General features: G+C 40.2%; 5 protein-coding genes, 1 non-coding gene and 2 pseudogenes across 6 annotated transcripts; 6 read left to right on the forward strand and 2 right to left on the reverse strand.

Moving 5' to 3' along the window:
• Window positions 1-4204: 4204 nt before the first annotated feature.
• LOC101971401 (olfactory receptor 7E24) lies at window positions 4205-5167 on the forward strand. The gene has a single exon (XM_021721281.3). The coding sequence runs from the start codon at window positions 4274-4276 to the stop codon at window positions 5165-5167; it is 894 nt and encodes a 297-aa protein (XP_021576956.3). The 5' UTR covers window positions 4205-4273.
• Window positions 5168-13607: 8440 nt separating this feature from the next.
• Window positions 13608-14549, forward strand: LOC144369486 (olfactory receptor 7E24-like). Its single transcript, XM_078029774.1, has one exon. The coding sequence runs from the start codon at window positions 13662-13664 to the stop codon at window positions 14547-14549; it is 888 nt and encodes a 295-aa protein (XP_077885900.1). The 5' UTR covers window positions 13608-13661.
• Window positions 14550-19831: 5282 nt separating this feature from the next.
• Window positions 19832-24742, forward strand: LOC106145476 (olfactory receptor 7E24-like). Its single transcript, XM_078031783.1, has 2 exons — window positions 19832-19956; window positions 23791-24742. Exons 1-2 carry the CDS (start codon window positions 19832-19834, stop codon window positions 24740-24742), a joined length of 1077 nt encoding a protein of 358 aa, XP_077887909.1.
• An 11475-nt stretch (window positions 24743-36217) lies between these two features.
• Window positions 36218-40042, forward strand: LOC144370748 (olfactory receptor 7E24-like). The gene is made up of 2 exons (XM_078031786.1): window positions 36218-36246; window positions 39079-40042. Exons 1-2 carry the CDS (start codon window positions 36218-36220, stop codon window positions 40040-40042), a joined length of 993 nt encoding a protein of 330 aa, XP_077887912.1.
• Window positions 40043-40957: 915 nt separating this feature from the next.
• On the forward strand, window positions 40958-45204 carry LOC144370749 (olfactory receptor 7E178-like; annotated as a pseudogene).
• A 4443-nt stretch (window positions 45205-49647) lies between these two features.
• Window positions 49648-50616, reverse strand: LOC101967937 (aldo-keto reductase family 1 member B1 pseudogene; annotated as a pseudogene).
• Window positions 50617-58908: 8292 nt separating this feature from the next.
• Window positions 58909-59012, reverse strand: LOC144375523 (U6 spliceosomal RNA). Its single transcript, XR_013435592.1, has one exon. It is a non-coding gene; the product is annotated as a U6 spliceosomal RNA (small nuclear RNA).
• Window positions 59013-60804: 1792 nt separating this feature from the next.
• On the forward strand, window positions 60805-61995 carry LOC101970534 (olfactory receptor 7E24). Its single transcript, XM_013366058.4, has 2 exons — window positions 60805-60815; window positions 61020-61995. The coding sequence occupies exons 1-2, from the start codon at window positions 60805-60807 to the stop codon at window positions 61993-61995; spliced, it is 987 nt and encodes a 328-aa protein (XP_013221512.3).
• The last annotated feature ends 8078 nt before the right edge of the window (window positions 61996-70073 follow it).

Below are 70073 nucleotides of genomic sequence, written 5' to 3' on the forward strand. Positions count from 1 at the left end.
AATTTGAGGAGGACTGGCATTATTTCTTCTTTAAAGGTCTGGTAGAACTTGGATTAATATACCTCTGTTCTTGGTCTCTTCTTTGTTGGAAGTCTTTTAATTGTTGGTTAAAATTATCAGCTTGATATTTGTTTATTTAAGTTTCATATATCCTCCTATTTCTGTTTTGGTCATATGTGTCTAAAAATTTTGTCAATGTCTCATGATTTCCCATGTTACTGGAGTATAAATTTCCAAATTGTTTCTAATGGTCCTCTAGATTTCAAAAGTGTCTTTGATGATATTTTCTCTTTTTTTTCACTTTAATTTTGTTGATTTGAGTCTTCTCTCTCTTTATTTCAGTTAGTTGGTGAAAAGTTTATCTTTTCAAAGAAACAACTCAGTTGCACTGATCCTTTATATTTTTAAATTCTCATTTTTATTAATTTCAATTCTGATTTTAATTATTTCCTATCTTTTACTGATTTTTGGAATTATTTGTTCTTTTTCTAGGGCCTTGAGTCATAATGTTGGATTATTTTTTTGATACTTTTCTATTTTTTTCATATAGGAACTCAGTGCTATCAAGTATCCTCTTAGAATTATCTTCATCCTGTCCCAGAGATTTTCATATATTGTATCTCTATTCTCATTTGTTTTTAAGAATTATTTTATTTCTCCTCTGGTTTCTTTTATGGTCCATTTAGAGTTAAAAAGTGTATTATTTAATCTCCAGGTGTTAAAATGGTTTTTTAATTTTATATTATCATTGATTTCTAACTCAATTCCATTATGATATGATAAAATTCAAAAGAGTGTATCCTCTTTTTATAGTTACTAAGATTTGCTTTGTTCCCTAAAATCCAATGTTTTAGAAAATGTTTCATGTGCCACTGAGAAGAATAGGAATTCAGGTTTTGATGGATTAAATATTCTGTAGCTGTCTCTGAAGTCCATTTGATTAGTAATAATATTCAGCTCTGATCAGTCTTTACTTACGTCTGGATGACCTATCTGACAGTGAGAGAGGGGTGTTGAAATCACCCATTATAGCACTGGGACCTGTTTAATTCTTCATTTTGAGAAGGTGTGTTTTATGCATGTGTGTACCCAGCATGAGGATTTATGTTCATTATGTGTTGTTGTTGGATGAGTCCCTTTATCACTATGAAGAGACCTTTCTCTTCTCTTCCAGTTAATTTCCTTGAAGTCTACTTTGATAGAAGAGTGACTCCTGCTTGCCCTCAGTTTTCATTTGTATGATAGATCTTTTTTCATCCTTGCACCTTGGTTATTTGGATCTCTTTTCCTGTAAAGCAAGTTTATAAGTCAAGTTTTTTATGGTCTTATATTTGATGCAATCTACCATTCTCAGTCTTTTGATTGGACAGTGTTGAGCATTTATATCAACATTATATGAGAGATTATTTTTATTTCCTGCCATTTTGGCTTATATCTCATTCTTAATTCAGACTTGATTCTCCTTAAGTTGACTATTCTTTCAGTGTGATTCATCCATATACTTGTCTTCATTTTAATTTTCATTTTTTTGACATGAAATATATTTCATTGAGTATGGTTTGTAGTGCTGGCGTAGTGGTTATAAATTCTTTGAGCTTCTCCTTATCATGGAAGTTTTACCTTTCAGCTTCAACTCCAGATGATCATTTTGCTGGATATAGTAATATTGGTTGGTGTCCATTTTCTTTCAGATGTTATAAATACTTTTTCAAGGCCTCTTGGCTTTTAGGGTCTTGGCTGAGAAATCATTTGATTTCTGAATTGGCTCATCTCTAAAGGTGATGGGCCATTTTTTTCTTGAGGCCTTTAAAATTCTATATTGTATATATATTAGGCATTTTCATCATAATGTGTTTTTTTATAAAATCTTCTTTGGTCTTTATTGTGTGGGGTTCCATTTGCACCTTGTATTTGTATTTCTGTCTCATTCCTAAGGCTGGAAAAGTTTCTAATATTATTTCATTGATAAGACTGTATATTTCTTTATTTTGTATTTTGGAGCCTTCATCCACACCAATAATTCTTAGATTTTTTTTGTTATAATGTCATCCCAGATTTCTTGAATATTCTGGTCATAATATCTTAACACATTTTCTTTATTGTTGAGTTTATTTTCAAGATTTTACAATGTATTCAAGGCCTGAGGATGTCTTTAAAGTGGTCTACTCTGTTGGTGATGCTTTCCATTGAACTCTTTGTTTGATTTACTGAGTCATTTGCACAATTTCTGTTTCATTCTGTTTCAGAATCTCTTTCTCTTTATTGGAATGACCATTCAGTTTTTGTATTGTTTAAGTTAATTCCTACATCTTCTTTTATCTTATTGAACATTTTAAAAGTGAACTTTCTAAATTTTTATTCTCTAACATTTCCTCCACTGTGTTGTCAGCGGGAATAGGTGTTGACATGTTTTGGGTTGTTTGGGGTGTTTCCTTTGGTGGCTTTTTCATACTGCTTGTATGTCTACCCATCTGCTGATCTGATTATTGCTTCAACTTTTATGGAAGGGATTATTTAGTAAACTTCCTTTTTCTGAAGAGCCCTGGATTGGGAAAATATCCAGGTATCGATACTTTCACTCAATGTGAGTTCTTGCCGTTTCCTCTTTGATAGAAGACATTAAACCCCATTTACTACAATTACTTCAGAACCAACCTCATACTAGTCAGCTTTAGGAAAAACAAGAACTGGATAATATTCTCCATTCTTCCTCTTATCCAGGTATAAAATTGCACTTATGTTCATTTTCTGGCTACAGGCTGCCCATTGTTCTTCCTCTAGATCTTCTAGTACCTGCACAACAGAGCAAGTGGGCCTTCTGAGCATAGGAGAGGGAGCCTAGAGAGGGATCCTCAAAATCTCAATCTCAAAAAAAGTTTTTTTCGGGCATACTGGTTATTGAACCCAAGGGTGCTTAACTACTAAGCCACATCCCCAGCCCTTTTATATATTTTATTAGAGATAGGGTCTCACTGAATTGCTTAGGGCCTAAGTTGCTGAGGCTGGGTTTGAACTTGTGATCCTCCTGATTGAGCCTCCTTAATCACTAAGAATACAGGCAGGTACCACCACACCCGACTCTCAATCTCAAATTTAAAAAAGTCTTACAGCATCTCCACCAAGTCAGTAATTATTATTACTGTTTAAGAGATGAGGAAGTTTCCAGAAGTAATTATGTTACTGGTTGTTCTTCTCTGTTTTCTATTGTCCAATTCAATAGTGAAACCTGACATACACTAACCATCTCTGTCCTTCACAAAGCTGAAGTAAGAATTTCCATACAACTGGAGAATAGAATGAAGATTTTAAAAAAAGAATGAAGAATTGTTTTGTATAGTAGGTATTTCACTGATATTCTATGGGTTGATATAAAATATCAAAATTTATAGAAATATCAAATTTATACCAAAGAGAAATAAAATATTTTTAAATTTAAATATAAGTATCAAAATGTAATCTATTCAAAGTTTTTCTTAGGGCTTAAGATTTTAGAACTATTGACAGGTACAGTGTATATAAATGCTGCATTTGTGGTATGTGATAACACTGATTGTGTGCACTTAACAATATTTACCCAAATTTAAAGTTCATCAAAGAGAAGAATATTTATTAATTTATATAAATTTTCAAGAACAAACTTAAGGGTAGGGGAATAAAAATTCAAATGAACAATGAGATTTCTTGAAGATGATTGCCCATCATATTTTCTAATTATGATTTCTCACTCATGATTTAGTTGTCAGAGAAATTAAAGTACCTGATACACAGTACTTTAGATATCTGAAATCAAATGAATTTATCCCAAGGTGATAGAACCAAACAAGGCAATCAAACTGCTTCTGAATTTCCTTTTATTAATAAATAGTTTCATTAATAGTGTTTTTCTTAATAACGAAGGTCATTACTTATTCTTGATTATTTTTTTCATAAAAGAGTATGCAATATTTTGTTGTGATCATGAACTTGCTTTTCCACTGCTCCTAGACTTCTAACATTGTTCAGACCAATGTCTCTCAAGTGGATATGGAAGAGGGGTAAATAATGCAGAATGTGAATGAAGAGTGTACAAAGACTGTGTGTTACACGCCTGAGAATCATTATTGATGCACAGTATTCAAGTGTGAATAATTTTGTGAATACTTCCATGCAAATACGTACAGATGGAGGGGTGCTTGGTAAACGTTTCTTAATTCTCACATTCTTTGATTTTTTAAAAAGGTGTTCAAGCAATATAGTAGCACAAAATCTAACACGTGTCTCAGAATTCCAACTCATGAGCCTTTCAGAGGACCCAGACCTGCAGCCCATCCTCTTTGGACTGTTCCTGTCCATGTACCTGGTCACGGTGCTTGGGAACCTACTCATTATCCTGGCGGTCAGCTCTGACCCCCACCTCCACACCCCCATGTACTTCTTCCTCTCCAACCTGTCTTTTGTGGACATCAGTTTCATCTCGACCACAGTCCCAAAGATGCTCGTGAACATCCAAACTCAAAACAGATTCATTTCCTACGTTGGCTGCCTAACACAAATGTCTCTTTTTGGCATTTTTGGATGTATGGATGACATGCTTCTGACTGTGATGGCCTATGACCGGTTTGTGGCCATCTGTCACCCCTTGCATTATACAGTCATTATGAACCCTCGCCTCTGTGGCTTCTTAACTTTGGTGTCATTTTTGCTGAGTCTTTTGGACTCTCAGCTGCACAATTTGATGATCTTACAAATTACCAGCTTCAAGGATGTGAAAATTTCCAGTTTCTTCTGTGACCCTTCTCAGCTTCTGAATCTCTCCTGTTTCGACACCTTCTCTGATAACATTGTCAAGTATTTTCTTGGAGTCATATATGGCCTTTTCCCCATCTCAGGGATCCTTTTCTCTTATTATAAGATTGTTTCCTCCATTCTGAGGATCCCATCCTCAGGGGGCAGGTACAAAGCCTTCTCCACCTGTGGCTCTCACCTGGCAGTTGTTGGCTTATTTTATGGGACAGGCTTTGGAGTGTACCTTGGGTCAGCTTCATCACCTTCTCCCAGGAAGGGTTCAGTGGCGTCAGTGATGTACACTGTTGTCACCCCCATGCTGAACCCCTTCATCTACAGCCTGAGGAACAGGGACATTAAAAATGCACTTAGGAGACTCCAGAGCCGAATTTTCCACTCTTAGCAACTGTGTTGTTCAGTTGCAATATCTTGGAAAATTCAGCAAAGCTAAACAGTTTGCCCTGCTAATGAGCCTCTTCATAACATTAGTAGTTTTAGTTTCTCACCATGTTTTATAGCATAATGGTTTCAGCCTATGTTAGGTATCAAGATTTTACTGCATTAAGATGACAAATTTTGGAGATGGATACTAGTTATTTTCACAAGAAAACAAATAATAATAAATGCCACTACACTATGCCCTCGACAATAGTGAAATTTGTAACTTCTTTTTATTTACATACCACATATTGAAAGTGTACTCACGAAGCCAATGAGTTTTAAAAATGAAATTAAAAAGTTGCTGGGTACTGTGGTGCATGATTGTAATCCTAGAGGCTCAGGAGGCTGAGGCAGGAGGGTGCAGAGTTCAAAGACAGTCTCAGCAATTTAGTGAGGCCTTAAGCAACTCAGTAAGATCCTGTCTCTAAATAAAATACCAAATGAGCTGGGATGTTGCTCAGTGAGTAAGGGCCCCTGTGTTCAATCCCTAGTTAAAAAAATTAATATTAGTGTTTTATAGTTTTCATTGCAAAGGTCCTTCAATTCTTTTGAATTTACTGATTTGCAATTTATTGTTTTGAGGCTATTGTGAATGGGATAGTTTTTCTAATCTCTTTCTCAGAAGATTCGTCATTGAAATATAGAAATGTGATTGATTTATGAGAGTTGTTCTTGTATCATGTTACCTTGCTGAATTCCTTTATGAGCTCTAGAGACTTTCTTTTGGAGTTTTTGGGTGTTCTAATTATAGGAACATATCATCAGTGAGTAGATAATTTGAGCCCTTCTTTTCCTGTTTATATCCCTGTGGGGACAAGTGCGTGGAATACTACATACATGGCATACATAAAGGGCATCAGAGTGGCAGGCCACTTCCTTTGTGCTAGATGGATGAGCGACAGGCTGCTTACCCCATAGGCACAGTCCTGGGCATGAGGCTGTGTGTCGCAGTCCCTGTGCTTGCTCCACGGCCCACTCCTCGATTGGTTGCTGCAAGCACAGTTAGCAAAAATTGCATTGGTGGGTGCCTGTAATCTGCTTAGCTACTGCCTCAGTATATATACATGGTAACTGCACAATAAAATCAGACTTGCTCCCTGCTTGGTCTCCAGAGGTCTTGATTAGCAAAAATGCAGCCATACTCTCCTCTCCCCTGTTCCATGGACCTCCTTGCTGGATGAGAGAAAGCCCATGCATATCCCTTTAATTTCTTTGTCATGTCTGATTGCTCTGGCAAGAGTTTCAAGGACTGTGTTAAACAGGAGTTGTGAAAGTGGGAATCCTTGTCTTGTTCTGTTTTTAGAGGAAACACTTTCAGCTTTTCTCTGTTTGGTATGATGTTGGTCATATTTTGTCATTTATGGTCTTCATGTTGAGGTAAGTTCCTTCTATCCCCAGTTATTCTAATGTTTTAAACATGAACGGGTCCTGAACTTTGTCAAATGCTTTTTCTGCATATATTGAGATAATCTTGTGAAAATTATAGAACACTCAAGAAATTCAGGGAGACCTGAGAAGATGAAAAGACCTACCATGTTCTTGGATAGGCAGAATTAATATAGGCAAAATGGCTGTTCCACCAAAAGTACTCTACAGATTCAAAATTCTAATGATATTCTTCACAGAACTAAAAAAGAACAGTTATGAAGTACATTTGGAAGAATAAGAGACCCCGAATAGTCAAAGCAATTATTAGTAAGAAAAGCAAAGCAAGAGGCATCACAATACCAGAACTCATTATGCTATAGAGCTAAAGTAACAAAATCAGTATGGTACTGGCATCACAGCAGGCATGATGACCAATGGAAAAGAACAGAAGACACAGAGCCAAACCAACCCAAAACAAAACAACAACAACACAAAACAATTGTCAGACACTAGAGAGATGGCTGGCAGAAATATACATTGGAGAAAAGATAGCCTCTTCAATAAATAGTCTGGGAAACCTGAAAATACATATGTAGAAGAATTAAATTTAACCCATGTTTCTCACTCTGCACAAAAGCCAACTCAGCATGGATCAAAGACCTAGGAATTAGACCAGAAACCCTGAAACTGCTAGAAAAAAAGGTAGACCCAACACTCCAATGTGTTACCATAGGAACCAACTTCCATAGCTAGACTTGTAAACACGAGAAATAAAATAAAAAATCAGTAAGTTGGATGGCATCAAATTAAAAACTTCTTCACAGGAAAGGAAATAAGAGAAGGAAGAGAAACAGTACAGGAGAAAATCTTTACCACCTGCTCCTATTAATATATACAATAAATTCAAAATATATTCAAAGAATATACAAAGAATTCAACAAACTTAACACCCCAAAAAACAAATAACCCAATCAATAATTGGGGGGAACAAAACATAGTTGAATGTTCTGTCTGATATGTGGAAGCTAACACACAACAAGGGTGGGGGAAGAATACAAATTCAGTGGTTTAGACCAAGGGGGATGAAGGGAAGGGAGGAGTATAGTAATAGGACAGACAGCAGAATGAATTGGACATCTTTCCTATGTTCATATGTGAATACACGACCGGTGGAATCTGGCATCATGTAAAATCACAAGAATGGGATCCTAATTAGAATAAGTTATACTCTATGTAGATATAATATGTCCAAATGCAGCCTACTGTCATGCATGTCTAAAAAAATGAAAATAAAATAAAAATCTCTCCTAACCAAAGGGAAAAAATAAAGAACTAAATGGATACTTCTCAAAAAAGATATACAAATGGTCAGCAAATTGATGAAAAAAATGTCCAACATCTCTAGCAATTAGAGAAATGCAAATTAAAACTACATTGGGATTTCATCTCACTCCCATCAGAATGGCAATAATCAAGAATACAAATAATAATAAATATCATCAAGGATGTGAGGAAAAGGGTACACTCATATGCTGCTGTTTGGACTAAAAATTAGTGCAACTACTCTAGAAAGCAGTATGGAAATTCCCCCACAAAACCAGGAATGGGAGTGGAACCACCATTTGACCCAGCTATTCCCCTTCTTGGATTATACCCAAAAGACCTAAAAAGAGCATACAACAGGGACACAGCTACATCAATGTTCATAGCAGCACAATTCACAATAGCTAGACTGTGGAACCAACCCAGATGCCCTTCAATAGATGAATGGATAAAAAAGTGGCATTTATACACAATGGAATATTACTCAGCACTAAAAAACAACAAATCATGGCATTTGCAGGGAAACGGATGGCATTAGAGCAGATTATGCTAAGTGAATCTAGCCAATCCCTAAAAAACAAATGCAGAATGTCTTCTTTGATATAAGGGGGGTGACTCAAAACAGAGCAGGAGGAAGAGTATGAGAAGAAGATTACCATTAAATAGGGACATGGGAATGGGAGAGAGAAGGGGAATTGCACAGAAGATGGTAGGAGACCCTCATTGTTATGCAAAATTACATATAAGATGGTGTGAGGGGGAAGAAAAAAAGAGAGAGAGAAATGTGTCACAGTAGATTGGGTAGAAAGAAGGGAGGGGAGGGGAAGGGGGATAGGAAGAACAGCACAATACAATAGACACTAGTATGGCCCTATGTATAAACGTGGCTGTATAACCAATGTGATCCTGCAATCTGTACACGTGGAAAAATAAGATTAAGATTACATACCCCATTTGAATCAAATGTATGATATGTCAAGATCATTGTAATGTTTTGAGCAAATAATAAAAAAATTTTAAAAAAGAAATAAAATAGTCAATTATTAGTAAGAATATTTCCTGAGCTTCTGACTGTGATGATATATGATTAGACTAAGGTCCTCTGCATCTCCTTGCATTGTTCAGTCCTCCTGATCCCTCGGTGCTTGGTTGTAATTTGGATGTCATCTTTGGTTAGTGTTGGATGCCAACTGCCATAGTTGATTGCCTTCCTAATACTCATTATAAGAATATTGAAAATTCTGATTTCTTCTGAGAACATTTTCTCCTTAATCTTGCATTTTCTCAAACAGTTTCAATAACAAAGAGGTGTTTTATTTACTTTTGGATTGCATCTTGGTTCAAGTGTGCTGCATTTGCCTAGAAGGGGCAGTGGCCTCTGTGGTTGTGCAGTGGGCTCTTGTACTATGAATACTTCAGTTGAGCCAGAGAAACAGAGTCCTTACACCACCATCAAGGAGGCTGCCAGCAGAACAGGTTGTTCTCAGGGCCCAAGGCACCTGATGGCAATGCAGGCTGGAAAATATAACAGAATTAAATCTAGTTGTGGAAATGCCTCCTCCCTGAGCATGATTTGTTTGGATGATTCTCTCCTCAACATGCTTCACAATAGAGTGGTGGTTGCTGGGTTGGGGTGGAAGAAATGGTAAAATTTTTTTTCCACCTGGATACAAAGTTTAAATTTTAGAAGATAGAGAATATCTGGATTTGGATGATGGTGATAATGGCACAACAATGTGATTGCAATTTTTTCACTGAAGAGTGTACTTAATGTGGTTCAAATGATATTTGTTTGCATTGGTATTTTATCCCAATAAAATGAACATTGATCACAGATTTCTCTTTAAGGAACACAGAAATGAAGGAAAATAAACAGAATATGCAAACTTTTTACTAATTAGAGTTAGGGCCAGAAACTCATGTGGACATTCAATTTCATTTGTGTTCCTCATTAATGACGGGGAGTCCTTAGAGATGGGGATTTCATGGACCAATTAGTCTAATTGAAAGCTCTGGGTATTGATCTTCCAAGGTCCTATATTAGTGCACAATTAGCCTGTGCCTGCTGCCCTTTAGTGGATGGTTCTTGTCCAGTGAGCTGCATGGCTGTGTCTCCTCCTGGGATTTTCTGCATCAGGAAGCTCCTGATGACACCATCTCTTCCTGTGGACACAGTTGCTCCGTCCCTGGGCTCCACACTTGGTAGGGCCTTAGGATCTGCACTTCTTGGTCATGACCCTGCAGGGAAGCAGCGTGACCCAGTAAGTACAGAGTGGGCCATGGAAGTGGGAAGGAGTGGGGAAGTAGTGTTACCTCAGCACAGGGACAAACACCAGAGTAGCCAGATGGGAGGTCACCACATGCATGTTCAACTTGGGGTTGTGGGGTTCAAGCTTTTGTTTCAGGGGGGAGATGAGAAATCTTATCCAAACTGTGCTCTCCACCCACACTGATTCTGATTCTCACAGAAATCTCCCCCACAACAGCACAAAATGAATCCTTCAGAAGTGCTTCTTAACTTCTGAGAAAGGACTGTGATGGTGGTGATAAGATGATGAGGAGGATGACAGAAAGTGCAGGGCTTCCCAGGCTCAGGTGCTCACCAACTACCTTTTTTTTCCTTTTCATAAACACCATGCTACTTTAGTTATATGCGTCCACATTATTATTATTTTATAGAAAATGAAGCCGTGTGTTAAACTTTTGTAACTTGTACTCCTTTGTTAGGTGGGAAAGAGTGCAGCCATGTTTGCACTGGGCTGTCTGGCCATGGACACAGGGCATCACAGGAGAACCCTGGCAGGCTGTACCATCAGGAGGTCAACCAGCCACTCCTCGTCCCTGTCCTGCAGAAAGAGAGCCTTGCCCATGGTGCTCTTCCTCTTGGGAATCCTGGGGATCACAGGGCAGAACAGTGGGGCTCCTGGTGCATGCACAATAGAAGGACATCCACACATCACAGGTCACAATGGGGGAAGCTGATGGTCATTCAGATTAGATCACAATCTTGGGGCCCCTCCAGAACCTCTGTGGAGCTCCCTCCATGCTCCTCCATGCTTGAAAACAGCCCTGTCAATCTCAAAGCAAAACTAAGGTCAGGTTTGATTTTATTTCCCCCCAAATACTGGAAATATTTTAAAAATGTACCTCATGTTTACTAACAGAGAAAATGTCTGGGCCCATACTGAACACTGTTAGGTGGGAAAGAATTAAATAATTAAATCAATCCCTTCCAGAGTCTTTCAGCCCAGTCACTGTGTCTGTAAAGCAGTCCCTGGTTTCACTTGTGCCTAGACCCAGTCCTGTCATCTGAATTCATTTCCCATTGATGCAACTACAGTGATTAAGGATAAATAGATACTTGGTCCTTTTATGTGAATAATATGGGATATGGGAATAAAATGAGGGCATAATAAATCTGGGTATTATTGGTACTGTTAGTCCTGATAGGTTAATCTTCATTCCACTCAACTAATATATCCAGTGACCTGAAGTGACCGTTTTCCTGTTTCTGGATGGGACACTTTATGTTTGCCCTTACAGATGCATGTGCAGTGCATTTGGGAGGAACGGCTTCCTTTCTTCCATTTCTTACACCCTGGAGCCTGAGTTCTGCTTGGCACAGGGCGACGTCTTGAGCAAGTCTGTTGAGAATTGAAGCACCCCACCCTTTTCCCTATATTGACCAAAACGAATTTGCATGAACAGACTGTGGCCTCCTTCCTGTCCTTTCATTCCTTCCAGCAGTGTCCATGGGAATAGACAAGTTCAAACAGTGTCATCTGTGTCCATGTTTTGGTCATAGGGACACTTTACTTTTATTTAATTTAATCCACAGTAGTCAAGTATTCAGAAACCATGGCAGAAATTTTCATGGATTTGAATAAAAGCAACAAGGCAGAAGCTGAAGGGGCACCTAACACTATAGCCTTCCACTGAGACCTACAGCAGGGTTTCACTTCATTCCGGCCTCCAGTGCCCTTGACCATGGCTTTCCTCCATAATGTTAACACTTAACATAATTATGAATTTTTTTTTACTAAAATGACAATTTCCAAATATTCATTGAGTTCCCAATGTTGCACATGTTGTGGAGATGGTGTTATAATCTGTGTTTCCCTTAAGCAGTGAGCAAGGAGAGGAGGAGAGATTCACACACTGTGCACACACTGGCAGGTGATGCAGGTCTGAAATGTTGTCTGCCTGACTCCAGCTCAGGGCACTGGCTCTTCTGTTAGAGCCACAGTAAATAGTATTCCCTGCATAAGACCAAACTTCTTCAGGAGTCATCAAGGAAGAATATTCCTAGTTAGGGTGAAATTGCAGGGAGACTGCTTTGAAATGATTGTCATACTAATATACTACTGAATTAAACCATGATGTCCTTTATATCACTTTGCACCAGAAAAGACTTTGCAGAAGAGAAATGTACTTCATTGAGAAATTAAAAGCTCAGATTAATGTAAACTTGTAGATTTCATGGCCAATGGGCATTGTTTTGCAAATTACTTAGATGATTTTTTTACCTATGTTTTAGGTAAATGTATGAAACAAAAGTGTTTGATAGATGATTCTGACATGAAAACACAAGCAGATAATTACACCTCTGCGTTTCATAACAATAAGTATGTTTGGGGAACAGGTTTGCAGGAAAATGCAATCAGGTAGAGATATTAAGACTCAAATTTCTTAGGTAATGTTTCAGATGTCTATCCAATGTTAGTCCTGGCACAATTATTATCAGATTTATATGTTTCAGTATAGGTGATGGGAATTATGGACAATAAGAGTAGGTAATATTCCTGAAGAGTGTTCTATATGGCAGGATATTGTTAGACATAGGATTTCAGATCTGGTGTAAGAAAGAACCACTGAGAACTTCACATGTGGATATGCTGACATAATTGGTATTAGTCTGACATCACTGTGTATGGATATTCTAAAATATAAACAGGAAGATTTAATAATGGGAGAGAACTACAAGTTATGCCACTTGAAAGTTTTTTTTTATTTCCTCATGACAATCATACAAGGTAGGTAATTACTATCTCCAATTTACAAATGAGGATGTTTCCAAGAAGTTGTTGCATTGTTACTTGTTATACTCTGTTTTGTACTGTATCCAATTATTTCACATAGAGAAATGATAAATAATGAACCCAAGTGTACTTCACGTAGCCTAAACAGGAGAATTGAAATCAATGTGTCAGGAATGGCTGACCAGAGAACCCATGAAGAAGGACTGAGAATGGAAATAAAACTTGAGTTTGGGGGCCTTCCTTGGTGCTAGATCATAAACAATGTACTTGATGGTTTGAGATAAAAAAAAAAAACTATGAAGCACGTTTGGCAGGCCAGATTGAGTACAGAATCAAGAAAAAGAAAAAAAAGTAGGGTCATTTATATAACAGATATTTGGCTTAAATTATATGTGTTGATCATGGACTTCTTCTCTGCTCCTGGACTTTTAACACTTCTCAGCTCAATGCTTCTTAGGTGAGTAGAGGAAGAGGGGTGAATGATGGAGAAGGTGATAATGAAAGAATATGTGGAGACTGTGAGCTTCACTACTGACAGCTATTGTTGAAGGTGTATGGATCTAAAGTGTGAGCTCCTTCCTTGTGCATACTTTAATTCAAATATTTCCAGAATGAGGAGAGCCTGTTTTTCGTATTTCTTTTTTAACACCTTTTTTGCTTTTTTCCCAAAGGTGTCCAACATACCTACAAGAACAAAATCTAACCCATGTCTCTGAATTCCATCTCATGAGCCTCTCAGAGGACCCAGATCTGCAGCCACTTCTCTTTGGACTGTTCCTGTGCATGTACCTGGTCACAGTGCTTGGGAACCTGCTCATCATCCTGGCTGTCAGCTCTGACCCCCACCTCCACACCCCCATGTACTTCTTCCTCTCCAACCTGTCCTTGGCTGACATTGGCTTCATCTCTACCACAGTCCCAAACATGATTGTAAACATTCAGACTCACAATGATGTCGTCTCCTACATGGGCTGTCTGACACAGATGTCCTTTTATGCCATTTTTATTTGTATGGGTTATATGCTTCTGACTGTGATGGCCTATGACAGGTTTGTGGCCATCTGTCACCCCCTGCATTATACAGTCATTATGAACCCTCGCCTCTGTGGCTTCTCAATTTTGGTATCATTTTTGCTGAGTCTCTTGGACTCTCAGCTGCACAATTTGATGATCTTACAAATTACTAGCTTCAAGGATGTGGAAATTTCTAGTTTCTTCTGTGACCCTTCTCAACTTCTGAATCTTTCCTGTTCTGACACCTACTCTATTAATATTGGCAAGTATGTTCTTTTTGGCCTATATAGCTTTTTCCCCATCTCAGGGATCCTTTTCTCTTACTATAAAATAATTTCCTCCATTCTGAGGATCCCATCCTCAGGTGGGAAGTACAAAGCCTTCTCCACCTGTGGCTCTCACCTGGCAGTTTTTTGCCTATTTTTAGGAACAAGTACTGCAGTGTACTTTGGATCAGCTGTATCACATTCTCCCAGAGAGAATGTGGTGTCCTCAGTAATGTATACTGTGGTCACCCCCATGCTGAACCCCTTTATCTACAGCCTGAGGAACAAGGATATCAAAGGTGCTCTTTGGAAGCTTCACAGAAGGGCAATCTAATCCCAGCTTCCGTGGTACTGATTGCAATGTGTGTTGGAAAATGCAGCAAAGTTACATACCTGGTCCTGTTCAGATGTGCCTTATGCTAATTTCTCACCAAATTTTACAGTAGAATGGTTGGAACTCCTGTTGGCAAGGGATGTTTGGAACTTTTTTACATTGGAAAGAAAGTTCCACTTTTTTAAGATAAGGAATGGTGGAGATAGAGGATAGTGATGTTTTGGCAACTATACCTATATTTAATGCCACTGAGCTTTGCATTTGAGAATGGTAATAATGGCAAGTTTTTTTTCTTTTTTTGTAATTTAAATTGACCATAATGAATGTGGCTTTAAGAAGGTACTATTTTCTAAGAATAAATAGAGGAAATCAATAAAATAAATAATCTTCTTTTTTTAAAATTTGTTTTAATCACTGACAAACTTCTTTTTTAAATTATTTTTTTAATTTGTTGTAATTAATTATACATGATAGTAGAATGCATTTATGCACTTTGATAGATCACACATAGATGGGTTATAATTTCTCATTTTTCTGAGTGTACTTGTTGCACAATCACATTGGTCATGCAGCCACATACATACATATAGTAGTAATATCTGTTGCATCCTAATATCTTTCCTATCCCCACATCCTCTCTCCTTCCCTCCCATCACTTCCCTCTACCTAATCTAAGGTAACACTATTCATCCCTAGTGCCCCCCACCCCCTCACCTTATTGTGAATTAGCATCCACATATTAGAGGAAACATTCGGCCTTTGGTTTTGTGAGTTTGGCTTATTTCACGTAGCATGATATTCTCCAACTCCATCCGTTTACTGGCAAATGCCATAATTTTACTCTTCTTTAAAGCTTCTTTTTTGCTAAAAATTACTGAAAAGCATTATTTGATGTTCATTTTCCAAACTTTTTATCCCATGATCATTGTTAGGACAATCTTAGAGTTTGTGAGAGGCTCACCTATTTTGCCAGTCTGTTCTATGTTTTGAGCCTCCAAGGTCACACCTTTGCCTCCAGCATTTCTGCTTGATGGCTCCAGTCAGGGGGGCCCCATCCTGTGTTTCTTCTCACCCTGGTTGTGTCTATTAGGAAGTCCCTACCTGAGTGTGCACAGATGTCAACCCTAAAGATGAGGTGGGAGGCCCCTGGGTACCAGCCATGTGGAATCCAGTCTCCTTAGTCACGACCACCTGAGCCAGTGTAAATAGGTAACTGCTGAGGGAGGTGAGGATGGAGGAAGGACCAACATGCAGTGTGGCTGCCCAGAGCGGAGAGCCCTGCACAGTGTCAGTCATGGGGACTGAGAGTCGAGGCATGTGTGTGTTATCCATGGTGGTGAGCATGACTGAAACATCTTACAATTTATGATTTTAAAATCATTGCTGGGTACATTGCAAACTAATGTGACACTTATGGTCAGTTTTACAATCGATATTGTGCTGACTCATTCATATTTAACAATATTTGAAGTTAACCAAAGACAAGGATACTTATTTTATACTCCATATTTTTTTAAAAAATTTTATACCTTTATTTTATTTATTTATTTTTATGTGGTACTGAGGATGGAACCCAGGGCATTACACATGCTACGCAAGTACTCTGCTGCTGAGCCACAACCCCAGCCTGAAAACATTTGCAAGTGATTTTTGTGTGTGTGTGTGTTTGGTGCTGGAGATTGAACCCGTGGCCTAGTGTATGTGAGGCAAGCACTCTACCAACTGAGCTATATCCCCAGTCCTTATACTCCATATTTTTTAAAGACAAAAAAACCCACAAATCCACACAGTAAGCAAATGAGAAGATCCAAGAATGATGAAACCCCTGGCAGAAAAGGGGAACATGCTGCTTTCTGGTTATGATCCACCACCCTTGATTTAGTTGTGAGGACTGGAAAGCAGTCCTCACACAGAGTTACATATTGTATCAAAAGACTTTGTCCAAAAGCCTTAAAAGAAAATAAGGTTATCAAACTGCTTCTTAATTTCCCTGAAAGGAAGGTCAATACATATTCCTTACTTTTTCCAAAAGAGTAAGCTATATTTAATAGTGATCATCAACTTCCTTCTCTCTTCTCTGCTCCTGGATTTGTAACACTGCTCAGTTCAATGTCTTTAAAGTCATTATGGAAAGAGGGGTGAATGATGGAGAAAGTAAATTCAAAGAGTATGTAGAGACTGGGTTTTTACTATTGAGAATTATTGTTGAGAGTGGATGGACCTAAAGTGTGAGCACCTTGTTTGTGCATACTTGAATTCAAACGTTTCCAGGATGAGGGGTGCTTTTTTATGTGTTTCTTTTTAAACACCCTCTTTCCTTGTCAAACTTGTCCAAGCAGTATACAAGCACAAAATCTAACACATGTCTCTGATTCCAACTTATGAGCCTCCCAGATGACCCAGTCCTGCAGCCCCTCCTCTTTGGACTGTTCCTGTGCATGTACCTGGTCTCAGTGCTTAGGACCCTGTTCCTCATCCTGGCTGACAGGTCTGACTCCCACCTCCGCACCCCCATGTACTTCTTCTTAGCTGAAGCCATGTGTGAAATGCACTGTGGATTTGAGGCACAAGGCCAGTGCTGCAGGTTGACCCCTTCATAAGCACCCCTGTGTTTCATGTCTGTGTTCTTCCAGGATGGGACCCTTCTTCTTGTATGTTTGAGATTTCTGGTAGATCCCAGGACAGAGTAGTCAGTGGCATCAGTTTCACCAATATGGCTGAAACAAGATTAAGATCTATCAAGTGAGCACAAGTAATCCAGCACAGACCTCCCTGTGTCCCCCTCTGCAGGATACCTCTGCAGCTGCCAATCCTCCTCCATTCTGGTAATTAGCCCTCTCCATCTGAAGAGGAGACAAAGCAGGTCTGGGTTTCATTACTACTCAGGAATCTGCGAAGGTGGAAGATGTATCAGAGATGTGCCTCCAGACAAGACTCCTGGATTCAGCTTAAAATATTCTGATGGTTGGAAAACAGTGAAAAATATTAATGCATCAGAGCCAGAGATTCACAATTTAATTTTTACTGTTGTTGGCTGTATTCATTTTCCCCTGTAACTCAGGGCAGACTTCTTGTGTCTCTGAAATAGCAATGTCATCCAAGGTGATAATTAATTTATACATGTCAGTGAATCCAGATTAAGCAGAAAATGTTTGTTCCCTGTGCAACTGATATGTGATAAAGGTGTAAAATGTGGGAAAATGTTAGATAGTTATTAATAATGGAAAGGCTAACCTTCATACTATTCAACTGAAATATCTTTTTTTCAGTGAATTTTTTCATCTGTTGTTTTTAGAGATTCATGACAGGAGAGTAGTATTTTGACATTATATATAAATGGAGTATAAGTTATTCTAATGAGGATCCTGTTCTTGTGGTTGTGTAGGATGTTGAGTTTCACTGTTGGTATATTCACATATGAACATAGAGAAGTTATGTTCCATTCATTGTGCCGTCTTTCCTACTAACTGAAATACCCTTTTAAGCTGAAATTACAGTTTTAAAATTTCCATATGTTACAATTTTAATAGTTCTCTTATGTAGGTATATGCTGCATATTTGGGGTTAAATGACCATCACCTTTCATTTGTGATTACTCAGAAACTCTACCATGGTAGGCACAGAGGTAATAAAAAGGGTAAAGGGATGATAAATATTGAATAGACCATTGCTCTGTGTGCAGATCCTGCTCTTTTCTTGCTCAGTGAGGTTCCAACACTCTGGTACTCTCCTGTCAGTACCTTCCTCCTACTTAGGAACATCCCACAGAGCCAGAGATAAGATAGAACATTTCTTGTTTGTGTCTGTGTCAAGGACACCTGAGCCCCATACTTCTCTCTTTTTTTAATTGGTTGCTCAAAACATTGCAAAGCTCATGACATATCATCTTTCTTACATTTGATTCAAGTGGGTTTTGAACTCCCATTTTTACCCCAAATACAAATTGCAGAATCACATCAGTTACACATCCACATTTTTACATAATGCCATATTTTCTTAACAGCATCTACAACCTTCAATTACCAAGAACAATGGCAGTGATATCCATGAGCCTAGGAGAAGAAAGCAGGAATGAAGGGAAGTGACCAGAGACCCTTGGAGCTTGGTCTGAGACATGTTTCAGAGTTCCACATCATTTCAATGCTGCAATGGTGCTTTGACAATCATTCTGAGCAGTACTCCCACTGTTTCTTTAATTAACAAATTCTTAATTAATAAAAAAGCTTAATGACCAAATAAAGGTCACTGAAGCATATAAATGTTATAGCTCACATATTAATTTTTGTTCTTTATATTTTACCCTAATAAAAATGGACCTAGAAGCTTATGAAGCTCTAAAAAAACCCATAGAACTGAAAGAAGTAAATTGAGAAAATAAGGTTCCTCCTAATTACAGCTAGTGTCCAAATCTTAAGTGGACCTTCATTTTATTTTCTTCTTCTTCCTGAATTAACGTTGGGAAGTCTTTAGAGATGGGTACTGCATGGACCAATTAGTCTAATTGTGAGCTCTGTGCATTGAGCTTCCAAGGTCATAGATTAGACCACAATCAGTCTGTGCCTGCAGCCCTTCAGTGGATGGTTCTTGCCAGTGAGTTGCATGCCTGTGTCTCCTGCTGTGGTTTCATATCAGAAAGCTCCCAGCATATTCATGGTAATGCTGGGCACAGAGTCTGAGCCTTCAATGGGCACCAGGTATGGGTGGGTCTTGGGATGTGCACTTCTTTGTCACGAGCTAGCAGAGAAGCAGCATAACCTTGTAAGTGCCATTGGAGCCTTGGGATCCTGGAAGAAAAGATCCAAAGTATTGTTTTTATATCACAAGTACAAATCCCCAGTTTGAGTATCCAGATGGGAAGATCTCAAGATGATAAGTTTCATGTGTGATGTTTGTGAATTTTTGTTTTTATTTTTTGCTGGGATATCATATACCTTATGTATAATGTGCTTTCCACTCACACTGGTATAAGGAATAATAATAGCGGAGACAGAGAGACAAGATGTAGAGGCAGGAAAAGAAGTGGCCCCATGTCCCGGTGGCCACATTTATTTATATCAGTAGGTTACATTAGGTCATTAGAGCCATAACTACATATTGTCAGAGTATCAGTAATGTTGCTTATTCTGCAGTTACATTTCAATATGCAATGTCAGGAGCTCTGTGCAGCTCTCAAGAAAGTCCCTTGACTAAAGTTACTCTTGAGAGGGCAGACAGGAGAACCACTGCTTGGTGAAACGTTATTGTTATCTAGCAAGCAAGTTCCTTTATTCCCAGGAGCTAACATGCCTAAGATCAAGGTCGAATCTGATAAAACTCTGAACACAGAGCTTCCTCGTGAACAACATTGCTACAGCAGCCAGGCATCCCACGTCTTTCACATGGAAGTTTCCCAGCAGCCAGACATTCTGTACCTTTGCACAGAAACTTCCTAGCCACCAAGCATGCCACAATCATGCAGTTTATCAGAGACCCCGCTGACCAACACACTGGTTCTATTTACTACAAAAATATGACATGCCACAGCGCAATGGGTCCTTCAAAAGTGTTTCCAAAGCTCTATGAAAGGACTTTGGTAGTGGTGAAAAGGATGGTGAGGAGGAGGACAGAGGCCAGAGCACCATGAACTGAGGTGCAGGGCTTCCCAGGCTCAGGGGTGAGCAACGTGTTCTATGTCATTTCATGTGCACCATCTCCCTTTAGTTATATGTGTCCACATATTATTTTGTAGAAAAAATGTAACTTGTACTCCTTTGTTAGGTGGGAAAGAGTGCAGCCTGTTTGCACTGACCATGGACACAGGGCATCACAGGAGAACCCTGGCAGACTGTCCCATCAGCAGGCCAAATAGCCATTCCTCTTGCCTGTCCTTCAGAAAGAGAGCCATGGACTCTTCCTTGTGAGATTCCTGGGGATCCCAGGGCAGAGCAGTGTGGGCGCCTACTGCATGCACCATGTAAGAACAGCCACAGGTCATAGGAGAGGTCAGTAGGGGAGGCTCATGATCATTCAGCATAGATCACACTCTTGGGCCCCTCCAGAACCTTCCTGGGGCTCACCACATGCTCCTCAGTGATTACAACAGCATCTCACAGCAAAGCTTAGGTCAGATTTAATTTCATTCTTACTCATAAAAGTGGGAAGATTTTTAAAATGTACCTAAGATTTACCAGTGGTTAAGATCTGGGGATTTATCCTGAAAACTATCAGGTGGGAAAGAATAAAAATATTTTGTGGATCCATTTTGCAGTCTGTCAGCCCCAATCACTATGTCTGTGAAGCAGTCGCTAGTTTCACTGGTGTCTATATTCAGCCATTCATCTGAGTTGATTTCCAGTTGATGCAACTGTACTGAGTGATGACAGAATATGGGATATGTGAATAAAATCTGGTCAAAATAAAACCTGGATATTATTGTCATTGTTAGTCATGCCTAGGTTAAGCTTAATGGTGCTCAACTAGTTTGTTCAGTGGCCAGTAGTGACAATTTTCCTATTTCTAGATGGCATGTTTTATTTTTGGCCTTACAGATGTGCTGTGTATTCGGAAGAATGTCTCACTTTTTCTATTTCTGACCCTCTGGGGCCTGTGCCCTGCTTGGCACAGGGGGTCACCTAGAGCAAGTCTGTTGAGCATTGAACCCACCCACCTTTTCTTTCCTCAATTGGTCAGAATAAATTTGGATGAACAGACTGTGGCTTCCTGGCTGAACTTTCCTTCCTTCCAGCAGTGTCCATGGGAACAGAGACATGCTAAAACAGTGTCCTTCTGTGTCCATGTTTTGGACATAGGAACCCTTAATTTTTATTTAATATCATGCCCAGTAGATAGAGTTTTAGAAATCATAGCAGAGATTTGCATGGTTTTGGAGAAAGGCAAGGAGGCAGAAGCTGAAGGGCACTTAACCCCTCAGCCTTCCACGAGGCACAGGTCAGCGTTTCACCTCATTCCAGCCTCCACTGCCCTTGACCATGGCTTTCCTCCATAATGCTGATAGTTACCTAATCATGGAATTCGTTTATTGAAATCATAGTGACCAAAGATTTGTTGAGTTTCAAATTTCCCTTTGATGCTGCACATGTTGTGGGGATGGTGTTATTTTCTGTATTTCCCTTAAGCAGTGAGCAGGGAGAGGAGGAGAGATCCGCACACTGTGCACACTGGCAGGTGGGATGTGGGTGTGAAATGCTGCCTTCCTGACTCCAGCCCAGGGCACCAGCTCTGCTGCTGCAGCCAGAGGAAATAGTGTTCCCTGCACAAGTTGAAATTTCCTCAGGAGTCTTCAAGGACAGCACATTGCTACTTGGGCATGGAGCTTCATTTCCCTGATACATATAAGGAATTTAGAAGATGCAGGCGATTTTGACTGTTCTTGTAGGGACAGAAATTCAGGTCATTTATAGTAAATTTGGACATGCCTTTTTCATTGGAAATCAAACAACATGTTATCCAGACATTCTTATTTGTGTGACTAGGAGGGAGGAAGAAGGGCTTTGAAATGATTGCCATATTAATTTTCTAATTTAAGGAGGTCTTTCTCCAATACTTTGCATCCAATAAAGCCTTTAAAATAGAGAAATGTGCTTCGCAGGGAGACTTCACACCACAAGTGAGTGTAAAGCAGTACATTTACGGGCAATTAGTATTGTGTTGCCCACTAGTTACATGAGCTCTAATTACTTTTAAGGCAATATTTAATAAGAAAGCTGTCTGGGTAGATAATGTTGACAAAGGAATAACAACAGAAAGTTACCCCGCTTCCTGACAGTAGGTGTGTTTGGGAGACAGTTTATTAGGAAAATGGAATCCTGCAGAAATACAAATTTCTTAGATAATTGTTCAAATATTGTTCTAATGTTATTCATGAGTCAGGTATCATCAAAATTGTATGTTTTAATATAGGTCGTGGGTACTATTAACTATAATAATAACTAATAGTTTAGAGCATGTTCTAAGTGCCAGGATATTGTTAGACTGTGGTTTCCTTTTCTGTTGTAAGAAAGGACTTCACATGCAAGTATGCTGATTAAATTAGTGTGGGTCTCATGTCTTAAAGTACATCCTAAAGTACCCACAGGTGTACATAATAATGAGACACAAGCATTAGTTTGCAATTGGAAAGATTTAAAACATAATTTCATATATTGACCATACAAGGCTCATGATTATTTCCCCATATTTAGAATTTGGAAATTACCCAGAAGTATTTGCTTTTTTTTCTATACTTTTTTGTGCTATTTTCCAATTCAGTCACAGTGGGAACTGGCAAATAACAAACTTAAGTTACCTTATGTGGCTTTGGGAAGAGAACTGCAGTGCATGTCTCAGGAATGGTCAGACATCCATGATGTGGCCATAGGGTGGTTAGAAAAGAGATCTGAGTCTGGGGCTTTCAGTGGTGCTAAAATCTTCAACTGCAAACTTGATGGGCTGAGATTACAAACCATGAAGCAGTTTTAACAGGTCAGATGGGGGAAAAAAAGAACAAAAGACTTATTTGTACAGCAGATAATTTCCTGATATTGTATGGATTGATAAAAAAAATGTTTTATAAAATTAAACTATTCAAAGTGTTTCTCTTCGTTTATGATTTCAATATCATCTACTTCTGTCACATTGGTTGTGTTACTTTTGATTATGTGCATTTAACTCAATTGTATCGATTGAAATCTGAAATTCTCTAAAGACTGGAATATTTGTTTTATATTATAAATGTTTTGAACAGCAAGCTTAAAACCCAGAGGAAGGAAATGAGGAAATCAACGAATGATGAAACCCTTTGAAGATACCTGACACACCTACTGTCAGGAGTTTAGGTGGTGTCTTAAGAGGAATAAGTCAAAGAAATTTGCCTCAACTTGTTAGCAAAAAAATAAGTTAAAATGGACTGGTGCTTAATTAACTTTGAAGATTATTTTTTGCTTAATAAGAAGGTTAGTACTGTTTCCTGAAATTTCCTTCAAACAGTAGGTTATATTTTATTGTGATCATGAACTTCTTCTGTCCTCTTCTCCTGGGCTTCTAATATTTCTCCTTTCAATGTCTGAAAATAGGGTGTGGAAAGAGGGGTGAATGATGGAGAGTAAAGAGTATGCAAGACAGGGTGTACACTTTTGAGAATTACATTGAAGGCATGTGGATCTCCAGTGTGAGCACAACCATTGTGAATACTTGAATTCAAATGTACACAGAGTGAGGAGTGATTGCTGATATGTTTCTTTTCCCTTACTCTTTTTATCAAAAGATATCTCAGTTATATAGATGCACAAAATCTAACAGATGTCTCTGAATTCCAACTCCTGAGCCTCTCAGAGGACCCAGACCTGCAGCGCTTCCTCTTTGGACTGTTCCTGTCCATGTACCTGGTCACAGTGCTTGGGAACCTGCTCATCATCCTGGCCATCAGCTCTGACCCCCACCTCCACACCCCCATGTACTTCTTCCTCTCCAACCTGTCCTTGACTGACATCTGCTTCATCTCCACTACAGTCCCAAAGATGATTGTGAACATCCAAACTCACAGCAGAGCCATCTCCTATGTGGGCTGCCTGACTCAGATGTCTCTTTTTACCATTTTTGCATGTATGGATTATATGCTCCTGACTGTGATGGCCTATGATCGTTTTGTGGCCATTTGTCATCCCCTGCATTATCTGGTCATGATGAACCCTCGCCTCTGTGGCTTCTTAACTTTGTTGTCATTTATGTTCAGCCTTTTGGAATGCCAACTGCACATTTTAATGATGTTACAAATCACCAACTTCAAGGACATGGAAATCGCTAGTTTCTTCTGTGACCCTTCTGAGCTTCTCAATCTCTCCTGTTCCAACACCTTCTATAATAACTTGGTCAAGTATTTTCTTGGAGCAGTGTATGGCCTTTTCCCCATCTCAGGGATCCTTTTCTCTTACTATAAAATTGTTTCCACCATTCTGAGGATCCCATCCTCAGGGGGGAGGTACAAAGCCTTCTCCACCTGTGGGTCTCACCTGGCAGTTGTTGGCTTATTTTTAGGAACAGGTTTTGGAGTGTACCTTGGTTCAGCTGCATCATATTCTCCCAGGAAGGGTGCAGTGGCCTCTGTGATGTACACTGTGGTCACCCCCATGCTCAACCCCTTCATCTATGGCCTGAGAAATAGCGACATTAAAAGTGTCCTGAGGAGGTGGCAGAAACAGCAGAAATGTCTCCTATAGCACATGAAGAATCCAGTTGCACTGTTTGTTAGAAAATTCAGCCAAGCTAAACATTCAGGCCTTTAACCTGCACTTATAGTAATACTCAGAGCTTTAGTTTTTAGTTTTTCACATTCTTTTTCTTTTTTAGTGGATGGGAACCCAGTTTTTATTTGGCTACTCATCAAGGTGGACTAGGCATCAGGCCCCTCCAAGTTTGCAGGTCCCAGGGCTGAGGCAGTTTAGGGGCAGTGCCACCAGGTGTCTTAGTGAGGGAGATCTCTCCTCCCTGGTCTTCCCCCTGCTGCGCGACCTGGACTTTGCTTACTTCTCACACATTTCCTCCTTCCAGAGCCTCAGGCTTCTTGCTGCTAGGTTCCAGCCTATTACCTGTTCTTCTCATCTGCTGCCCACACTTACAGCCTTCTGCACATTGTTCACTGGTTGTATCCTACCTGGTACCTGGGCCAGCTACATCCATTAAGACCTCCCTGCCAAAAGCACAGGCACATCATCCTCAGGCCATTGGAGGAGCCCGAGGGCCCCTGGTCCTGTGTTCCCAAGCCAAAAGGCTTCTCCTTGGCAGAGACCAGGGCCTCAGAGGCATCTTCCCTCCCCCTCGCCTAAAACTGCCTTTGGAATCCCAACCTAGCCCTTAGAGTTGAGCCAAGTCTCCCCACAGCACCATCCACAGTGGAGTTTGGTAGTGGTCCTCCTGGAAACAGTCGTTGCCAAGCAACCACAGCCAAACTCCTGAGCCTGTGCCCTTCCAGGACACTGATTGGCTGTGGAGTGAACTCTCTTCAGCATACATGTGTGAGGCCAACAAAAGCAGAGCCTTTCCTTCCTTTTTAAATTTTTTTCTAATTAGTTTCTCACATTCTTTGTTCAATGCCTGTAGCTAATCTTTGAAGGAATGTTTGGGAATTTTTCACATTTGGAACCAATTATCACTTTGGAAAAATGAAAAGTTTTGGAGATGGATCACGGTGACAGTGTCATAAAAATACACATGTGATTAATGCTGCACATCTATATGCTTGAGAAAGGTGAAATTGTAACTTTTTGTAGCTTAAATTTACCATAATAATAGTAATATGAAAAAAGTCTTTAAAAAGAAATTGATATTAGAGAAGAACCTCCTTAGTAGTTGATACAAACTGTGAACATTTATTGATGTCTATTTTCTCCTCCTCTTCTTCCTGATATGCTTCAAAACTACTTGGTAAATTGGACGCCCTAGGCATTGAGCCACCACGTTCACACACTAGTCAACAATCAGTCTGTGCCTCTTCTAGCCCTTCAGCTTGAGGACTCCAGTCCAGTGGGCTCCATACTTGATCTTCCTGCTGTGGACGTCTGCTTCAGGAAGCTCTTAGCTGAGCTTGTGTTGGTACCCGGAGGCTGAAGAGGGGGCCACTGGACATCAGGGATTTGGGGCTTTGGAGCTACCCTCCTTAGTTCTACATCCACAGAGCCCCAGTGTGAATCAGTAACTGCTGTAAGAGGCAAAGGGTGGAGGAAGGGCATTCCACAACATTATTTCTTCACTGTCAGGAGGAGCATGCAGTTTGTCTACCAGATGGGAGAACAAGGGCCAGATGATGAGTGATGATTCTGTGAGTTCATAGGCTTGGTTGTGGTGCACACAACAGAAAGCACATGGAAAACCTTGTCTTATTCCCACACTGACTGTTCCTGTCATACACAAGAGGAGAGAATGTGTCCCTTTAAATGTGTGCTAAGCAATTCAAAAGATTTATGAAGGAGATGATGAGGATGAGGATGATCTTTTTGGGGGGATTACTGAGTGCCACTGCTAAACTATGTGTTATTTGTAGGTTGATTGTTCATGTGCAAAGTCTTCCCACAGCATAAGCGTCACACTATTTTATTTTAGACAGCAGGAAAGAACACAGGTGTTTATATGAATTGTGATGGTGTTCAGAAAGAACAACTGAAGCCACGTTTGAAATGTAGTGTGGGTTTGAGGCACATAGCTTCTTGTCAGGCCAGTGCTGGCAGGTTGTCCCCTTCAAAAACAGCAGTGGGTTGTACTTTCCTTTCTCTGCAAGATAGGCTTCCTTCTTATGTGTACTTCCCTTTAGGATTTCTGGTAGATCCCAATTCAGAGCAGTTAGTTTATCACTTGATCCACTTCTGAAAGAATGGCTGAGATGAAACAATAATTTAAGGTCAAGTAGGCACAAATAATCCAGCATGGACCTCCCTGTTTCTGCTACTCCAAGATATCCTTGAAGCTGCCACATCCTCTTGCATTAGGTCGCCAGCCCTCTCCATCTGAAGAGGAGACAAAGCAGGTCTGGAATGAATTACCAGTCAGGAATTTGAAAAATGTGCCTGCAGCTAAGTCCCCTGGATTCAGTTTAAAATATTCTGGGGATGTGGCTGAATAGTGCACTGCCTGGCATGTGTGCGGCCTGGGTTCGATCCTCAGCATCACATACAAAGATGTTGTGTCAGCCGAAAACTAAAAAATAAATATTAAAAAAAAAAGCAGTAAAAAAGTTTAGTTCATCAGAACCTAGACAGTCAATATTTAATTTTGGCTGCTGTTGGCTGGACTCATTTTTTTTTATTTTTCCCTCCAACACCTGGCTCTTTGCTAGAGTCTCTGAAACAGCAATGTGATCCATGGTGGTTTCCAGTGCATCCAATGTCACTGAATCCAGATTAAATAGAAAACTTTGCTCTCTGTGTGGTTGATATGTGATGAAGGTGTAAAATATGGGCAAAATTTAGATAGTTGTTATTAAAATGGAAAGGCAAATGTTCATACTATTCAACTGAAATATCTTTGGATCTAAAGTTAGTGTTTTCAATTTCTATAGTGTTACATTTTCATACTCCTCTTATGTAGGTGTATGCTGAATATTTGGGGTGAAATGACCCTCTCACCTTCATTTCTGATTTCTCAGAGCCTATAGACCACGTTAGACACAGGAGATGAAATAGGGCAAAATGTGTTAAGCCCTTGCTCTTTGCTCAGGTCCTGGCCTTGCTCAGTGGGGTTTCTGCACACTGGTGCTGTCCTCGGTCCCTTCCTCCTCAGCAGGAATGTCCCACAGAGCCAGACACATAATTGAGCAGATCTTGTCTGTGTCTATGCCAGGAACACAGGAGCCCCATACTTCTCCTTAACAGCATTTACAACCCCCAATTACTCAAGAACAATGGCAGGGATGTCCATGAGACTAGGAAAAGCAGAGTACGAACAAGAGGAAGTGACAGCAGACCCTTAGAGCTTGGTCTGAGGCGTGTTTTAGAGTTTCACATCATTCCAATGCTGCAGAGTCCTTTGAGCAGTTAATTTAACATTATTAATTTAATGACTGAATGCTTAAGTAATTTAACACTATTAATTTAATGACTGAATGCTTAAGTAATTTAACACTATTAATTTAATGACTGAATGCTTAATTAAAATTAAATGCTTTAATTAGAAACACTTAATGACCAAATACCTGTCACTGAAATGTATGCTTCTTATGGTTCATATAGTGACTTTTGTTATTTATATTTTTTTACCTAATAAGAATTAGACACTAAAAGGAGATGTATCTTTAAATACTAATAAAGAGAAAAAAGTAAACTGAGAACATAAGGTGCTTCCCAATTATAGCTAGGGTCAGAATCTTAAATGGACCTTTATTTTCTTTTCTTCATCTTCCTTCATTAATAGTAGGAAGTCCTTAGAGATGGCACTGCATGGACCAATTAGTCTAATTGTGAGCTCTGTGCATTGAGCTTCCAAGGTCCTATATTAGTCCACAGTCAGCCTGTGCCTGCAGCCCTTCAGTGGATTGTTCTTGTTCATTGTACTGCGTGGCTGTGTCCCCTACTGTGGTTCTGCATCAGGAGGCACCCAGCTGACAGCATATTCATGGGAATGCTGGACACAGAGCCTGAGCCTTTGTTGGGCACCAGGTATGGGTGGGTCTTGGGATGGGCACTTCTGTTTCATGACCCAGCCGAAAATCAACTAACCCAATAATTGCAGCATGGGCTCTGGGTTGTGCTAAGGATCACTGGGAGTAACGTTTTCTCACCTTGACGACAAACATCACTGTTTGAGTAGCCAGATGGAAGGACATACAGAATTGTATATGAATTCATGAAGTTTTTGTTTTTATTTAAGATGAAGGTATCGGATATCTTTTTAAACATTTATTCTTACCCCAACTGGTTCCATTTTCCATAGAAACAACCACAAATGCACAAAATATGACAATCCTTAAAATCATTTCCTAATTACTATGAAAGTGCTGTGACTGTGGTGATGGGATGATGAGGTGATGACAGAAGCCAGAGATCATGAACTGAGGTGCAGACTGTCCAGGCTGAGGGCTGAGCAGCCTGTTCTTGTCCTGTCTTCCATTCTATGTACAGCATCCTGCTCTGCTTATGCACACCCAATTTAGTGTATTTTACAGTAAACAAACAAACAAACAAAAAACCCATTGTATTTATGCACTTCACTTATGTTATATGGGCTAAGAGAGCAGCCTGTTTGTGTTGGGCTGTCTGACCATGGACACAGGGCATCCCAGGAGGATCCTGGCAGGCTGTCGCATGGGCAAGCCAATCAACCATTTCACTCCCTATTATTGCAGAAAGAGAGCCTTGCCCACAGTGCTCTTCCTTGTGGGATTCCTGGGAATAAGGGCATAAAAACAGGGGCACCTGTTACATGCACCATGGAAGAATAGTCACAAGTCACAGGAGACGTCACAGTAGGGGAGGCTCAGAATCATTCCGCATAGGTCATACTTTGGGCCCCCTCCAGGACCTTCTTGGAGCTCACCACATGCTCCTCCATGCTTGAAAACAGCCCTCTCACCCTCAAAGCAAACCTAAGGTCAGGTGTTGTTTTCATTCTTACTCATGAAACTGGAAATATTTGTAAGATGTACCTGTATTAAGACCTGTTGACCTGTGCTGAAAACTATCCAGTGGGAACAAATAAGCTACTTATTTCATAGTATATTATTTTTGGAGAAAACACAAATCCACAACAGAAGCAAATGAGAAGATCAAGAATGATGAGAAATCTTGCAGAAAATTGGAACATAATGCATTCTGGTTATGCTGCATTAACTTTAATTTAGTGGCCATTAAAAGCAGTCCTTACACAGTATTCAATATATTCTCAAAGGTTTTTGTCCAAAAGCCTTAGAACAAAATGAGGTATAGCAAACTTCTTCTTAATTTTCCTTATAGAACAGTCATTACTTATTATCTGATTTTTTCTTAAACAGTAAGCTAAATTTCATTGAGATCATGAACTTCTTCTCTCCTTTGATCCTGGATTTCTAATATTGCTCAGTTCAGTATCTCCAAGGTGAGTATAGAAAGAGGGTGAATGATGGAGGAAGTAATGATAAAGGAGACTGGGTGAAGACTGGGTATTTCACCGCCAAACATTATTATTGAAGATGTACGGACCTAAAGTGTGCGCATCTTGCTGATTCATATTTGAATTATATTGTTTATAGAATGTGTGGTACCTGTTTTATGTTTTTCTGTTTCAAAACTTCTTTGTTTGTTTCAAAAGGTGCTCAAGAAATATTCAAGCAAAAAAATATAACATGTCTCTCTAAATTCCATCTCATGAGCCTCTCAGAGGATCCAGACCTGCAGCCCATCCTCTTTGGTCTCTTCCTGTCCATGTACCTGGTTACAGTGCTTGGGAACCTGCTCATCATCCTGGCTGTCAGCTCTGACCCCCATCTCCACACCCCCATGTACTTCTTCCTCTCCAACCTGTCCCTCACTGACATTGGTTTCATCTCCACCACGGTCCCAAACATGATTGTGAACATCCAAACTCAAAGCAGAGTCATCTCCTATGGGGATGCCTGACACAGATGTCTCTTTTTCTCCTTCTTGGTAATATGGATTATATGCTTCTGACAGTGATGGCCTATGACTTGTTTGTGGCCATATGCCACCCACTGCATTATCAGGTCATTATGAGCCCTCGCCTCTATGGCTTCTTAGTTTTGGGGTCCTTTCTGCTGTGTCTCTTGGACTCTCAGCTGCACAATTTGATGATCTTACAAATTACCAGTTTCAAGCATGTGGAAATTTCTAGTTTCTTCTGTGACTCTTCTCAACTCCTGAATCTATCTTCTCTAATAACATTGCCAAGTATTTTCTTGTAGCCATCTGTGGCCTGTTTCCTCTCTCAGGGATCATTTTCTCTTACTATAAAATTATTTCCTCCATTCTGAGGATCCTTTCTTCAGGTTGGAAGTGCAAAGCATTCTCCACCTGTGGGTCTCACCTGGCAGTTGTTGGCTCATTTTTAGGAATAGCCTCTGCAGTGTACCTTGGATCAGCTGCATCACATATTCTCCAAAAAAGATGTGATGGCCTCAGTGATGTTCACTGTGGTCGCCCCCATGCTGAACCCTTTTATCTACAGCCTCAGGAACAGGGACATTAAAAGTGCCCTGAGGAGGCTGCAGAGTAGGGCACTCTGACCTCAGGATCTTGGTCTCTGGTGTCAATGCATGCCGCAAATGCAGCAAAAGTCGATGCCCGGACCTGTCATTATGCCCTGTATGCTATTTTATCATCAATTTTTATAGTAGAATGGTTGGATCCCATGTTGGGAAGGGATATTTAGTTGTTTTCACACTGGGAACAAGGTTTTACCTGGGTAAGATAAGAATGATGGAGATAAATAATAGTGATTGTTTTACAACTATGTCTATTTTTTAATGCCACTAAGCTATTCATTTAACAATGATAATAGTGACAAGATTTTATAATTTAAATTTACCATAATGAAAGCAACCTAAGAAGCTCCTGTTAAAAAAGGAAACAATTGAAAGAAATCAATAGTACAGATGAACTTCCTTTTTACTAAGAATTGCTGAAAAACATGAGTTGATATTCATCTTTCTTTCATGACACTGTAGAGCCTGTGATATGCTCTTCAGGTGGGAAGAGCAAAGGCTTCTCCACCTGTGGCTCTAAGGAATTTTATGCTTTTAACCTCCAAGTAAGGAATTTTATGCTTTTGACCTCCAAGGTCATACCACAGTCAATGAGCAGCCTGTGCCTCCAGCATTTCAGCTTGATGGCTCCAGTCAGTGGGCCCCACACTGTGTTTCTTCTCACCTGGTTGTTTCTTAGGAAGCCCCTACCTGAGCGTGCACAGAGTCAGCCCTAAAGATGAGGTGGGAGGCCCCTGGGTACCAGCCATGTGGAATCCACTCTCCTTAGTCACGACCACCTGAGCCAGTGTAAATAGGTAACAGCTGAGGGAGGTGAGGATGGAGGAAGGACCAACATGCAGTGTGGCTTCCCAGAGGGGAGAGCACTACACAGTGTGTCATGGGGACTGAGAGTCGAGGCACATGTGTGACATCCACGGTGGTGGTGAGCATGGCGGCCATCTCACTACAGTTTTCCTTTCCTCCCACACTGGTCCTTCTTACCAAACACTGTCATCCACATGGAGGGAATGTGCTCTTCACACTGTCCTTATCACCTTTATGAAGCTGATGATGAGGAGATGGACCTGGATGAGGATAGCACACAAACATATCATCCTTCCATGAGACATCCCTGAGTGCCAGGCACTGAACTGTGTGCTATTTGTAGATTCTTAAATTCTTCTGCAAAATCTTCACCAAGATATAAGTGCCAGGTTATTGTATTTGACAGAGTAGAGAGGATCAGATATTTTTGTAACTTGGGCTAGCAGTTTAAGTCAAATAACTGAAACTATGTGTGAAATGCAGTGTGGATTTGTGACACACAGCATCTTGGCAGGACAGAGCTGGCAGTTTGTCCCTTTCACAAGCAACCCTGTTTCATTTTTCTGTCCCTTCAGAATGGGACTCTGTTTTTCTGTGCCCTTCACTTAGGATTTCCAATAGATCCCAGGACTAACACTTGCACTAATTCTGTAAAAGTGGCTTAAATGAGACAAAGTTCCAAGGTTAAGAGGGCACAAATCAACCAGCCCAGAGTTCCCTGTGTCCCCCTCTGCAGGACACCCTTGCAGCTGCCACATCCTCCTGAATTCTGGGAATCAGCCCCCTTCTTGGGAGGAAGCAAAGCACATCATGATTTCATGACTACTCAGGGACTTGGAAGGGATTAAGACTGTATATGGTAGGTGCCTGCAGCTAAGACCTCTGGATTCAGCTTAAAATATTGTGATGGATGGAAAACAGTGAAAAGATTAGCACCTCACACTGAGATTCATGATTTTATTTTATTTTCAGTTATCTCAGCTGGTTCTTTGTTAAACTTGGGGCTGGTTGTTAGTGTCTCTGTTACTCAGCAATGTCATCCAAGGTGATTTCTAGTTGATACAATGTCACTGAACCCAGATTAATGAGCAAACTTATGCTCCCTACATGATTAATATAGGAGAAGGTATAAAATATGGGCATATATGACCTAGATAGTTATTAATAGTATGGAAATGCTAATCCTCATACTATTAAAATATCTTGTGACATAAATTTACTGGCTTCACATTTCTAAAATACCCCTCTGTAGTTATATGATGTATATTTGTGATAGAATGACCAACTCTTTCACTTCTGGTATCAAAGAGTCCATACCATATTTGGCACAAGGAGTTAAAAAATGCAAAAAAAAGTTTTAACAATTGGGTAGACCCTGCTCTGCACACAGGTCCTGGCCATACTCAGTGGGGTTTCAACACACTGGGGCTCTCTCTGTACCTTCATCCCACTCAGGAATGTCCCTCAGAGGCAGTGACAAGATTGAGTACCTCTTGTCTGTGTCTGTGTCATGGACACATGAGCCCCATACTTCCCCTTCACAGCATATACATCATTCAGTTGCTCACGAATAATGGCAGAGATGTTCACAGGCCTATGACAAACAAAATAGGTACAAAGGGGAATTACAGGAGACCTTAGAGCTTGGTCTTAGACTCGCTTTAGAGTTTCACCTAATTCCAATGCTGCAGTGCCCATTGACAATTATATTCTTCAATAGATTCACTATTTTCCTGATTACTGAATGTTAAAGTTAAGAAAAGAAAAGAAACAGGTCCTGGGGCTTTGGCTCAGCAGTAGGACACTTGCCTAGTATGAGTGAGGCACTAGGTTCAATTCTTAGCACTGAATTTAATTAAATAAAATAAAGGTATATCAACAATCCCCCCAAAACTTTAAAAACAAGCATACAAAAACCCCCGTAACGACAAAGTAAATGCCACTGAAGGGTATACTTAGTTTGGTTCTCATGGCAATTTTGGCTATTTGCATTCTACCCTAATAAGAATGGACCTTGTACTATCACGTGTAAAACAAATAAAAAATTAAAATTAAAAAAGAATGGGCCTTGAAAACAGATGTACCTTTAAAATTATAGAAATGAAAGTAGTAAATTGAACACACAGCTGAGCTCATCATTAGTTTTGAGTTTTAAAATTCATGTGGAAGTGGATTTTCTTTGTCTTCCCCATTAACGATGGGAAGTCCTTGGAGATTGAGATCCTGGACCAATTAGTCTAATTATAATCTCTGTACTGATCTTCCAAGGTCATATAATAGTCCTCACTCAGCCTGTGCTTGTAGTCCTTCAGTTGATGGCATCATCCAGTGACCTGTGTAGCCGTCTCTCCTCCTGGGGTGTCTGCATCAGGAAGCTCCTGAGCACACGATCTGTTCCTGTGGACACAGTTGCTCCTTCCCTGGGCTCCACACTTGGTAGGGTCTCAGGATCAGCACTTCTTGGTCATGACCCTGCAGGGAAGCAGCATGACCCAGTAAGTGCAGAGGGGGCCTTGGATGTGGGAAGGACTGGGGAAGCAGTGTTACCTCAGCACAGGGGCAAACACCAGAGTCGCCAGGTGGGAGGACACCAGCGTGCAGCTTCAACTTGGGGTTGTGGGGTACATGCTTTTGTTTCAGGGGGGAGATGAGAAATCTTATTCAAAATGTGCTCTCCACCCACACTGGTTCTAATTCACCCAGAAATCTCACCCACAACCACACAAAATAGATCCTCAAAAGTGTTTCCTAAGCTCTATGAAGGGCTAGGGTTGTGGTGATGAAGATGATGATGAGGAGGACAGAAGCCAGAGCACCATGAACTGAGGTGCAGGGCTTCCCAGGCTCAGGGCTGAGCAATGTGCTCTGTGTCAATTGTTTCATTTCATGTGCACCATCTCACTTTAGTTATATGTGTCCTCATTATTATTATTATTATATAGAAAATGAAGAAATGTGTTTTACTTATGTAACTTACACTGCTTTGTTAGTATGAAAGAGCGCAGCCCTGTTTGTGTTGGGCTTTCTGACCATGCACACAGGGCACCACATGAGGATACTGGAAGGCTGTTCCATTAGCAAGCCAAACAGCCCTTCCTCTTCCCTGTCACTGCAGAAAGAGCTTTGTCCTCTGTATCCTTCCTTGTGGGACTCTTGGGGATCACAGGGCAGAGCAATGGGGGCACCTGTTGCATGCACCATGGAAGAACAGCCACAGGTCACTGGAGAGGTCACAGTAGGGAGGCTGATGATCATTCAGCACAGATCCACTCTTGGGCCCCTCCAGAACCTCCATGAGCTCACCACATGCCCCTCCATGCTGGAAAACAGCCCGCTGAATCTCAAAGCAGACCTAAGTTCAGGTCTTGTTTTCATCCCTGCTCATGCAGCTGGAAACATTTTTGCAATGGACCCCTGGTTAAGAACTGTAGACCTATGCTGAAAACTGTCTGCTGGGAATGAATAAAAATATTTAATGTGCAGTGTCAGTGTAAAAAGAGGTCACTAGTGTTACTAGTGTCTCCCAATTTATCCTTGTCCTCTTGAGATGATTTCTAGTTGATGCAACTGCAGTGAGTCAGAATTAAGTAGATACTTATTGCTCTCATGTGAAAATATGGCATATATAAATAAAATCTAGGAAGAATAAAACCTGGATATTGTTATTACTGTTAGTAATGACTAGGTTGATCTGCATGCCACTCAACTCATACATCCTGTGACCTGTAGTGACAGTTTTCCTATTTCTGAATGGGACATTTATTTCTGACCCTCCTATTAGAATTGTTCGTGGGAGTAGAGACAAATTAAACTAGTGTCTTTCTATGTCCATGCTTTGGACATAGAGACCCTTTTTTCTTATTATTTTAAAAAGATTTTTAAATTTGTTATAATTATTTACACATGACGGTAAAATGCATTTCTGCACTTTGATATATCATACATAGATGGGATATAATTTCTGAGTTTTCTGAGTGTACATGTTGCAGAATCATATTGGTCATGCAGTCACGATATACCCTCAGTAATAATGTCTGCTTCATTCCACTGTCTTTCCTATCCCCACATCCCTTCCCTCTGCCTACTCTAAGGGAACACTTTCTTCCCTAGTGACCCCTTGCCTTAGTGAACTAGCATCCACATATTGTTTTTATTTAATACTATCCCAGTAGACAAATTTTGAGACATCATGGCAGAGATTTTCATGGGTTTGAAGAAAGGCAATAAGGCAGAGCTGAAGGGGCACTTAATGCTGCAGCTTTCCACTGAGCCACAGAGTTTCACCTCCTTCCAGCCTCCAGTGCCCTTGACAATGGCTTTCTTCCATAAGAATGGAATCTTATATTAAATCACATTTTTTTGAGTGATTCAATATTTATTGGGTTTCCAATTTCTTTTTGATGCTGCACATGTTGTGGAGATGGTGTTATAATCTGTGTTTCCCTTAAGCAGTGAACAGGGAGAGAAGGAGAGATTCGCACTCTATGCACACACTGGCAGGTGGGATGTGGGTCTGAAATGCTGCCTTCCAGACTCTAGTTCAGGCACCAGCTCTGCTGCTGCATCCAGAGGAAATAGATTCCCTACAGAAGTTGAAATTTCCTCAGGAGTCTTGAAGGACAAAGTATTGCTAGTTAGTGTTTAGCCTCATATTTATGATACATATTAAGCTTGAGAAGGTTTAGGTGACATTGACTGTCCTCATAGTGACATAAATGTTGGTCATTAATAGTATATTTGTACATTGGAAACCATTCAACTATTCCTGGCCAACATATTACACAGGCACTCTTACTTGTGTGACCTGGTGAGAGGCAAAAGCATTTTGAAATGTTTGACATATTGATAAACTTTCCCATTAAATGGTGTCCTTTCTTCAGGTAACACTTTGCATCAGATAAACACTTTGAAGAAGAGGAATGTACTTCACAGATGGAATTAATGTAACCTAGTACATTGCTGGGGCAATAAGTATGGTGTTGCAGACTGCTTAGATGAGCTTTGGGTACTTTTAAGGCAATTTTGTAAAGGAAACTTTATGGAAGATAATACTGACATGGAAACACCAACAGAAAATTATAACTTCTTACTTCATGACAGAAGATGTGTTTGGAGACAGATTTGCAAGAGAATGAAATCAGGCAGAGATACTAAGCCTCATGTTTTGTAGATAACGATTCAGACTCTATCGAATGCTAGTCCTGAGACAAGTATTACTGAATTACTGGGCTTTAACAGATGTCTTGAGTATTATGACTATTATAATTTCCAACATTCAAAGAGCATGTTCTAAAAACCAGGAGGTTGATATTCAGTGGATTTCAATTCTGGTGTAAGGATATCTGAAGACTTCACATGCAGATATGCTGATTAAATTGGTGTTGGTCTGACATTATGAAATATGGATTATCTAAAATATCCAAAAGTGTGTATATTAACAAATGAGACATAAGCACTAGGTATGCAGTTGGAAAGATTTAAAAATAAATTTTCAAACAACTATACAAGGTAGGTAATTATTTACAATTTGGCAATTCCCAAGAGTATTTACTATTTCCTTGACTGTTTATTATTATTTTTTCATCGTTTTCCAATTTAATTACATTGAGAACTTACAATAAATGAACCTGTTTACCTCATGTGGCTGACATAAAGGAATTGCAAGCCACATATCAGGAATGAACAGACAGTCCATGAAGAGGAAATGAAGTGGTTGCATGAAAGGCTGAGCTCTGGGGCTTTCTTTGGGTTAAATCTTAAAACTATAAACTTGATGTTTTGAGCTCACAAATCCATGAAGCAGTTTTAGGAGGCCGGATGGAGTAGAGAGTCAAAGAAAAGAAAAAGAGTGAAGAGCCATTTTACACAGCAGATATTTTATTGATATTATATGGGTTGGTTCGAATAAGCCTGCAGAAAATTAAACTCTTCAGAGGAGTTGATGTTACACCATGTGTCCTCCAAGAGCTCATGTGTAAGACAATGCAAGAAAATTTAGATATGAAATGTTTGAGTTATACGAGGCTTCACCTAATCAGTATATTAATTCCCTGATAGGAATTAACTGGGTGGTAACTGAAGGCAGATACAGTGTGGCTGGAGGAGGTGAGTCCTGGGGGGCAGGCCTTTGGAGTTTCTATCTTGTTCTTGCTGACAAAACACTCTCTCCACTTTCTGGGTGACCCATTCCAGCTGCACACACTTCTGCCATGATGTTCTGCCTCACCTAGGGCAGAACTAGGGAATGGACTAGGCCATCGATGGACTATGACCGTGAGCCCCAAATAAACTTTTCCTCCTCTAAATTGTTCTTGTCAGGTCTTTTGGTCACAGAAATGAAAAACCTGACTAACAACTTCTTACAGCTTATGACTTTTATGACTCATAGAGGGCACACTATTGCCACATTTGTGGTCAGTGCTACTATTGATATTGTGCACTGAATCTTTCATATTTATTCAAATTTTAAGTTTACAATGACAAGGATGTTTATTTTATATTCTATCATTTTTAAAGAAAAAATACAAATCCACACAGGAGGCAAATGAGAAGTGGAAAGAATGATGAGACCCCTTGCAATAAAAGGGCACATGCTGCTCTCTGGTCAGGATCCCTCACCCTTGCTCTAATATTCAGGAAAATCAGTCCTTGCACAATTGTAAAAATCTTGTCTAAGAACTTTGTCCAAAGGCCTAAAAATAAACTAAGGTATCAAACTGCTTCTTAATTTCCCTTAAAGGAAGGCCATTCCTCATTAACTATTTTTTCCTTAAACAATAAGACATATTTCATTGTGATCATGAATTTCTCTCCTCGGCTCCTGGACTTCAAACATTGCTCAGTTCAATATCTCTAAGGTGAGTATGGAAAGAGGGTTTGATCAGGGATAAAGGGAAATGAAAGAGTGTGCAGAGGCTGAGGGTTTCACTACTGAGCATTATTATTGAAGGTGCACAGACCTAAGTGTGAGCACCTTCCTTGTGCCTGCCTGAATCACAAGTATACAGAGTGATGGGTGCTTATTTTGTTATTTTCCTTTTCTCACCCTCATTGCTGTTTCAAAAGGTGTCCAAGCAAAAAAGACACACAAAATCTAACAGGTGTCTCTGAATTCCAACTCCTGAGCCTGTCCAAGGATCCAGACCTGCAGCCCGTCCTCTTTGGACTGTTTCTGTCCATGTACCTGGTCACAGTGCTTGGGAACCTGCTCATTATCCTGGCCGTCAGCTCTGACTCCCACCTCCACACCCCCATGTACTTCTTCCTCTCCAACCTGTCCTTGGCTGACATCGGCTTCATCTCCACGACGGTCCCAAAGATGCTCATGAACATCCAGACTCACAGCAGAGTCATCTCCTACGTGGGCTGCCTGACTCAGATGTCTCTTTTTGCCATTTTTGTCTGTATGGATGATATGCTTCTGACTGTGATGGCCTATGACCGGTTTGTGGCCATCTGTCACCCTCTGCAGTATTCAGTTATTATGAGCCCTCGCCTCTGTGGCTTCTTGGTTTTGGTGTCTTTCTTGCTGAGTCTTTTGGACTCCCAGCTGCACAGTTTGATGATTTTAAAAATTACCAGCTTCAAGGATGTCGAAATTTCTAGTTTCTTCTGTGACCCTTCTCAACTTCTGAATCTTTCCTGTTTGAACACCTTCTCTGATAACATTGTGAAATATTTACTTGCTGCCATATATAGCCTTTTCCCCATCTCAGGGATCCTTTTCTCTTACTACAAAATTATTTCCTCCATTCTGAGGATCCCATCCTCAGGTGGGAAGTATAAAGCCTTCTCTACCTGTGGCTCTCACCTGGCAGTTGTTTGCTTATTTTTTGGAACAGCCTCAGGAGTGTACCTTGGATCAGCTGTGTCACATTCTCCCAGAAATGGTGCAGTGGCCTCAATGATGTACACTGTGGTCACCCCCATGCTGAACCCCTTCATCTACAGCCTGAGGAACAGGGACATTAAAAGGGCCCTGAGGAGGCTGCAAGCAGGACGGTCTAATCTCACCCCTTGTGGTGTCTAGTTGCAATGTGTGTTGGAAAATGCAGAAAAGCTCAATACATGGTTCTGTCAATATGCCCCTGGGTCTAATTTCTCACCAAGTTTTACAGTAGAATGGTTGGAACTCATGTTGGGAAAGGATGTTTGGATGTTTTCATGTTGGGAACAAATTTTTAGTTTGGTGAGATAAAAAATATTGGAGATAGTTGATAGTGACTGTTTCACAACTCTGTCAATATTTAATGCCCCTGAGATATACAATTGGCAATGGAATAGTAATTAATGATTCCAAGTATTTGTAACTTAAAATTTCCATAATGAAAGTGGACTTTATAAACCACTATGTTTAAAACACAATTAAAGAAATCAATAGTACAAATGGACTTTTTTTTCTATTTAAAAAATGCTTAAATGATATTAGCTGATGTTCATTTTTTACACTTCTTCCTAACAAATCATTATTAGGACATCGTGGAGTCAGGTATAAATTATAGACCAAAGTCAGATGGTTATAATTAATATGGAAATGCTAAACTTGCAACTATTCAACTGAAATATTATTGAACTCAAGTTACTGTTTTCATATTTTTATAATTTTGCATTTTTATATATCCTTATTTAAATATATGGTGTATATTTGAATGCAATGACCATCTCTCTTTCATTTCTGCTTCTCCAGAGCTTGTACCATGTTAGGCACAGAGGAAATAAAAAATAAAAATGCATTGAACACTAGCTGTGTGCACATATCCTGGCCTTCCTTGATCAGTGGGGTTTCAACCCCCTGGTGCTCTCCTGTCTGTACCTTCCTCCTGCTGAGGAATGTCCCACAGAGCCAGAGACTAGACTGAGCATCTCTTGTTTGGGTCTGTGTCATGGACACCAGAACACCATACTTCCCTTAGAAGCATCTACAACCTTCAATTACTCAAGAACAATGGCAGGAATGTCCATGAACCTAGGAGAAGAAAGTAGAAACAGAGCTAAGTGACAGGAGACCCTTAGAACTTTGCCTGAGACACATTTTACTTTCATATTATTCCAATACAACAGTAGAATCCTTTGACAATTATTCTGAGCAGTGCATCTACTATTTTTTAATGAGTGAATGCTTAATTAAAAAAATTTAAAGACCAAAAAAATGTCATTAAAATGTATACTTCAGATGGTTCAAGTAGTAATATCTTGTGATTTATGCTTTAACCTAATAAGAATGGATCTTAAAAGCTGGTGTAGCTATTAAAAACTCAGAAGTGAAAGAAGTAATTGAGTACACAAGGTTCTTCCCAATTTCGGCTAGGGTCCAAATCTTAAGTGATCTTCATTTTCTTTTCTTCATTTTCCTGCATTAATGTTGGGAAGTCCTTAGAGATGGCATAACATGGACCAATTAGTCTAATGTGAGCTCTGTGTACTGACCTTCCAAGGTCCTATATTAGTCCACAGTCAGCCTGTGCCTGCAGCCCTTCAGTGGATAGTTCCTATCCAGTGAGCTGCGTGGCTGTGTCTCCTGCTGTGGTTTTGCATCATCTGAAGCTCCAAGCTGACAGCATATTCCTGGGAATGCTGGGCACAGAGATTGAGTCTTTGTTGGGCACCAGGTATGGGTGGGTCTTGGGATTACACTTCTTTTTAAAAAAATATTTTTTAGTTGTAGATGAACACAATATCTTTATATATTTATTTTTTATGTGGTGCTGAGAATCGAACCCAGTGCCTCACACATGTGAGGCAGGCACTATACCACTGAGCTACAACCCCAGCCCAGCACGTGCACTTCTTTGTCATGAGCCAGCAGAGAACCAGCACAACCCAGTAAGTGCAGAGGGAGCCTTGGAATACAGGAAGGAACTATTGTTTCTGTATCACAAGGACAAACATCACTTTGAGTATCCAGATAGGTAATTCCAGCGTGTCAATTTTCATGTCTGTTGCTTGTGAATCTTATGATTTTATGTTAGGGAAGATATGATTTGCATCCCCCTCCAACTGGTTCTATTTCCCATAAAAATCTCACCCACAACAGCACAAAATGGGTTCTTTAAAAGGGTTCCCAAAGGTCTACAAAAGAACTATGGTGGTGGCGATATGATGATGAGAAGAATGAGAGAAGCTATAGCATCTTGATAGGAGGTGCAGGGCTTCCCAGGCTCAGGTGCTGGGCAATGTGGTCTATGCAATCTGTTTCATTTCATGTATATCACCCTGCTCCAGTTATGCATGCCCAATTTATTATTCCTTTACAGTAATCAATGAAGAACATTATATTTATGCAACTTTCTCTTGTTTGTCAAGTAGGAAAGAGCAAAGCCTTGTGTGCACTGGGCTGTCTGGCCATGGACATAGGGCATCACAGGAGAATCCATGCAGGCTGTCCCATCAACAAGCCAAACAGCCCTTCCTCTTCCCTGTCACTGGAGAAAAAGAGCCTTGTTCTCGGTGCTCTTCCTTGTGGGATTCCTGGGGATCACAGGGGAGAACAGTGGGGGTGCCTGCTCCATGCACTATGGAGGAACAGCCACAGGTCACAGGAGAGGTCACAGTAGGGGAGGCTGATGATCATTCAGCACAGATTGTGCTTGGTCCCCTCCAGAACCTCCATGAGCTCACTACATGCCCCTCCATGCTGGAAAAGTGTCCTCTTAAAGGAAAACCTAATGTTGAGTCTTGATATTATTCTCACAAACCTGGAATATCTTTAAATGTATACCCAAGATGTAATTGTAGTTAAGACCTCAAGATATAAGCAGAAACCTTTGTTGGGTAGGAAAGAATAAAAACATGTTGTTGATGGTTCTCAGATTCTGTCAGTCCTCTGTGAAGTAGGACAGGTCACTAGTGTCTGGATTCAGAATTGTCATATGAATAGATTTCCCATTGATGCAACTGTGGTGAATATTAAATAGATTCTAGGTACTCTTTGGGTCAGAAGTGTCTACATTATTTCCTGTACTGTTTTTTTTGCATTGTTTTTCCAATTCAGTGAGAACTAAAAAGCAATGAACCCACGATTGGCTTAAATGAGGAATTGGAATCCACGTTATAGAAACGACCAGGCTCATCATGAAGTGGAAATGAGGTGGTTAGAAATGAGACCTGAGCGTTGGGGCTGTCCTTGGTGAGACAGTTCTAAACTATGAAACTTTGGGTTGAGATCACAAAACCATGAAGCAGTTTTTGTAAGCCAGCAGATGGTATACAGAATCAAGAAAAAGAAAAAGAAAAAGATAGAGGAGCCATTTGATACAGCAAATATGTCAATGATATTATATGGCTTGATACAAATAAAACTGCATAAAATTTAACTATTCAAAGTGTTTCTTATCACTTAATTTTCCAATATCATCTAATTGTGCCAGAGTTGTGGTCAGTGTTACTATTGATTATATGCATTTAACTCAACCATATTTATTGATATTTGGACTTTTCTAAAGACAAGGCTACTTATTTTATATTATCTAATCTTTGAACAGTAAACTTAAATCCACAGAAGAGGGAAATGAGGAAACCAAAGAATGATGGAACTCTTTGATGGTCTAATAGCCATTCTTTCTGACTGTGACTCATCACCCTCAATTCAGATGGTGTCTTAGAAGGAATAAGTCAACAATATTATCTCAGTACTTAGAATTTTTTTAAAAAAGGTAATTGGATTGGTTCTTAATTAATTTTTATAAAGATAGTTTTGTTCTTAATAGGAAAGCCATTATTTATTCTCTGTTTTCCCTCATACAGTAGACTATGTTTTACTGTGATCACGAACATCTTCTTTCTAGACCTGAATTTCTATCATTGCTCAGTTCAATGTCTACAAATAGATAGAAAAGAGGGGTGAAAAAAATGTCACAACTTCTTAGAAGAAAACATGATTAATTGAACTGGTTTTACAGTAACTTTTATGAAGATTATTTATTCTTCATAGGAAAATTATTACTTCTCCCCCACTTTTTTCTTAAACAGTAGACTATATTTTATTGTGATCATGAATTTCTTGCCTTTTCTCCTGGGTTTTTAACTTTGTTCAGTTTAATGTCTCCAAACAGGGTGTGGAAAGAGGAGTGAATGACGGAGAGAGCTACAGTGAGAGTGTGCAAGACTGTGTGTTTTACTACTGAGAACTATGCTGAGGGTGTGTGGATCTCTAGTGTGAGCAGCTTCCTAGTGAATACCTGAATTCAAAAGGACAGAGTCAGGAGGGACTGATGATGTTTTTGTTGTTGTTGTTGTTTATACTCTTTGCCTTTCCCAAAGGTGTCCAGAAACACAAAATGTAACGGGCATATCAGAATTCCATCTCCTGGGTCTCTCAGAGGATCCAGACCTGCAGCCCCTCCTCTTTGGACTGTTCCTGTGCATGTACCTGGTCACAGTGCTTGGGAACCTGCTCATCATCCTGACCCTCAGCTCTGACCCCCACCTCCACACCCCCATGTACTTCTTCCTCTCCAACCTGTCCTTGGCTGACATCGGTTTCTCCTCCACCACGGTCCCAAAAATGATCATGAACATCCAAACTCACAGCAGAGCCATCTCCTATGTGGGCTGCCTGACTCAGATGTCCTTTTTATCTTTTTTGGATGTATGGATGATCTGCTTCTGACTGTGATGGCCTATGACAGGTTTGTGGCCATCTGTCATCCTCTGCATTATCTGGTCATTATGAGCCCTCGCCATTGTGGCCTCTTAACTTTGGTGTCTTTCTTGCTGAGTCTTTTGGACTCCCAGCTGCACAGTTTCATGACCCTAAAAGTTACCAGCTTCAAGGATGTGGAAATTTCTAGTTTCCTCTGTGACCCTTCTCAGCTTCTGAATCTCTCCTGTTCCGACACCTTCTCTGATAACATTGTCAAGTATTTTCTTGGAGTCATATATGGCCTTTTCCCCATCTCAGGGATCCTTTTCTCTTATTATAAGATTGTTTCCTCCATTCTGAGGATCCCATCCTCAGGGGGGAGGCACAAAGCCTTCTCCACCTGTGGCTCTCACCTGGCAGTTGTTGGCTTATTTTATGGGACAGCGTTTGGAGTGTACCTTGGGTCAGCTGCATCACCTTCTCCCAGAAAGGGTTCAGTGGCCTCAGTGATGTACACTGTGGTCACCCCCATGCTGAACCCCTTCATCTACAGCCTGAGGAACAGGGACATTGAAGTTGCTCTGAGGAAGCTGCACAGCAGAAATGTTTAATGTTATCACACGTAGCAGCCACTTGCACTGTGTGCTCAAAATGCCTTAAAGCTAAATGTCCAGTCATGCTAATCTGCACTTTCAGTAATACTAAGGGCTTCATTTCTCACATTATTAATGTAATGACTCTAGCTAGTTTGGGAAGGTATGTTTGGAAATTTTTTACATTGGAACAAAGTATCACTTTGGAAAAATGAAAAATTTTAGAGTTGGTTGAAGATGATTGTGTCATAGGCACATCCATGTGATTAAGGCTGCTGTTCTACATAATTGAGAATGGTGAAAAATATAACTTTTTAAAACTTCCATTTATTGTTTCTGGAACAATAAATATATGAGTATAATAGCAATAGTGAACATTCTTGAATTGTGGAAGTCAATCAACAAACCTCCACACATATATTACAAAGTAATCCTCACTCATGCAAAGTGGGGAGTCACATAAGAATTTTGAATGGATTGTCACAAAAATAAACTTACCAGTTTAATGACGTCTCTCTGTGTGTTTGTTAAAGCATGAAAACAATTATTTGTCTTTCATGGATACACTGAAAAACACTAGTTGATATAAAATAGTACATTTCAGGGCAGTAGGTTTTGTGTTCTTGACCACTTAGATGAGGTTTAGGTTCCTTTCTCTTTAAGTTTTTGAGAAAAGAGCTTATGCAGGTATAAGTCAATACTGTTATGTAGAGTCAATACTTTCTACATTGGTAGAGAGCAAAATCTACCCACCAAATTTATACAACTATTTGGTTTTCAGTGAGAGCTTTGCAGGAAAATGGAATCATGCAGAGTTACCAAGAAGTCAAAGGTCATTGTGATCATTCCAATCTAGATATGGTTATAGTTATGAAGCAAATGTTAGTAAATTATATTACTAATTTTTTAAATTTTAAAATTAGTATTTTTATTTGTAGTAATAACAAGTAGTGTTATTTTATGATTTCTGAATGACAGGATATATTCTAAAGCCAAGGTTCCCAATGCTGCTTTAAGAAAAGAGCACCCAGCTTGGTGGCACACACCTGTAATCCCAGTGGCTCCTTAGTCCAAGGTAAAAGGATCTCAAGTTCAAAGCCAGCCTGAGCAGCTTAATGAGGCCCTAAGTTACTTAGCAGGACCCTGTCTAAAAATAAAAAGGTAAAAAGAACTGGGGACGTGGCTCACTGATTAAGCACCCCTGGGTTCCATCTCTTATTTTTAAAAAAAGTGACCATCAAGAACTTCCCAGGCATATAGTCTAATTGAATTTGTTTTGATTTGATGCCAGGGAATCTGAATATTTTAAAATTTTCACATTCAAATATATAAATCTATCAGATTGAGAAACATTAAAGAAGAAGTGTAAAAGTTAAAAAATATTCCTATGACAAACTGGTCATTAGGTATAAATATTATCATGATTTTCGGCTTGAGGAATCTCCTCCTGTGTTTCCAGTAGTTTCTGCACTGTTCTCTTTTGTATTTTATCCCTTCTGCAGCATTGTGAAACCGGACAGAGTAATGACCCTGAGTTTTCTTCACATGACTATAGTCAGAGAATTATAGTCCCTTTATCAGTTTAGAAATTGATGTGAAAATCTATGCAATCACATAAAAACATTGGGTGGGACTTAAACCTGGTCTCTGAGGGCATTCATGGTGCTAAACCTCTCAACTGTAAATGAGAGGGTTTGTGAACATGGAAGCACGGAGGCCCACTGGCAGGACACAGCAAAAAATGCAAAGAGCTCTTTTCCTCACCAGGTAATTATTGCATTTGTACCAATGGAGCTGCATAACATTTCTAGAAATAATTTCATTATTATTTAATCATTGACTGGCACAGTTTACAGTAATGCCACACATCTGGGCTGTGATGCCATTGGTTATGTCCAGTTAAATAAACCATTTTTCCCAACATTTGAAATCCACCTAAGGTAAGGAAAGGAGCAGAATTTTGAACGATTTTATATATTTATTTATGTTTGTTTTTATTAGTTCTTCTTAGTTATGCATGACAGTAGGATTCATTTTGATATAATTATACAAGAATGGAATATATCTTATTCTGATTAGGACCCCATTCTTGTGGATGTGCATGATTGATTGCTGAAAGACAAACAGCATTTGGCTGACTACTTCCACCCTTACAGAGAGGGAAATCAATAACCTCAGAGTTTTGGAACTCCTGGAAGAAAAGTGGCACTGAACAATGAGTTATGATAATGAGTGTTCATCTATAATGTCTTCAGATTATGCAGTGCTGGCTCCTATGCAATGTTAATATATATCCTTCATTGAACGAATCTAAATAATTATATTAGAATATAATACATTAAACTACTTATTACTTTTCTTTAATTATACTGTGTTCTCTTTCTGAAAGGTAGAATGCTGTTTTTTATGTTGTGATTTCCCCCCCCCCGTAGGCTGCACATTGCTGTGATCATGAGCCTGTGACATCTAGTGTTGTGGGTCTCCTCATGCTCCTCTGTTTAGTGTCCCTAAAGTAGGTTGGGCAGAGTGGCACATGACTGCAATCCAAACTGGTAAGGAGGCTGAGGCAGGAGGATCACAAGTTCAAGGCCAGACTCTGAAAATTATTGAGACACTGTTTCAAAAAATAAAAATAAAAAGGTGGTGGGGAGGGCTGGGGATGTACTTCAGTAGGAGGTTGCTTGCCTACTATGTAGGAAACCCTGGACTCTATTATCAGTCCTTAAAAAGAATTCTGTACAGAAAGAGTTGAATAATATAGAAACCAATAATGGAAGATTTCCAAGAAGATTAAGTTTGTCACAACTGTGGGATATGGTTGAAGGTGTTTGGGTCTCAACTCTAGACACTCAGCTGTGAGTGCTTGGAGTAAACACATATACAGAGTTCTGGAAGCTTGCTTGGTTTTTCCTTTATCCCACCCTCTTTTCTACTCAAAGCTGTTCTATCAACATAGAAGCACAAAATCTAACCTGCTTTTGCCAGTAGCCCTTCAGCTTGATGGCCCCAGGCCAGGGGGCTCCACGGCTGTGTCTCCTCCTAAGGTCCCAATCTAACATGGAATTTAGAATTCCATCTCACAGGACTCTCAGGTGATCCAGAAAGGGCAGCTGGTCCTCTTAGGACCGTTTCTCTTATATACCCGGTCATGGGGTGTGAACCTGCTCATAATACTGGAGAGGGGCCACAGGCCACTCCATGTACTAACGGGTATCATGGACCCCACTTCTGTGGTCTCTTAGTTGGGCATCATCTTTGCTAGACTCTAGGACTCAGCTGCACCATTTGCTGGCCTTGCAACTTGTCTGCTTCCTAGAGGTGGAAATTGGCGATTTCTTCTGTCACCCTCCTCAAGGCATTCAGGCCCTAGTCTCAGGGTGGATCTGAATACAATGCCACAGGCTTCTCTTATGGATTCTGTGGAGGGATTCTGAACCTTCACTCCCGAGTAGAAAAACACCCTAAGTCATTTCTTAGACATTCATTTTCTCACCTTCTGCTTTCACTTATGTTATGAATCCTTTGAGGGTGGTATATTATGGAGTAATGGCAAATTAGGAGCTCTATGCATTGAGTCTCCATTCATGTAATAGCTAACATCAGCCTTTGCCTGTAGCCCTTCAGATTGATGGCTCCAGGCCAGTGGGCTCCACAGCTGTGTCCCCACTGGGGACTGTGCATCGGCCTTCATGGGGAACCCAACAAGGGATTCACATCAGTCTTGTGTTTTCTTCCTTGTGACCCAGGAGAGTGAGTCACAGATTAACCCCATAGGAGTGATGGAGGTGATGGATGGAGGTGGGACTATTAAAGGCATTATTCCCTCAACATGAAGACAAGCGTGACACTCTGGGAAGCCAGATGGGAGGTTATCAATATGTGACATTAAACTCAGAGGAATGTGAAATTTAGGTTATTGGTTATACTTGGGGTATAAAAATCTGCACGTACTTAACATTTTAAATGTTTCTTTTCTTTTACTTTCTTTAGTTTTCAAGTTCACAAAAAGACTTTTTATTTGAGGCAGAGAAGTCTGGCTGAAAGGATTACAGTTCCAAGCAGCCAGAATGCAATGATTAGTGGCACTATTTTAAATTTGTAGCTTTTGCTTCTTTTTCGTCAGAAAATATTTTCAGGTTGTACTTTCCCAGATGAGCAAGAAGAAAGGCAAGGGCTGGGGATGTGGCTCAAGCGGTAGCGCGCTCGCCTGGCATGCGTGCGGCCCGGGTTCGATCCTCAGCACCACATATCAACAAAGATGTTGTGTCCACTGAGAACTAAAAAATAAATATTAAAAAATTTCTCTCTCTCTCTCTCTCTCCCCTCTCACTCTCTAAAAAAAAAAAAGAAGAAGAAGAAGAAAGGCAAAAGAAGGTTGTAAGAGACACCTAATCTACTGAGGCTGCTCTTCACAACCAGTGTCAAGCTAGCAACCCACAATGTGGCCCATTGCTGACTAGCTTGCCTGGAAAATTGAGGCAGGAACAGGTGCAACCTTGTGGAAGAGCAGGCATCCACAGCTTCAAAACTCTGCATGGAAGGGGTAATCCTTGTGGGTAGCACAGCTCACCAAGGCACACATCCTCCAGTTCCTGTTGTAGCTGAGTAAGGTGGTCATGTCCTCGCTGCTCAGCTCAAAGTCAAAGACCTGAAAGTTCTCCGCAATACGTGCAGGTGTCACAGACTTGGATCACCACCAATTTCCTCTGCATGGGGAATTGGATAGGCACCTGTCCTTTTATTGTACTTGTCTGCAATCGTCTTGACCCTGGAATCCTCTAGAAGGGAAGGGTCCTCAGGCTTGGCCCAGGGCCTGTCAGGAGAGCCAAGGGGGCTGTAGGCAGTCACCACCGATGCCTTTGGAATGGCAGTACTGCATCAACTTTTCCTGCGTTAGGTGTGGATGTGGCACTCAATCTGGTTAACTGCTGGCTTATATTTCAAGCCAGATTTGTTTAAGATCCTCTCGAACTGAAGATTATTAAAGTTTAAGATGCCAATTGGTTTCAACAGCTTTCCATCTGCCAGCTCTTCCATGGCCGTCCAGGAGTCCACAAAATCAGTGTCACTGGGAACCACGCTGCCTGGCGCCTCCAATGGGAAATGGTCTTCATCATGCTTAAAGCCTGTTGGCCAGTGAATCCGTTAGAGGTCCAGGTGGTCCAGCTGCAGGTCATTAAGGGTCTTCTGGAAGGTTCTTTTCACCAGGCTTTGTCATGGGACGTGCACCGCAGCTTGCTGGTGATGAAGAGTTCATGGTGCTTCACCACCTGCTCCTTGAGCTTCTTCTGAAGGGCCACTCACCTCCTTCTCATTCTGGTACACCTGAGCACAGTCGATATGGCGGTACCCAAGGTCAAGCGCTACCTTCACAGCCTCAGGCACCGGGCCTGGAGATGACTTCCAAGTGCCCAGTCCCAGGAGGGGCATCTATTGAGCTTGATGTGGCTGACCATTGCTGCAGCCTGTTAGAGACCCCAGCCCTCAACCAAGCAGCAACGGCTCCGGCACACATCTTTAAATGGGCCTTGTGTTCTGCCTAAATATTTCTTTTCTTGACCCTGATTCTAATCCCCATACACATCTCATCCATGATCCCAGAAAATGGCTCCCTCTAAAAGGTTTTGTTAGCAGTCCTACAGGTGGTGAGAAAAAGGAGGTGGAGAAAGACAGCACCTTGATAACATCAGGCCACTTCAGGGCGCTCAAAATGCCAGGCCAGGAGCAATGTGTTGTAGCTTTTCTTTTGTGCATTTTCCCCTCCAAATAAATCATAGTAAGACCTGACAAAGGAATGAACCCGAGTTGGCATCAGCAGCTGAAGCAAGAGAACAGCAATCCATGTATCAGGAGGCGATGTTGTGAAATGTATTATTAGAAATGAGAAAGCTGGGACTCAAACTGGGTTTGGGGGCTTCTCTGGTGCGAATATCCTCATCTGTTAATGAAGGACTTGAAATTAGAAAGACATGAAGTGCCGTGGCAGGTCATATAAAACCCAAAACAGACTTGAACTAAACAAACAAAAATTTAAAAAAGAGAAGAAAAGAAAGAACTATTGCCTTGCCAACCATACTCGCCAGCTATTTATGGGGTTGACACAAATAAAGTTGCATAAAATTCAAAAGTAATTTCAGAAGTTTTTTTAAATAACATTTTACTATTTTTAATCATTGACAGGGACAGTGTACACTCATGCCACATTTGTATTTGGTGATATTATTTATGGACAGTTCACTAAACCACATTTATCATAATTTTAAGTCTACCTAGGCCAATGATATGAGTAAAAATGAAATGGTTTTGAAAAAGATAAACAACATTTGACATAGCACTTATATCCATGAAGGAAGAGAAACAGAAGGAATGCTTGGATGAACACTTACACAGAAGAATGAAACCTAGCATGTAAAAATGTGTTCTCATGATGCCATAGTTTTTTTTAATCCATTCACCTTTTGATGGATGCCTAGCCAAGTTCCATAACTTGGCTGCTGTGAATTGTGCTGCTATAAACAAGGGAATGCATACATCTCTAAAGAATGCTGTCTCTAATTCTGGATAAATATGAAGGAGTGGTATAGTAGGATCATATATCAGTTCAATTTTTAGTCTTTTGAGGAACCTCCATTCTGATTTTCTGAGTATTTGTTTATATTTCTGTCTATAATATAAAAGTTTTTCTTTTCCCAAAATTATTGCCAGAACTTATGGTTTATGAGCTATCAACTTTAATTAAGTCTTCAGATTTTGCAGTTCTAGGTCTTATGGGTATATATTATACATACATATCCATCCATGCATATATACGTATGGAGGGATATGTATATATAATATTCCATATATTCCACATATGTGTTGTATATACATATATATCAGTGATTATATATATATATACACATATATATCATTCATATATGTGTGTGTGTGTGTGTATATATATATATATATATATATATATATATTCTAAATATTCTATATCAAAGGGGTTTGTACCATTATCCTAGAATGTAATAAGGCATATTAAAAGCCTTTCTAATTTCCTTTTACCAGAATCATTGGATTTTTTTAAAGAATGACAGATATTTCTTCTCCTGTTTTTTTTCCCTGAAAAGAATATGCTTTATTTTACTGTGATGATGGATTTGTTTTCTCTAATTTCCTTGTACTTCCAATATTCAGTTGAATGTCTGTAATGTAGGGGTGTATAGGTGGAGATAATACAGAAAAAATAATTAAATAGTACTAAGCAGATATAGATTGTCACAACTGTGAAATATTAATGAAGGTATATGGAACAGAGGTGTGAATAAATTTTTATGTGAATTAACAACATAAAAAAGAATTAGGCCTGCTTATTTGTTTCATTTCTTCCATCTTCTTTTTTCTATTTCAAAGATGTTCAAGCAATATGGAAGTACAAATTTTAACATGTGCCTCAGAATTCCATCTCATGGGACCTTGAGAAGATCGAGACCCGTAGCCCCTCCTCTTTGGGCTGTTCCTGTCCATGTACCTGGTCACAATGCTTGGGAACCTGCTCATCATCCTGGCCATCTCCTCTGACTCCCACCTCCACATCCCTATGTACTTCCTCCTCTCTACCCTGTCCTTGGCTGACATCTGTCTTTTCTAACCATGGTCCCAAGATGATTGTGGACATCCTAGCTCATAAGAGAGCTACCTCTGTTGGGAGCTGCTTGACACAGATGTCTCTTTCTACCATTTTGAAGTATGGATAATGTGCTTCTGACTCGGATGGTTTATGATCTATTTGTGGCCATTTGTCACCCCTGAACCCTCATCTCTGTGGCCTGTTAGTTTTGGTATCATTTTGTTTGGCTTTTTGGAATACCAGTGGCACAATATGGCTTTATTGCACTTTGCCTACTCCAAGGGTATAGAAATTGCTAATTTCTTCTGTGACCCTCTCAGCTTTCTATTCTTGCATATTCTCACATCTTATCTAATAATATTGCCAGGTATTTTCTTGCTGCTATATAAGGCCTTTTCCCCACCATAGACATCCTTTGCTCCTATTATAAAATAATTTCCTCTATTCTGAGGAGCTCATCATCAGATAAGAAGCACAAAGAATTCTCCATTTATGGGTCTCACTGGGCAGTTGTTTGCTTATATTTAGGAAGAGGCAGTGGAGTGTACCTTGGATCAGCTGTCTCACATTCTCCCAGGAAGGGTGCAGTGGCTGCAGTGATATACACTGTGGTCACCCCCTGATGAATCCCTTCATCTACAGCCTGAGGAACAGGGACATTAAAGGTGCCCTGAGAAGGCTACATAGCAGGTTAATAAAATCTCAGCACATTCAGAATCCAGTTTCAATGTATGATTCAAAATGCGGCAAAGCTAAACATCCAGGTCTCTTAATCTAACTTTCAGTATTAATGATCTATTTAATTCCTCACATGTCTTTAGTGCAATGCCTGTAGTCAGTGTTGGGAAGGAATGTTTGGCAACTCTTTATATTTTTAATAAACTGTCACTTTAGAATAATGAAGGATTTTAGAGAATAAAGATGATGTATATTTCATAAAAATATTTATGTAACACATGCTGGTGATCAATATATTTGGGAATGGTAAAATGATAATTTTTGTAAGTTAAATTTACCACAATAATAATGGTAAATATTAACTTACAAAAATTATCATTTTTACCATTCCCAAATAATATAAAGCTAAAAGTTTTTTAAAAAAATAAATTAAAAATTTATAGTAGAGAAGAGCCCCTTCATTAGTAGAGATGAACTGATTAAACACTTGGTGATGTTCATTTTCTACTCTTGTTCTTCATCCTTAGTATTAGGAAGCTCTTAGAGTTGCTGACATGTTCAACTACTTGGTAAATTGGACCCCATGCACTGAGATGCTAAGGTTGTACAATAGTCAGAAACCAGCCTGTGCCTCCAGCCCTTCAGCTTGAGGACTCCAGTCCTGTGTATCTCCCTGCTGTGGATGTCTGTATCAGGAAGCTCCTAGCTGAGTCTGGGTGGATATCCTGAGGCTTATGTGGGGGCCACTGGGCCCCAGGGATTTGGGGGCTTTGGAACTGCCCTCCTTAGTCCTAAATCAGCAGAGCCCCAGTGTGAATCAGTAACTGCTGTGGAAGGCAAGGAAGGGTGGAGGAAGGACATAGCCTAGCATTATTTCTTCACCACCAGGAGGAGCATGCAGTTTGTCTACCCAGATGGGAGAACAAGGTGAAGACTGTCAGTGATGATACTGTGAGTTCATATGCCTGGTCGTGGTGAGCGCAACAGAAGGCTCATGGAAAGTCCTGTCTTACTCCCACACTGACTCTTTTACCTGTACACTGTCATCCATAAGGGGAGAAAATGTGTGCTTAAAATTATGTCCTCAGCACTCCAAAGTCATGAGGCTGAGGATCAAGATAAGATTAGCATCTAAACATTATGATCCTTTCTTGAGAGATCCCTGAGTGCCACATTATGAGTTTTGCCTTATTTGTAGATAGTTTGAATTATTGTGAAAAGTATTCCCCAAGTAAAAGTGCCAGTTATTTCATTTTAGAGAATATAAAGGACCACAGGTGTTTATGTAACTTTTAATATTGACTAGCTGAAAACACATTTGAAATGCACTACTGTGGATTTGAGGCACGTGGCACCTGTGCAGGCCAGTGCTGGCAGGTTGTCCCTTCCACAAGCACTCCTGTGTTGCACTTTCCTGTCATGCCAAGATGGGACCCTTTTCCTGGGCACTTCCCTTGGGATTTCTGGTAGATTCCAGGACACAGAAGGCGGTGGCATCAGGTGCACCATTTCAGGAAGAACATCTGAGATGAGACAAAGATCTTGGGTCAAGTGGGCTCAAACCTTCCAGCAGAGACACTGGGTTTCTCTACTCCAGGACACCCTTGCAGCTGCCGTGTCTCCCTGCATTCTGGTAACCAGCCCTCTCCATCTGATGAGGAGCAAAGCAGGCCTGAGTTTCATTACTACTCAAGGTCTTGGAAATAGTTTATAAATGCCTATAATCTGCTTCAGTTTAAAAATATTCTGATGGATGGGAAATAGTGAAAAAGACCAGTGCATCAGAACCAGAGATTCACAATTAAATTTGGCTGCTATTAGCTGGACTCATTCATTATTGAACAAAGGGCAGTTAGAGAAAGGCAGTTAGTTAGTTTCTCTGGTTTTCAGTAATGTTATACAAGATGATGTCCAGTTGATATAATGACATTGAATCCAGATTAAACGGAAAACCTGTGCTCCCGACGTGACTGAGATGTGATAAAGGTGTAAAATACAGGCACAAATGGTAGAGAGTTATTATTACTATGGAAAGGCTCATCTTCATACTCTTCAACTGAAATATCTTGTGAATGATCTTACTGTGTTCATATTTCTGTAACGTTACCTTTCCATAATCCCCTGATGTAAGTATATGCTGTATATTTGGGTGGAATAACCATCCCCCTTTCATTTTTGATTCCATACAGCCTATACTATCTTTGACACAGGAGATGAAAAAAATGTGTTAAACACTGAGTAGACCCTTGCTCTGTGCACAGATCCTGGCCTTGCTCAGTGGAGTTTCACTGGTGCTCTCCTGTCTGTACCTTCCTCCTACTCAGGTACGTCCCACAGAGCCAGAGACAAGATGGAGCAGCTCTGGTTTGTGTCTGTGTCATGGACACAGGAGCCCCATACTTTCCCTTAACAGCATCTACAACCCTCAATTACTGAAGAACAATGGCAGAGATGTCTGTGATCCTAGGAAAAGCAAAGTTGGAGTGAAGCGAAGTGACAGGAGTCACTCAGAGCATTTTAGAGTTTCACATCATTCCAGTATTGCAAAGTAATCCTTTGAAAATCGTATTGATCAGTAGACCCACTATTATCTTGATGACTAAATGCTTAATTTTAAAAAGTGATTAAGTTAATGTCACAGAAGTATATACTTATTAAAGTTCCCACAGCAAATTTTTGCTCCTTATACTTTAATAATAATACATCTTACAAGTAGATATATTTTTAAGTCTGAGAAGGGAAAGAAGTACATTGAATAAATACACAGGTGAGCTCCTCATTAGTGTTGGGGACCAAAATTATTTTCTTTGCCTTACCCATTGATGATAATGGAAAGTCCTTGGAGATGGGCATTTCATGGACCAATTAGTCTAATCTAATTATGAGCTCTGTGTATTGATCTTCCAAGGTCATATATAGTCTGCACTCAGAATGTGCTTGTCGTCCTTCAGTTGATGGTTCTTGTCCAGTGAGCTGCATGGCCGTGCCTCCTCCTGAGGAGTCTGCATCAGGAAGCTCCTGAGCCCATGATCTGTTCCTGTGGACACAGTTGCTCCTTCCCTGGGCTCCACACATGGTAGGGTCTCAGGGTCAGCACTTTTTGGTCGTGACCCTGCAGGGAAGCAGCATAACCCAGTAAGTACAGAGTGGTCCATGGAAGTGGGAAGGACTGTTGGGTAGTGTTGCCTCAGCATAGGGACACTCACCACAGAGTAGCCACATGGGAGGACACCTGCGTGCAGCTTCAAATTTGGGGTTGTGGGGTTCAAGCTTTTGTCTCAGGTGGGGAGATCAGAAATTCAAAATGTGCTCTCCACCCACACTGGTTCTAATTCACACAGAAATCTCACCCACAACAGTACAAAATGAGTTCTTCAGAAGTGTTTCCTAAGCTCTGAGAAAGGACTAGGGAGGTGATAAGTTGATGATGAGGATGACAGAAGCCAGAGCACCATGAACTGAGGTGCAGGGCTTCCCAGGCTCAGGTGCTGAGGAACTTGTTCTATATCATTTCATGTGCACCATCTCACTTTAGTTATGTATATACACTTCATCATTATTACATAGAAAAGGAAGGATTGTGTTTTATGTATGTAAATTTTACTCCTTTGCTAGATAGGAAAAGATGCAGCCTTATTTGCACTGGGCTGTCTGGCCATGGACACAGGCCACCACAGGAGAACCCTGGCAGGCTGTCCCATCAGCAAGCCCACCAGCCATTTCTCTACCCTGTCAGTGCAGAAAGGGAGCCTTGCTCTCGGTGCTTTTCCTGTGGGATTCCTGGGGATCACAGGGCAGAGCAGTGTGTGTGTGTGTGTGTGTGTGTGTGTGTGTGTGTGTGTGTGTCTGCTGCATGCACAATGGAAGAACAGCCACAGGTCACAGGAGAGATCAGTAAGAGAGGCTCATGGCCATTCAGCATAGATCATGCTCCTGGCCTCCCTCCATAGCCTCCTTGAGCTCACCACATGCTCTTCCAGGGATGAAAACAGCCCTCTCAATCTCAGAGGGAACCTAATGTTAGGTCTTGATTTCATTCCCACTCAAAAAACTGGAAAGAGTTATAAAATGTACCTGAGATTTACCAGTGGTTAAGATCTGTGGACTTAGGCTGAAAACTGTTAAGTGGGAAAGTTAAAAAAATATATATGTATATCAATCATATATATATGATTGATCCATTTTAGAGTCTGTCAGTCCCAATCTCTATGTCTGTAAGGCAGTGTCTAGTTTCACGGGGGTCTAGAGTCAGCCTTGCCATCTGAGCTGATTTCCCACTGATGTAACTGCAATGAGTAAAGATAAATAGATACTTGGTGCTCTTCTGTGTAGACTATGAGATATGTGAGTAAACTCTGGGCAAAAATTTCTAGACATTATTGTTACTGTTAGCAGACTAGGTTGATCCTCATGCCACTCAGCAGATGCATTCAGTGGTCTGAAGTGACCGTTTCTCTGTTTCTGGATGGGACACTTTACTTTTGCCCTTACAGATACATGTGCTGTGCATTTTAGAACAGTTTTCTTTTTCCTATTTCTTACACTCCAGGTCCATGCTCTGCTTGGCACAGGAGGCATCTAGAGCAGGTCTATTGGACATTAAACCCACCCATCCTTTCTGTCCTAAATTGACCAATAGAATATGGATGGACAGACTTGTTTCTGCCTGTCTGAACCTTCATTCCTTTTAGCAGTGTCCATGGAAGTTAAAATAGTGTCTTTCTCTGTCCATATTTTGGACACAGGGACCATTTAGTTTTATTTAATATCATCCACAATAGAAAAAGTTTCAGAGATCATGATGGAAATCTTCATGGATTTGAAGAGTGGCAATGAGGCAGAAGCTGAAGGCACTAAACACTGGAGCCTTCCATGAGGCACAGGTCAGAGATTCACCTCATTCCAGCCTCAGTGCCCTTGACTGTGGCTTTTCTCCATAATGCCGATAGTTACCTAATCATGGAATTTGTTTATTGAAATCCTAGTGACCAAATATTTGCTTAGTTTCAAATTTCCCTTTGATGCTGCACATGTTGTGGAGATGGTGTTATAATCTGTGTTTCCCTTAAGCAGTGAGCAGGGAGAGGAGGAGAGATTCGCACACTGTGCGCACACTGGCAGGTGGGATGTGGGTCTGAAATGCTGCCTTCCTGACTCCAGCCCAGGGCACCAGCTCTTCCGCTGCAGCCAGAGGGGAAACAATGATCCCTGCACAAGTTATATTTCTTCAGGAGTCTTCAAGGACAGCACATTACTACTTGGGCTGATGCTTCATTTTGCTGGTACATATCAGGATTGAGAAGATGTAGGTGATATTGTCTGCTCTTATACAGACACAAAAATAAGTCATGAATAGCAAATTTCAACATGCATTTTTGTAAATCAGACTCTTATCCTCAACCAAGACATTATGGAATATTCTTTTGTTTTTTAATATGGAACACTTCATGAATTTGCATGTCATCCTTGAGCAGGGGCCATGCTAATCTTCTCTGTTATATTCCAATTTAATATATGTGTTGCCAAAGCAAGCATATTCTTATTTGAGTGATGAATCAATTGGCAGGAGCATTTTGAAATCATTGCCATATTAATAAACTCTCCAACTAAATGACAGTGTTCTTTCTTCAGGTAGCACTTTGCATCAGATAAAACTTGAATAAGAGAAATGTACTTCACAGAGGAATTATCACCTCAGGTTAATGTAACCTGGTGTATTTTCATGGGCAATAGGCATTTTTTTTGCAGAATACTTAGATGAGTATTTTTAGGTACTTTTAAAGCAATTTTGTAAAGGAAATTTTATAGTATATAACCCTGAAATGAAAATACCAACAGAAAATTACACCTCCCCATTTCATGACAGTAATGTGTCTGGGAGACAGGTTTGCAGGAGAATGGAATCAGGCAGAGATACCAAAATTCAAATTTCTTATATAATGATTCAGATCTCTTGCCAATGTTATGTCTATAACAAGGACACAGAACAAGAGTGATTAACTTGCCATGATTTTCATGGGGCATTGCTTCAAAGAATGAAAGTACAGACTGGAAGCAAGGAGTAGATGAATCCAAATCCAATGTTAGTCCTGGCACAAGTATTATCAGATTAACATATTTTAATATAGGTAATGGGTATTATAGACAATAAGAGTAGATAATACTCATGGAGCATGTTCTATGTCAGGATGTTGTTAGATAATGATGTCCAATCTGGTATAAGAAAGGACCCTGGAGAACTTCACATGTGGACATACAGATACAATTGGTGTTGGTCTGACATCACTGTACATAGATATTCTAAGGTATACACAGGAGCACTTAATAGTGGGAGAGAATTACAAGTTATGCAGCTTGAATGATTTGTTAAAGTAATTTCCTGATGAGAACCATAAAAGGTTGGGAATATTACCCCAATTTACAGTTGAGAAAGTTTTGAAGAAGTTGTTTTATTATTTATTATTATATTCTGTTTTGTGCTGTACCCCCTTCAATCACAGTGAAAAATGAAAATGAACCCAAGTGAACTTCATGTAGCCTAAGTAAGAGAATTGAAACCAAGGTGTCAGGAATGACTGACCAGAAAATCCATGAAGAAATAAGAAGATTGGAAATAAAACTCGAGTTTAAGGACTTTCTTTTTTCTTAGATTATAAACAATGAACTTGATGGATTGAGATCATAAAACCATGAAGTAGTTTTGGCAGGCTAGAGGAAGTACAGGATCAATAAAAAGAAAAAAGTTAAGTGCCATTTTATATAACAGGTGCTTTGCTGATATTGTATTGGTTGACACAGTAAACCTGCATGAAATAAAACTACTCAAATGGGATTTTAGACACAAGGATTTAAAAATTTTTGACAGGTACACTGCATACCAGTGCCACATATGTGGTTAGTGCTATTATTGATTACATGCACTGACTCAAATCATGTTTATCAAATCTGAAGTTTATCAATGGCAAGATTTCTTATTTTATGTTGTATAATTTTTAAAGAGAAATATGCACAAAGGATGCAAATGAGAAGATCAAAAAATGATGAGACCCCTTGCAGAAAATGGATCATACTGCTTTCTGGTTATGATGCATCCCCCTTGATTAATTGTCAGCAAAAGCAGTCATTACATAGTCAAAAAATTCTTGTCAAAGGAATTTGTTCCAAGGCCTTAAAACCGAATGAGGTATATCAATTTCTTCCTAGTTTATCTTACAGAAAAGTCATTACTTATTACCTGTTTTTTTCTTAAACAGTATGCTATACTTCATTGTGATCATGAACTTCTTCTCTCCTCTGCTTCTGGATTTCTAACTTTGCTTATGGAAATGCTGCAAATGTGAGTATGTAAAGAGGGGTGAATAATGGAGAAAGAATTAAAGAGTATGTAAAGACTGGGTGTCTGACTACTGACAACTGTTGTTGAAGGAGTATGAACCTAAAGTGTGAGCAGCTTCCTTGTACATACTTAATTTCAAATGCTTACAGAATAAGGGGTGCCTGTATACATATTTTTTTAACACCTACTTTATTTTTTCAAAAGGTGTTCAAGGAGTATACTAGCACAAAACGTAACCCGTGTCTCTGAATTCCAACTCCTGAGCCTCTCAGAGGACCCAGACCTGCAGCCCTTCCTCTTTGGACTGTTCCTGTCCATGTACCTGGTCACAGTGCTTGGGAACCTGCTCATCATCCTGGCCATCAGCTCTGACCCCCACCTCCACACCCCCATGTACTTCTTCCTCTCCAACCTGTCCTTGGCTGATATCGGCTTCATCTCCACCACGGTCCCAAACATGATTGTAAACATTCAAAGTCACAATGAACTTATCTCCTATGTAGGATGCTTGACGCAGATGTCTCTTTTGGCCATTTTTATTTGTATGGATTATATGCTTCTGACTGTGATGGCCTATGACAGGTTTGTGGCCATCTGTCACCCCCTGCATTATACAGTCATTATGAACCCTCGCCTCTGTGGCTTCTCAATTTTGGTGTCATTTTTGCTGAGTCTCTTGGACTCTCAGCTGCACAATTTGCTGATCTTACAAATTGCCAACTTCAAGAATGTGGAAATTGCCAGTTTCTTCTGTGACCCTTCTGTACTTCTGAATCTTTCCTGCACTGACACCTTCTCTAATAACATTGGCAAGTATTTACTTGCTGCTGTATATGGCTTTCTTCCCATCTCAGGAATCCTTTTCTCTTACTATAAAATTATGTGCTCTCTTCTGAGAATCCCCTCTTTAGGTGGGAAGTACAAAGCCTTCTCCACCTGTGGCTCTCACCTGGCAGGTGTTTGTTTATTTTTAGGAACAGGTTCTGCAGTGTACCTTGGTTCAGCTGCATCACATTCTCCCAGAAAGGCTGCAGTGGCTTCTGTGATGTACACTGTGGTCACCCCCATGCTGAACCCCTTCATCTACAGCCTGAGGAACAGGGACATTAAAAGGGCCTTGAGGAGGCTGATCTTTGTCCCTGTGGGGTCTGATTGCAATATATGTGGGAAAATGCAGTGAAGGTAAATACCTAGTCCTGTCAATATGCCTCTTATGTGTGAATTTCCCATCGAGTTCCATAGTAGAATGGTGCAGACTATGTTGGGTGGCAAATTTGGGAAGTGTTTCTATTGGGAATAAGAATTAATAGTGGTTATTTGAAGAATGTTGGATCTGGATGATGGTTATTGTATCACAACAAAGTCTATATTTAATGCCATTAAACTAAGCTATTGATGATGACAATAATGGCAAGTATTTATAATGTTAAAAAACAATGAAAATGTTCTTCAGAAGCTCCTATGTTTAAAAAACTAATTAAAGATGGGGCTGGGGATGTGGCTTAAGTGGTAGTACGCTCGCCTAGAATGCATGCAGCCTGGGTTCGATCCTCAGCACCACATACAAACAAAGATGTTGTGTCCACAGAAAGCTAAAAAATAAATATTAAAATTCTCTCTCTTTTGTGAAAAAAAATAATTAAAGAATTCAAGAGTGAAAATGGACTTTTTTTGAAAAGAATTACTGAAAAACATCAGTTGATGTTCATTTTCTACCCTTAATCTTCCACCATAGGTGTTAGGAAGTCCTTAGTTTGTGATGTGCTCACCTATTGGCCAGCTAGGAGTTCTATGCTTTGAGCCTCCAAGGTCACACCATAGTCAATGAGCAGCCTGTGCCTCTAGCCTTTCAGCTTGTTGGCTCCAGTCAGTGTGCCCCACACTGTGTTTCTTCTCACCCTGGTTGTGTCTTAGGAAGCCCCTACCTGAGTGTGCACAGATGTCAGCCCTAAAGATGAGGTGGGAGGCTCCTGGGTACCAGCCATGTGGAATCCACTCTCCTTAGTCATGACCACCTGAGCCCTGTAAATAGGTAACTGCTGAGGGAGGTGAGGATGGAGGAAGGACCAACATGCAGTGTGGCTGCCCGGAGGGGAGAGCTCTGCACAGTGTCAGTCATGGGGACTGAGAGTCGAGGCATGTGTGTGTTATCCATGGTGGTGAGCATGGCGGCCATCTCACTACAGTTTTCCTTTCCTCCCACACTGGTCCTTCTTACCACACACTGTCATCCACATGGAGGGAATGTGCTCCTTCACAGTGACCTTATCACCTTTATGAAGCTGATGAGGAGGAGGTGGACCTGGATGAGGACAGCACACAAACATATCATCCTTCCATGAGACATCCCTGAGTGCCAGGCACTGAACTGTGTGCTATCTGTAGATTGTCAAATTCTTCTGCAAAATCATCACGAAGATATAAGTGCAAGTTTATTGTATTTGACAGAGTAGAGAGGATCAGATATTTTTGTAACTTGGGCTAGCAGTTTAAGTCAAATAACTGAAACTATGTGTGAAATGCACTGTGGATTTGTGACACGTGGCATCTTGGCAGGACAGTGCTGGCAGATTATCCCTTTCACAAGCAATCCTGTTTCATTTTTCTGTCCCTTCAGAATGGGACTCTGTTTTTCTGTGCCCTTCACTTAGGATTTCCAATAGATCCCAGGACTAACACTTGCACTAATTCTGGAAAAGTGGCTTAAAGGAGACGACAATCTAAGGTTAAATCAGCACAAATCAACCAGCCCAGAGTTCCCTGTGTCCCCCTCTGCAGGACACCCTTGCAGCTGCCACATCCTCCTGAATTCTGGGAATCAGCCCTCTTCTTGGGAGGAAGCAAAGCACATCATGATTTCATGACTACTCAGGGACTTGGAAGGGATTAAGACTGTATTTGGTAGGTGCCTGCAGCTAAGACCTCTGGATTCAGCTTAAAATATTGTGATGGAGGGAAAACAGTGAAAAGATTAGCACCTCACACTGAGATTCATGATTTGATTTTATTTTCGGTTGTCTCAGCTGGTTCTTTGTAAACTTGGGGCAGGTTGTTAGTGTCTCTGTTACTCAGCAATGTCATCCAAGGTAATTTCTTGTTGATACAATGTCATTGAATCCAGATTAATGAGCAAACTTGAGCTCCCTATGTGATTAATATCGGAGAAGGTATAAAATATGGGCAAGTATGACCTAGATAGTTATTAATAGTATGGAAATGCTAATCCTCATACTATTAAAATATCTTGTGACATAAATTTACTGGCTTCACATTTCTAAAATACCCCTCTGTAGTTATATGATGTATATTTGTGATAGAATGACCAACTCTTTCACTTCTGGTATCAAAGAGTCCATACCATATTTGGCACAAGGAGTTAAAAAATACAAAAAAAAGTTTTAACAATTGGGTAGACCCTGCTCTGTGCACAGGTCCTGGCCATACTCAGTGGGGTTTCAACACACTGGGGCTCTCTCTGTACCTTCATCCCACTCAGGAATGTCCCTCAGAGGCAGTGACAAGATTGAGTACCTCTTGTCTGTATCTGTGTCATGGACACATGAGCCCCATACTTCCCCTTCACAGCATATACATCATTCATTTGCTCACGAACAATGGCAGAGATGTTCACAGGCCTATGACAAACAAAATAGGTACAAAGGGGAATTACAGGAGACCTTAGAGCTTGGTCTTAGACTCCCTTTAGAGTTTCACCTAATTCCAATGCTGCAGTGCCCATTGACAATTATATTCTTCAGTAGATTCACTATTTTCCTGATTACTGAATGTTAAAGTTAAGAAAAGAAAAGAAACAGGTCCTGGGGCTTTGGCTCAGCAGTAGGACACTTGCCTAGTATGAGTGAGGCACTAGGTTCAATTCTTAGCACTGAATTTAATTAAATAAAATAAAGGTATATCAACAATCCCCCCAAAACTTTAAAAACAAGCATACAAAAACCCCCGTAACGACAAAGTAAATGCCACTGAAGGGTATACTTAGTTTGGTTCTCATGGCAATTTTGGCTATTTGCATTCTACCCTAATAAGAATGGACCTTGTACTATCACGTGTAAAACAAATAAAAAATTAAAATTAAAAAAGAATGGGCCTTGAAAACAGATGTACCTTTAAAATTATAGAAATGAAAGTAGTAAATTGAACACACAGCTGAGCTCATCATTAGTTTTGAGTTTTAAAATTCATGTGGAAGTGGATTTTCTTTGTCTTCCCCATTAATGATGGGAAGTCCTTGGAGATTGAGATCCTGGACCAATTAGTCTAATTATAATCTTTGTACTGATCTTCCAAGGTCATATAATAGTCCTCACTCAGCCTGTGCTTGTAGTCCTTCAGTTGATGGCATCATCCAGTGACCTGTGTAGCCGTCTCTCCTCCTGGGGTGTCTGCATCAGGAAGCTCCTGAGCACACGATCTGTTCCTGTGGACACAGTTGCTCCTTCCCTGGGCTCCACACTTGGTAGGGTCTCAGGATCAGCACTTCTTGGTCATGACCCTGCAGGGAAGCAGCATGACCCAGTAAGTGCAGAGGGGGCCTTGGATGTGGGAAGGACTGGGGAAGCAGTGTTACCTCAGCACAGGGACAAACACCACAGAGTCGCCAGGTGGGAGGACACCAGCGTGCAGCTTCAACCTTGGACACTGTAGGGTTCAAGCTTTTGTTTCTGGTGGGGAGATGAGAAATCTTATCCAAAATGTGCTCTCCACCCACACTGGTTCTAACACAGAAATATCAACCACAACTGCACAAAATGGGTCCTCAAAAGTGTTTCCTAAGCTCTATGAAGGGCTAGGGTGGTGGTGATGAAGATGAGGAGGAGGAGGACAGAAGCCAGAGCACCATGAACTGAGGTGCAGGGCTTCCCAGGCTCAGGGCTGAGCAATGTGCTCTGTGTCAATTGTTTCATTTCATGTGCACCATCTCACTTTAGTTATATGTGTCCTCATTATTATTATTATTGTATAGAAAATGAAGAAATGTGTTTTACTTATGTAACTTATACTGCTTTGTTAGTATGGAAGAGCGCAGCCTTGTTTGCGTTGGGCTGTCTGACCATGCACACAGGGCACCACATGAGGATCCTGGAAGGCTGTTCCATTAGCAAGCCAAACAGCCCTTCCTCTTCCCTGTCACTGCAGAAAGAGCTTTGTCCTCTGTATCCTTCCTTGTGGGACTCTTGGGGATCACAGGGCAGAGCAATGGGGGCACCTGTTGCATGCACCATGGAAGAACAGCCACAGGTCACTGGAGAGGTCACAGTAGGGAGGCTGATGATCATTCAGCACAGATCCACTCTTGGGCCCCTCCAGAACCTCCATGAGCTCACCACATGCCCCTCCATGCTGGAAAACAGCCCACTGAATCTCAAAGCAGACCTAAGTTCAGGTCTTGTTTTCATCCTTGCTCATGCAGCTGGAAACATTTTTGCAATAAACCCGTGGTTAAGATCTGTAGACCTATGCTGAAAACTGTCTGCTGGGAATGGATTAAAAATATTTAATGTGTCGGTGTCAGTGTACAAAGAGGTCACTAGTGTTACTAGTGTCTCCCAATTTATCCTTGTCCTCTTGAGATGATTTCTAGTTGATGCAACTGCAGTGAGTCAGAATTAAGTAGATACTTATTGCTCTCATGTGAAAATATGGCATATATAAATAAAATCTGGGAAGAATAAAACCTGGATATTGTTATTACTGTTAGTAATGACTAGGTTGATCTGCATGCCACTCAACTTATACATCCTGTGACCTGTAGTGACAGTTTTCCTATTTCTGAATGGGACATTTATTTCTGACCCTATTAAAATTGTCTGTGGGAGTAGAGACAAATTAAACTAGTGTCTTTCTATGTCCATGCTTTGGACATAGAGACCCTTTTTTTTATTATTTTAAAAAGATTTTTAAATTCGTTTTAATTAGTTACACATGACAGTAAAATGCATTTCTGGACTTTGATATATCATACATAGATGGTTATAATTTCTGAGTTTTCTGAGTGTACATGTTGCAGAATCACATTGGTCATGCAGTCACGATATACCCTCAGTAATAATGTCTGCTTCATTCCACTGTCTTTCCTATCCCCACATCCCTTCCCTCTGCCTACTCTAAGGGAACACTTTCTTCCCTAGTGACCCCTTGCCTTAGTGAACTAGCATCCACATATTGTTTTTATTTAATACTATCCCAGTAGACAAATTTTGAGACACCATGGTGGAGATTTTCATGGGTTTGAAGAAAGGCAATAAGGCAGAGCTGAAGGGGCACTTAATGCTGCAGCTTTCCACTGAGCCACAGAGTTTCACCTCCTTCCAGCCTCCAGTGCCCTTGACAATGGCTTTCTTCCATAAGAATGGAATCTTATATTAAATCACATTTTTTTTGAGTGATTCAATATTTATTGGGTTTCCAATTTCTTTTTGATGCTGCACATGTTGTGGAGATGGTGTTATAATCTGTGTTTCCCTTAAGCAGTGAACAGGGAGAGGAGGAGAGATTCGCACACTGTGCACACACTGGCAGGTGGGATGTGGGTCTGAAATGCTGCCTTCCAGACTCTAGTTCAGGTACCAGCTCTGCTGCTGCATCCAGAGGAAATAGATTCCCTACAGAAGTTGAAATTTCCTCAGGAGTCTTGAAGGACAAAGTATTGCTAGTTAGTGTTTAGCCTCATATTTATGATACATATTAAGATTGAGAAGGTTTAGGTGACATTGACTGTCCTCATAGTGACATAAATGTTGGTCATTAATAGTATATTTGTACATTGGAAACCATTTAACTATTCCTGGCCAACATATTACACAGGCACTCTTACTTGTGTGACCTGGTGAGAGGCAAAAGCATTTTGAAATGTTTGACATATTGATAAACTTTCCCATTAAATGGTGTCCTTTCTTCAGGTAACACTTTGCATCAGATAAAGACTTTGAAGAAGAGGAATGTACTTCACAGATGGAATTAATGTAACCTAGTACATTGCTGGGGCAATAAGTATGGTGTTGCAGACAGCTTAAATGAGCTTTGGGTACTTTTAAGGCAATTTTGTAAAGGAAACTTTATGGAAGATAATATTGACATGGAAACACCAACAGAAAATTATAACTTCTTACTTCATGACAGAAGATGTGTTTGGAGACAGATTTGCAAGAGAATGAAATCAGGCAGAGATACTAAGCCTCATGTTTTGTAGATAATGATTCAGTCTCTATCCAATGCTAGTCCTGAGACAAGTATTATTGAATTACTGGGCTTTAACAGATGTCGTGAGTATTATGACTATTATAATTTCCAACATTCAAAGAGCATGTTCTAAAAACCAGGAGGTTGACATTCAGTGGATTTCAATTCTGGTGTAGGAATATCTGAAGACTTCACATGCAGATATGCTGATTAAATTGGTGTTGGTCTGACATTGTGAAATATGGATTATCTAAAATATCCAAAAGTGTGTATATTAACAAATGAGACATAAGCACTAGGTATGCAGTTGGAAAGATTTAAAAATAAATTTTCAAACAACTATACAAGGTAGGTAATTATTTACAATTTGGCAATTCCCAAGAGTATTTACTATTTCCTTGACTGTTTATTATTATTTTTTCATTGTTTTACAATTTAATTACATTGAGAACTTACAATAAATGAACCTGTTTTCCTCATGTGGCTGACATAAAGGAATTTCAAGCCACTTAATCAGGAATGAACAGACAGTCCATGAAGAGGAAATGAAGTGGTTGCATGAAAGGCTGAGCTCTGGGGCTTTCTTTGGGTTAAATCTTAAAATTATAAACTTGATGTTTTGAGATCACAAATCCATGAAGCAGTTTTAGGAGGCCAGATGGAATAGAGAGTCAAAGAAAAGAAAAAGAGTGAAGAGTCATTTTACATAGCAGATATTTTATTGATATTATATGGGTTGATTCAAATAAGCCTGCATAAAATTTAACTCTTCAGAGGAGTTGATGTTACACCATGTGTCCTCCAAGAGCTCATGTGTAAGACAATGCAAGAAAAGTTATACGAGGCTTCACCTAATCAGTATATTAATTCCCTGATAGGAATTAACTGGGTGGTGACTGAAGGCAGATAGAGTGTGGCTGGAGGAGGTGAGTCCCGGGGGGCAGGCCTTTGGAGTTTCTATCTTGTTCTTGCTGACAAAACACTCTCTCCACTTTCTGGGTGACCCATTCCAGCTGCACACACTTCTGCCATGATGTTCCGCCTCACCTGAGGCAGAACTAGGGAATGGACTAGGCCATCGATGGACTATGACCGTGAGCCCCAAATAAACTTTTCCTCCTCTAAATTGTTCTTGTCAGGTCTTTTGGTCACAGAAATGAAAAACCTAACTAACAACTTCTTACAGCTTATGACTTTTATGACTCGAACAGGGCACACTATTGCCACATTTGTGGTCAGTGCTACTATTGATATTGTGCACTGAATCTTTCATACTTATTCAAATTTTAAGTTTACAATGACAAGGATGTTTATTTTATATTCTATCATTTTTAAAGAAAAAATACAAATCCACACAGGAGGCAAATGAGAAGTGGAAAGAATGATGAGACCCCTTGCAATAAAAGGGCACATGCTGCTCTCTGGTCAGGATCCCTCACCCTTGCTCTAGTATTCAGGAAAATCAGTCCTTGCACAATTGTAAAAATCATGTCAAAGAGCTTTGTCCAAAGGCCTAAAAATAAAATAAGGTATCAAACTGCTTCTTAATTTCCCTTAAAGGAAGGCCATTCCTCATTAACTATTTTTTCCTTAAACAATAAGACATATTTCATTGTGATCATGAATTTCTCTCCTTGGCTCCTGGATTTCAAACACTGCTCAGTTCAATATCTCTAAGGTGAGTATGGAAAGAGAGTTTGATCAGGGATAAAGGGAAATGAAAGAGTGTGCAGAGGCTGGGTGTTTCACTACTGAGCATTATTATTGAAGGTGCATAGACCTAAGTGTGAGCACCTTCCTTGTGCCTGCCTGAATCACAAGTATACAGAGTGATGGGTGCTTATTTTGTTATTTTCCTTTTCTCACCCTCATTGCTGTTTCAAAAGGTGTCCAAGCAAAAAAGACACACAAAATCTAACAGGTGTCTCTGAATTCCAACTCCTGAGCCTGTCCGAGGATCCAGACCTGCAGCCCGTCCTCTTTGGACTGTTCCTGTCCATGTACCTGGTCACAGTGCTTGGGAACCTGCTCATTATCCTGGCTGTCAGCTCTGACTCC

Source organism: Ictidomys tridecemlineatus, chromosome 2 (genome assembly GCF_052094955.1).
Source record: "Ictidomys tridecemlineatus isolate mIctTri1 chromosome 2, mIctTri1.hap1, whole genome shotgun sequence".
In the NCBI taxonomy this organism is placed as follows: domain Eukaryota; kingdom Metazoa; phylum Chordata; class Mammalia; order Rodentia; family Sciuridae; genus Ictidomys; species Ictidomys tridecemlineatus.

Excerpts from the sequence above, each read along its gene's own strand:
- LOC106145476 (XM_078031783.1), top strand. The coding sequence starts at position 19,832 with ATGCCTAAGATCAAGGTCGAATCTGATAAAACTCTGAACACAGAGCTT. Across the intron at positions 19,957-23,790 it reads TCCCAGCAGCCAGACATTCT|ATATCTCAGTTATATAGATG; the intron begins GTACCTTTGCAC and ends TTTTATCAAAAG.
- LOC144370748 (XM_078031786.1), top strand. The coding sequence starts at position 36,218 with ATGGGTTTGAAGAAAGGCAATAAGGCAGA. Across the intron at positions 36,247-39,078 it reads AAGAAAGGCAATAAGGCAGA|GTGTCCAAGCAAAAAAGACA; the intron begins GCTGAAGGGGCA and ends CTGTTTCAAAAG.
- LOC144369486 (XM_078029774.1), top strand. The coding sequence starts at position 13,662 with ATGAGCCTCTCAGAGGACCCAGATCTGCAGCCACTTCTCTTTGGACTG.
- LOC101971401 (XM_021721281.3), top strand. The coding sequence starts at position 4,274 with ATGAGCCTTTCAGAGGACCCAGACCTGCAGCCCATCCTCTTTGGACTG.